The 72,089-nt window shown below is 47.3% G+C and overlaps 1 protein-coding gene across 1 annotated transcript; it reads right to left on the bottom strand.

Annotated features, from left to right (window-relative positions):
* Positions 1-48,313: 48,313 nt before the first annotated feature.
* Positions 48,314-50,078, bottom strand: LOC123068395 (hydroquinone glucosyltransferase). Its single transcript, XM_044490983.1, has one exon. It carries the CDS (start codon positions 49,857-49,859, stop codon positions 48,411-48,413), a length of 1,449 nt encoding a protein of 482 aa, XP_044346918.1. The 5' UTR covers positions 49,860-50,078; the 3' UTR covers positions 48,314-48,410.
* Positions 50,079-72,089: the final 22,011 nt, after the last annotated feature.

Genomic DNA, 72,089 nt, shown 5'->3' with positions numbered 1-72,089 from the left:
ACGCGACCGCCACCAAATAAGGATCGGGTCAATAACGGGTTGCCTCCTCACCAACCTACGTCCCCCGGAAGGTAGCACCTCTCAATACCAGCCCGGCGGAGCCCAGTCCCGAACATGGCCCTGATCAAGCAGGCCTCCACCGCCGAGTCGACGACGACGAGGTTGCGGGATAGGCATCGCCGACGTTGATGCGGGAACTACTTCTATATATAGTTAAACAAAGTAGTTTTATTAATTAAATCAACTAGCTAGTTCAACTACTAAGCACTTACTATAAATAAATAAACTAGTACTTACTAAAAACAAACTACTTATATATATAGTAAAATAAAGTAGTTTATTAAATCAACTAGCTAGTTCAACTATATATGAAGCACTTACTATAAATAAAATATATAAATAAAATAAAGTAGTACTTACTAAAAATAAACTAGTATTTTTCTAACTAATTATATTAAACACTTTCTCTTCTTATTTTTTTTCCTTTTTCTAAATACTATGAACAAAAAAATCAATAAAATTTTATGAACAAAATTACAACAGAAAAAAAATCATAAAAATTCTATGAACGGAAAAAAATCATAAAAATTTGACATATTCGATCTTTGCATATATACGAACATACAAACATGCATATTCAACAATAATATCACCAAAAAATCTATTAACAGAAAAAAATCTAACACAATATGAACAAATTAATTACACAATCTAAATTAACATACTATGAACTACACATCTAAATTACTACACATCTATCTAACAAAAAAATCTATGAACTACAAAAAATGTAAAAAAAATCTAACAAAATATAACAAAAATCATAAAAAGTTGCTCACGGCGACGGCGACGGCGACGGCGAGGTGCGGGGCGGGGCGGGGGGGCGACGACGTCGGGGCGACGCGGGACGGGGCGGCAGGGGACGGCGGCGTCGGGGCGGGGCGGGGGGCGACGGCACGGGCCGAGGCGGCAGGGGACGGCGGCGTCGGGGCGGGACGGGGCGGCGACGGTGCGGGCCCGGGCGGCAGGGGACGGCGGCGTCGGGGCGGGGCGGGGCGGCGACGGCGCGGGCCGGGGCGGCAGGGAACGGCGGCGTCGGGACGGGGCGGGGCGACAGGGGACGGCGGCGTCGGGGCGACACGGGGCGAGGGCTGGCTCGGGCAGCCTGCCGGCGTCGAGGATGGATTCACCGCCGTCAGGGGAGAGGAGGAGGAGAGATCAAAGTGGGAGATGCGCGGTTCTGAAATTTTCCTAAGTGCTACTTATATAGCAAAGGCTTTGGTCCCGGTTCGTGGCACAAACCGGGACTAATGCCCCCTTTAGTCCCGGTTGGTGGCACCAACCGGGACCAAAGGCCTCTTTTCAGCAGCCCAAAGGGCGGGAAACAAAGACCTTTGGTCCCGGTTGGTGGCTCCAACCGGGACAAAAGAGGGGCATTGGTCCCGGTTGGTGCCACCAACCGAGACTAAAGAGGGGCATTGGTCCCGGTTGGTGCCACCAACCGGTACCAATGCACCCGTCTAATTATTTATTTATTTTCTGCAGCTGTTTTTTAGTTGATTCTTTCTGCAGCTGTTTTTAATTAGTCCCACCTCGCCAAGCGAGAGGCACTCACAGCGGTTTATAAGCCCTGAGTGCAGAGACGATGAAGAAGACGCTCAATGCTCACCTACACGTTGCTTAGCTTCAAGCTTTGAGGATTAGAGTAGACTGCACGGAGCTATGTGCAGTGCAGTTTACACTATTCCAAAAGGTTTGAAGCTAATTAACGAGCATTGAGCCTCTTTTTTATTTTTAATGACTTATTACAACTCAGAAAAAATAGAAAAAAATAAATATAGCAGAAAAGAAAAAAACTATATAAAAAACTACTCAGAAATAAATAGAAGAAAAAATAGTTGTGATTAACTTTACTAAAAAAATGAGCATAGATGCTTATTTTTAATGACTTATTACAACTCAGAAATAAATAGAAGAAAAAATAATTGTGATTAACTTTCCTAAAAAAATGAGCATAGATGCTTATTTTTAATGACTTATTACAACTCAAAAATAAATAGAAAAAAATAAATATAGCAGAAAAGAAAAAAAAGAAAAAACTACTCAGAAATAAATAGAAGAAAAAAATAGTTGTGATTAACTTTACTAAAAAAATGAGCATAGATGCTTATTTTTAATGACTTATTACAACTCAGAAATAAATAAAAGAAAAAATAGTTGTGATTAACTTTACTAAAAAAATGAGCATAGATGTTTATTTTTAATGACTTACTACAACTCAGAAATAAATAAATAAAACAAATATAGCAGAAAAGAAAAAACTATATAAAAAATTACTTAGAAATAAATAAAAGAAAAAATAGTTGTGATTAACTTTACTAAAAAAAATGAGCATAGATGCGCTTATAGAGAGAAATCAACCTAAATTCATAATAAATTTCTACTAACTTCAGGGAAATTCAGTATGAATTTAGATCAAATTCCCTGTATAAAGACATCTATTTTCATTTTGAAAGGAGCTCAACAAGGCAGAGAGGGAGGGGCTTATAAACCGGTGTGAGCCCCCTTCGGTTGGCGAGGTGGGACTAAACTCTGGTCGCAACGAGGACCAACCCTTTAGTCCCGGTTGGTGGCATGAACCGGGACTAAAGGGCAGCCTTTGGTCCCGGTTCATGCCACCAATCGGGACCAATAGTGGTGGGCCAGGAGCGAGGACCATTGGTCCTCATGCCACCAACCGGGACCAATAATGGTGGGCCAGGAGCGAGGACCATTGGTCCCGGTTCGTCCCTCCAACCAGGACCAAAAGGTCCAGACGAACCGGGACCAATGGCCCACGTGGCCCGGCCGGCCCCCGGGGCTCTCGAACCGGGTCCAATGCCTCCATTACTCCCGGGGCTCACGAACCGTCATTTCAGTCCAGAACCGGGACCAATGGGCTGGCCCTGCCTGGACCATTGCCCCCTTTTCTACTAGTGAAACTAACATAGCACACGAGAAACACATCAACAAATAGTAAGGTCATATTATAATACCAAAGTTATGCGTAGGAGAGAAAAAAAAAGAAAAGAGTGATAAAAGTGATAGGTTTTGCGATCGGCACACTACAACAATAACCATGTCGGCATCAACCATCTCATGACACCACTGGACGACGAGATTCTTCCACAATTTTAGGAACGAAATGACGGCCAAGCGTTGTCATCACCAGATCCAACCACTCAAGGCTAGAATTTAGTTTTTCATCCTAAAGAACAAGTCCGAGCATATTTGAGCAATGCTTTCAACAAGTTAATGAAGTAAAAAACATCGTCAATGCCAGGTGTAATTAACAAACTTGGATCAGGCCTAGGCTTTCACCCCGGAACTCGACACCGGGTGCTTGAGCAGCACCACCATCGCCATCACTTATGTGTTGTCGCCACCTATTTTTCATGATCTCAGCAGCTACACGTGATGTGTGATCATCGCTATTGCGCAATCATCCCTCTGCATTAAGCCGCTGACCATAGTTCATATCTCCCCGCGGAAGTCAACAAGCGGATCTATAAAGAGAAACCCTCACAAAGACCATTCAGTCACCTCGCAATATGCAGCGAGTCCGTCGTCGCAGTCCGGAGTGGTCAACAAGGACCAACATCGATGGCACCCCACACTTGTCTGGCCGTCCGCCGCATTAGCAGCCGCCAGGTTGCGGACTGGATAGGCACTCACTAGTGCATAAAAGCCTAGCTATGGCGTGGAAAAAATGGTCTTGTTGGCGTGGACACTCGACGCCACCAATATGGCACCATTGTTAAAAAAATAGTGGTGGCATTGGAGCCCATGTCAGCAGTATTTCTACATGTTGATGGTGTGCCACTTGGCCAACGTACCACTGTAACCACTCACCTAGCGACGTGTAATGTACTTTGCACGCCATGAACGTTTAGTGCAGCCAAAACATATATTTTCCCTAACCATATAACATTTAGCATTTCATATTAAAACTAAGCACATGTAAAACATTACACAGTAAAGCAATACCAGTTAATAGAACAGTATCAATTCATAATAAGAGAAAATCTCATAAAAAGTACTACCTAGCTAATAAACAACAATCCTCGCAAACACGAGCTAACTAATTGTTAGTAAGAAGTTCATTTAATACCGACGGTCCAGCCGCACAAATATTTTTAAATGAGGTCGATGATGATCATTATCATCAAGTCATGGCGCTGGGTATTCCTGATAGTGACTAAAATAGCATATCCAACCCGAAGATTCTTTCCAGCAAGGAAGTTGTTCCACCCTGTCGTGGTTAAGATAGTGCGGCCGTCCGTGTCCATTGTGTACGCATAGGTGGTGATGGAGCCTCTTGTGGTAAGGCGTAGTCCGGCAATGCCTACTTCATCCGGCTCGATGCCACAGCTCACAGATAGCCTCCTAGGTAATTTCTGAAAAAAAACATATATGATAAATGAGCATGTCATGCGCAATTATCAACAAAGAATACACTTCAATTCACATATATCATTGGATTAACCACTAAGCATATCATCACATTACTACGCTAAACTATCATCAAATTACTAAACTTAGCATATCACATTACTATATTAAGCATATCATCACATTACTACACTAAGCATATCATCAAATTCTACACTAAGCATACCATCACATTACTACACTAGTTAAGTATCATCAAATTACTACACTAAGTAACATACCATGACATGACGGTTAACATTCGTCCTTGTCAGGCGGGTCACGAAGGCATCCCGACGTAGGCATCATGTGGCGAAAGTATGTACAAGAGGTTGCCCGATTCCTCCTTGCTTAACATCATTCTTTTGGCATAGAGGGCTTCATCAAATGGGTCCTCATCGTTTTCCTCCGTGTTGAGATAGATAATAGCCAGCCTGGGACTTTGTTCTCTAAAGGAGAGGTTGATCAATTCAACCCCCCCCCCCCCCGTGTGACACATGTGGGCAATCAAACGATCCCATTCATCTCCTCTAATCTGGGACATCTTTCATCCCTTCTCGACCTCCATAGTATAGGACCCCTAGGAGCGTCGAAGATCATAGTGTCTCCAATGAGCTCGTTGAATTCCAATCTCACATTGCATGGGACGATCTTTGTAAGCAAACAAAAAAACACAATGAATTAGTGGAAATAGCAACAAAAACAAAAGAAATAATTGTTAGAAGGTTCATATAATTTGTTACCGCTGCAGGAACAAAACTCGGCTGGAAGTAGATGTTGAACAGCATGCCAATTGCAGGTCTGCTGGCGCACCTTAGCTTGCACACTTGACATGGTGGTGGTTGCACCATTCTACACAAAACATATTGAGCACTAAGTATAATCGGATTCTAGACTACTAAATCAACACTAATTAAGTATAATCAGTTTCTACACTAATAAAACAATTTCTACTAAATATTATCAGATACTACACTGGTAAATCTAATTCTACACTACTAATTGTATACACAAATAAACGAAATCCATGGAGGAAGACAAATAAACACGGTATGCGCTGCACTGTACAGTTTGTTTTGGGGTGCCTTCACTTTCTGAACTTCCTTGATCTACAATGTCTATCCATTAGCAATCACACTAGCAATAAGAAATTAGCAAACCATCTACATACACAGCAGGATTGACCATTCATAGTACTAAAATTCATCCATCCATCTATCAAAAAACTAGCACCATACATTCATCTATCAAGCAAATCATACCAAACAAACATACATTCACACTAGAAAAATTCCATGCCATCCATTCATCAGTCCTCATCTTATTTTCCTGGCTCGGATCCGCCACTGGAGGGAGACGCTAGGGGAGGGGGGAGAAGAAGTGTGAAGGCAGAGGGGAGATCTCACCTCCTGGCCCGGAGGTGGCGCCAGCCTCGCTTGGCGGTGGCGCTGTTGAGAGGGGGACGGAGGTGAAACAATGTGTGAGGTGAATCGGGCTTAGCTATTTTTACTAGGTATGGTAGTTAGAGGATGGACTAGTGTTGGCGTGGGCCTAATGGGCCACGCCATAACAAAGTATAGCAAACAGAAAAAAATCTTGGCAAATATCTATGGCGTGACAAAAAATATATACACTAGCACTAAGGTCGTATCAATGCCATACCAAATATGCCCACTTTAGCACTATTTGAAAAACAATAGTGTTGGCATTGGTGAAAAATGGCACGTCACCAATAAAGGTTGTGGCTAGCCAGTTTTTCACTTGTGACTGCACCGACAGAGTCGGCCGCACTGGCATCACACAAGTCGCGTCGGTGCTGAAGCAAGGGTAGCGGGAGTTCTGCGCCGCATCTACAGCCAGGCCACAAACAAGCTCTTTCCTGCATCCAGGAACAATGGACCGCGACCAGATGCACCGTTACCCACAAGGAGAAGCCACACCACAAGCCAACCAAACTGAGAGCAGTGGTGGCGCTAGTAGATCAAGCAGCCATATCAGAATTCTGAAGCAGGGAGGGGAGGTACAGTGGGGAGGCCCGCCGCCACCGGCCGGCTGACCGTGGAGGCCACCATCAACGTTGGCGAGGAGGGCGCATGAAGCAAGGAGGATGAGGTTGCTGGCAATTGGGTGCCCCCGAGTTGAGTGTTTTATCCAAAGAGTGGAAATGGGATGCAGTTTCTAAAAAAGAAGAGAATTGAATGAACCTCTGAGCCGGGAGATTTTCTAGGTTGTCGATGTGAGGCATATCCTAGTGATCCCACTGATGCCACATGAGATGGATGGTTTTCTCTTGTAGAGTCTAGTGAGCAATGTCATACTCTCAATATGTTCTTCTTACCAGGTAGAGTGGGATCATAAACATGGTTTGTCTCCCTCACTGAGGAGTTCTCTTTCAAAGCGCCACTATTCGACATCTAGATTGCATATAAATTTCTTGTTGTAGGCATGAACATTACTTTCATGTGCAATGTTTTCTAAGTACATGTGATGTTGAACATCCTATTTTGGTGAGCATCTATTGAGAGGAACAAAAGGCCGAGATGGGACCGCATCGAGAGGGGAAGGATTAGATAGGACGATACACGTTGACACATTCATTCATTTATACATATTGATGGCATTTGGCACAAAGGCAGGGAACTAAAGATGTTGCATTCATTCAGACATATTGATGTCATTCAGCACAAAGACAGGGAACTAAAGATGCACATTGATGTCATTCATGCACAAAATTCATTGAACATTCTCCGGTTCCAGATATCAAACTAGCTACTAAAAGAGGGCACTTCTTAGTGACCTCCTGATCGTCAACTGGAGCAACTGGAAGTTGGAGTTGGGAATTGGTGCGGTGACGCTTACCCCCAACTGTCGGTTTCCTTTGGAATTGGGCAATATGCTCACATGATCTCATCCAGGGAAGGGCAGACTACTCAATGTGAAGCTCTAATGACTCCAGGCAGGTGGGCTTATAGAGGGATTCATCGAGCGCATGGATGACCGCATGCTCCTCCTAGGCATGGGGCGTGGCTTCCTGCACAGCGGCACAGGCATCGACTTTGGCGCCGAAAAGCGCCCACATTCCAACATGACCATGCGCTCCTTGTGGCTGAGGGCGGTCGCATCTAAGCAAAATAGGACACGGGACTCGTCCATGGCAAAGTACATGCCCCGCTCAATTGCGCTTCAACGGCGGCCTCATCGACCTCCATGTGGGCTGCCCGAAGGAGGGGGAACATGGTGAAGATGTCGTTGGTTTCTCATCAACCCGATGGGAAGAGCCCTCCCACTTGCCAGTTGACGGCGATGTAACGGCATTGCCGCGGCCTTTATCGAGGGTGCTCGACAAGCGGAGACACGTGGTTGAACTTTGGACATACGATTTTCTTTTACAAACGTAGGCAATGTTGTTATTACACACGACTTATCGGTCATCTGTGCGCCTGGGGGCTTAATAGTATTAAATACAATATCAGTGAGATTTTTTAGGGTAGTGATTCATGATTTTTTTATAGGGTAGTGACTGATGATTCAACTGCATCATGACGGAGACAATCCCATGCAAAGGAAAGCAACTAGTAGTGAGTGAAACTAAAAAAGCAACAATATATCTTGAGTTGCACATTGCATTTAGCTGTTGAGATCGTGAAAAAGTGGCGGCGACAACACATGTGTGACCTCGATGGTGGTGTTGCGTGCACCCGGTCTTGAGCTTCCGAGGTGGAAATCTAGTTTTGACCCGAGTTAGTTATACCTAACAATGTTGATTTTCTCTTGCACCCCTACCTTGTTAAAGCCATTGCCCAGATATGTTTAGAATGATTTTTTCAGGGTGAAAATCTAAATTTTAGCCTTGATGGTTGGATTCCACTGGTGACACATGCCGCTTCCATCCAAAGGTGTTTTTGTTGAAGAACTTCGCCGCTAGTGTGGTTGCATGAAAGGTTGGTGATGCGATATAATAATTGCTACAGTTTGCTGATCACGAATCTGAACGCTTTGTTTTTTTTTCTCTTTTTCCTTGCTTACGCATAGTTTTTGTCTTATATGACTTTGCTAGATGCCGGTGTGTGTGTGTGTGTGTGTGTGTGTGTGTGTGTGTGTGTGTGTGTGTGTGTGTGTGTGTGTGTGTGTGTGTTGGTGTTAATTGTTGCATCCTAGCTATGCAGATATCGGGTGTGCGTTAAACTAATAAAATCCACCCTTCTCGAAAAAAATAAGTCTAGAGTCATATAACTACTATATAGGCACCGAGAAGTAGAAAGTATTCTTCTAATCTCGATCCACAATGCTCCTCATGTGAATAGTAAAACCAAAAGAAATTCAAACATTTCAAATATTCTGAATTTTTGTGGGAAGTGCATGCCAATTTTCATCATGAGATCACATTGGAGGAAGTCGTGGCAAAAGAAAAAAACAAAATCAGAGCTCCAAAATGTGTTTAAAAGTAACACTTTCAGGACATTGTTTTTTTACCACACTTTGCACCGATGCGATTTTGTAATAATTTTTGCATGCACTCCAAAAATTCCTTAAAGTTTACCACCCAAAAAAACAGATTTTTGTGATTGTTTTCTATTTTTTCGAACTTAATGTTAATTCTGGAGCATTTGACCTCGAGAATAGAAACTCTACATCCCGGAGAAGTGGGGTTAGGCCCCTCCCAATGCTCCACCTTGTACGTGTGCTAAGCCTGCCATGTAGGCGAAAAATCTGATGTGACAAGACAATTAAGAGGAGAGAGATGAGTTTGGTGACCCAAGAAGAACCAACGCCAAGCGCGCGAACCTAGACAAAACATTTAAATGAAGCAAGCTCACCAATGCATGAGAGCGTTTAGTAGCTAAGTCATTAAATGAAGAAAGCTTAGCTACAACAAGTTAAGCACCTGTGCATTGGGGACTATAATTGCTAAACTATTTAATATGCTTAGCACCTTATATAAGCACCGGTGCATTGGAAGAGGTCTTACGTTGCCCTATGGTAGTTAGGGCAATTTGTGACTGCAAATGCATCTTCTTCCTCTTGCCAAAAAAAAAGCATCTTCTTCCATGGCGACTTTTTCATGTTCTTTTGAGAATATTGTTTTCATCCGTTTGGTCCATGTCGACGACCTAAAGGCAACCGCAGACCTTGACAATGTAGTTACACATTATTGGTATAGACCATCTTAAGCTTGGTCGAGAATCGACCACATCAAAACTCCAAATCTCGTAAGCACACACGCTTGTAAACTGTACCAAAGCCATGTCTTGTGTCTCTTTTTTCCCTCCCTTTATTTCGCAATTTTATGGTACAGAGTCACATCCATTGTGCTTATATGCACGCGCGTATATGAAACTCGGATCATATAATCTTGATTTACATGGACTTGACATATTTTGTGGATAAAAGGCGATTTTATTGACTCATAATGTCACATCAAGATAATATGAATATGACAACTTCACACCGTGCTACACACGTACCAACTCAAACTCAACACAAGTCGTCCAGTGACAGACTTGTGTCGTCCCACACCTCAACCCCAACACATGATCTGCGTCAGCGATCCCAGGCCAAGGGAGGCAGCGTTGTTCCCTGTTGCTGGCTACTATGTTCTACTTTAGTTCATAGGATGAAAATATAGAAGAAATAGAAAAATCATAGGAAGTAAAATGACATGTATCTTAGTTCCTACAGAGAAAGAGATGATATTTCATGCATAGGATAGAATTTTTTCATTGACTCTAGGCTAATGTTTATTTTTTTTAAATGTCAATGATTGGTTCATATCTTACATAGAAATATATAATCCTACAAATCAAAGGGGTCCAAAGAAAAAAATTGTTTGAAAATCCTATCATATAGAATTCCTACGAACCAAAGGAGTCCTATGAATTTTTTCTTTTTGCGAGAATCTGGCTAGTGGCTACTATGATTTGACTTAGACTTACACATGTTTCTTTCCTAATCTAATTACACGGCAATACATAGACCCAACTACTAAATGGACAGCAGATTAGTGTAGGCCCTGTCACTAAAAGTTGAACGATGGGCTCACATTTCCCCCAATGACTTAGACTTTTCCAAATTTCAAGATGCATCCGTGATGTGAAATGCCTCTACCTTAATTACGCTTGCGATTAGTTCCACCTTGACGTGGACTGGTCACCAAGAACGCACCCAATTGGTCTTTCACGCTACACGGCAATACCATGGCATCCATTTAAAGAAGACAATAGCTCAGAACCTTATCTCTACAAGGTGAAAACCAAAGCAGTTTCCTCTACAAGCTGAAAACCAAAAAAAATTTCTTGGTTCATCTCCTTTAGTCTCAACCTAGAGCTTTCGAGATGGAAGCGGTTCTTTCTGCAGTTACAGGTGACCTTGTTAGCAGATTTTTCTCCTTTCTGGTAAGCAGATACACAGCCCTCACATGCTCGGAGGAGACACATGTGGATGTGGAGAGGTTGCAGCAACTCCTGTTAAGAGCTCAAATGGTTGTTGAGGAGGCAGATGCACGGTACATCACCAACTCTGGCATGCTTCTACAACTGAAGATGGTAGCTAGGGCTATGTACCATGGTTATTATGTGCTAGACACTTTCCAGTGCAACCAACTAATCAACAAAGAGGGCTCCAAGGAAGTGATGGATACTGGCTCATTTGTATCATATCTTGGCACTGCCCTGAAGCGCTTCCGCACAAACACTGATGTACCAAATCACAAAGTTTATAGCAACTGCGACCTACAAGGTGCCTTGTTGAATTTAGAGACTGCCGTTTCTAATATCACAGAGTTTGTTATACTTTTGGGTGGGTGCCAACCCATGTTTCGCAGACCCTATGACACATACCTTTACATCAACAACTTCATGTTCGGTCGCTGGACCGAGAAGCAACAAGTTATCAACTTCTTGTTACAACGCAACCATCTTGGTTCTCCATCTGTGCTTGCCATCATCGGCGGCTTCCAAGTCGGGAAGAAAACTCTCGTAGCTCATGTATGCAATTGTAAGACAATAGGTTTTGGGGAAACCGGCACTACCCTCTAGGGGTGGCCTATCACATATATATAATGAGGTGGTATACAACGTTACAGTATACACATATAAATACAGAAGCTATACAGTCTAACACCCTCCCTCAATCTTAGCCACTTCCTAAAGAATCTAGAAGGGTAAGATTGCGCCTGCAAGCTTCAAACTGTGGTAAAGGCAATGGCTTGGTGAAGATGTCTGCAAATTGATCCTTGGAAGAAATAAACTTGATCTGTAGTTGCTTTTGAGAGACACGTTCACGCACAAAGTGATAGTCAACTTCAATGTGTTTCGTTCGGGCATGGAATACCGGATTTGCAGAAAGGTATGTAGCACCGATGTTATCACACCAAAGGACAGGAGGCTGTGATTGGGATATACCCAACTCCCGGAGCAAAGACTGTACCCAGATAATCTCCGAAGTGGCATTGGCCACAGCTTTATACTCAGCCTCAGTACTGCTACGCGAGACAGTGGTCTGTTTCCGAGCACTCCAGGCAATCAGGTTAGAGCCAAAGAACACAGCATAACCCCCCGTGGATCGCCTGTCATCTGGATTGCCAGCCCAATCTGCATCAGAATATGCTGAAAGATAGCCAGAGGAGGACGGTCGAATATGCAATCCATGAGCCACCGTGAATCGAATGTAGCACAAAATACGCTTAATAGCAGACCAATGAGTTGACTGCAGATACTGGCAGACTCGGTTAACAGCAAAGGAAATGTCCGGTTGTGTGATCGTCAAGTACTGAAGACCACCAACAATACTCATGTACTCCGTCGCATCAGAAGAAGATAGAAGCACACCATCAACAGCAGTGAGCTTATCAGTGGTAGACATGGGTGTAGTCGTTGGTTTGCACTTAAGCATCCCAGCTCGCTGCAACAAATCCAGAGAGTACTTCTTCTGCATCATAACAAGACCATCAGCCCGAGAAGTAACCTCCACACCAAGAAAGTAGTGAAGCTTCCCAAGGTCCTTGACCGCAAAATCAGCACCAAGCGAGCGAACAAGCGCAGTAGCAGCCGACTGAGAGGAGCTGACCAAAATGATATCATCTACATAGACCAACAAGTACATAGTAACCTCAGGCCTCTGTAGAAGAAACAGTGAGGAGTCAGCAGTTGATGATGCAAAACCATGAGCACGAAGAGCCATTGCAAGACGAGCATGCCAAGCACGAGGAGCCTGCTTCAGACCATAAAGTGCCTTGGACAGACGACAGAGATGATCAGGGCGATCCGGATCAGAAAAACCCGGAGGCTGGCGCATATAGACCTCCTCCTCCAACACACCATGAAGGAAGGCATTTTGAACATCAAGCTGACGAAGAAACCAACCTCGAGTAACGGCAAGAGAGAGAAGAAGCCTGATGGTAGTAGGCTTGACCACTGGACTGAAGGTGTCTTCATAGTCAAGACCAAAACACTGTCGAAAACCACAGGCAACCAGACGAGCTTTGTAGCGCTCAATGGACCCATTAGAATGCCTCTTCACTTTGAAAACTCATTTAGAATCAATGACATTAACCCGTGATGGTGGAGGAACAAGAGTCCATGTCTGATTGCGAATGAGAGCTTGATACTCCTGCTCCATGGCCTCTCTCCAATGAGGAATGTGCATAGCAGCTTGATACGTGCGTGGCTCGGAGGATGGATCTGCAAGAGCAGCAGACATGCAGGCAGCTAATCAGGCAACTGTACCATCGTGACGTTGCTTAGGCTGAAAGATGCCACTCCGGCTGCGCGTATGTGGACGTAGAGCAGCAGCAGGAGCCATCGAAGTCGAGGGCGATGGAGACGGCGCGGTCGGCGAAGAGCCAGACGTCGCCTCAGGAGAGCCAGTACCGGACGGCTCCGGGCTGCAGGAGGCCAAAACCGGCCTGGGCGAAGCCGGCCCCGATGACAGTGGCCCAGAGGCCATGGGCGAACCGAGGACGGGCGAGGCCGGCTCCGGTGACGACGGCCCAGACGCCCTGGGCGAGACAAGGGCGGGCGAGGCCGACCCCGGTGACGACGGCCCAGACGCCCTGGGCGAGACGGGGGCAGGTGAGGCCGGCCCAGTCACCGTTGGCGTGACCGGGGTCGCAGGGCGCGACTGTGGCGATGCCGGCCTAGAAGCCAGAGGCGACGAAGCGGGCGACCGGACCGGGGCAGCGATCGGTCGTGCATGGGCACGGGGACCGAGGCCATGCAGGGGCGCCATGTGATCGTCATGCACAGCTGAAGGTGCCGACGATAAAAGCGATGGCGACGAAGGAGGCGATGGCGCCTCTAAAATCTCCAAACGAGCCCCACGACCAGTGCCTGCACCATGGTTAGGCAACAACAGAGGAGAATATGCAACATCATCAAATTGGTCAGAAGCAACAGAGGATGAATGCATGGGTGGTGGTTCGGCAGTGGACACAGGGAGTTTGGCAAAGGGAAATACATGCTCATCAAACACAACATCCCGAGAGATGTAGACACAATTAGTGGGCACATGAAGACATTTGTATCCTTTATGAAGAGAGCTATAACCAAGAAAAACACACTTCTTGGAACGAAATTCAAGCTTGCGCTTGTTATATGGACGGAGATGGGGCCAGCAAGCACACCCAAACACCTTGAGAAAGGTGTAGTCCGGTTGTTCATTAAGGAGAACTTCAATGGGAGTCTTCATGTTCAAAACACGAGTGGGAGTACGATTGATGAGAAAATATGCAGTGGTGAAAGCATCACTCCAAAACCGAAACGGAACAGATGCATGGGCCAAAAGAGTAAGACCAGCTTCAACAATGTGACGATGCTTACGTTCTACTGAACCATTCTGCTGATGTGTATGTGGACATGCTAAACGGTGAGCGATCCCAAGCGACTGAAAAAAGGAGTTGAGGTTGCGATACTTGCCGCCCTAGTCCGACTGAACATGAACAATTTTGTGCTTGAGAAGGCGTTCAACATGTTTTTGAAACTGAACAAAAATGTCGAACACATCAGATTTACGTTTGATAAGATAAAGCCAGGTAAAGTGACTGTAAGCATCATTGAAACTGATATAATAATTATGACCACTGACAGAAGTCTGAGCAGGACCCCATACATCTGAAAACACAAGTTCTAAAGGATGTTTCACCTCACGACTGGACTCCGAAAAAGGAAGTTGATGACTCTTCCCCTGCTGACAAGCATCACGCACTGCTACATCTTTATTGCTAGACACACTAGGAAGCTCATGACGACGCAAAACATGCCGGACAATAGGTGTGTTCGGGTGACCAAGACGAGCATGCCACTGTGACGGAGATACCCGAACTCCACTGAAAACGCGAGCGACGCCAGGATGCTCCAGACGATAGAGGCCCTGGCAGAGCCGCCCACTAAGAAGAATGTCCCTCGTGCCCCGATCCTTAATAAAAAGATCAAAAGGGTGAAATTCACAAAGCACATTATTATCACGTGTGAGTTTAGGAACTGAAAGAAGATTACGTGTCACAGATGGAACTCGAAGAACATTGCGAAGCTGAAGACTCCTATTGGCATGTCTAGTGAGAAGCGATGCTTGACCAATATGAGAGATGTGCATACCTGCTCCATTGGCGGTGTGGATCTTGTCGGGGCCATGATAGGGTTCACGAGTGTGAAGCTTCCCCATCTCGCTTGTCAGGTCCTCTGTCGCCCCAGAGTCCATGTACCAGTGTGGATCGATGGAGTAGGACTGAGTGTGTCCCTGTTGCTTCTGCGGCGCCAGACGATCAGCCATGGCGGCCTGACGGGCAAAGTTACGTGTATCCTTGCCGTCATTTCCAAGACCAAGAAAACTCCGCTGGAAGCGCTTGTGACACTTGGAGGCCCAGTGCCCATCGCGGCCACAAAGCTGACACACACGCTGACCGCCAGCCCCCGGTAATGTCGCAGTAGGAGGGGGGGCCGAGGCGGGCGGTGGTGGCAGCCCCGAAGGAGCCCGGGATGATGAAGAAGAGCGGCCACCCTTGGTGGCAGTTTTGGCCGAGAGGGAGCCGTTGCCCCTGGAGCGGCGCGTCTCGACCCGTTGCTCAGTGAGAAGGAGGCGGGAAAAGACCTCGTGTGCCAGCATGGGTGTTGAGTTGCCCCGCTCGTTGATGATCTCGACTAAGGCATCATACTCCTCATCAAGACCATTGACAATAAACGAGTTGAACTCGGAGTCGATGAGGGGCTGTCCAATGGAGGCCAACGTGTCGGCGAGGCCCTTGACCTTGTTGTAGAACTCAGTGGCAGTGGAGTCAAGCTTCTGACACTCCCCAAGTTGACGACGGAGCGCAGAGACACGAGCCTGTGACTGTGCTGCAAACGAGCGCTCAAGAATGGTCCACGTCTCATGGGACGTCTTGGCGAAGACAACAAGACCGGCAACGGCCGGAGAGAGCGACCCCTGGATGGAGGAGAGGTTCGCCTGGTCCTGCCCTGTCCAAACACGGTGAGCCTGATTATAGACCGGACCGTGTACGCTGTCCACCAGCGCAGGAGGGCAAGGGAGAGAGCCGTCGACATAGCCAAGCAGGTAATGACTCCCAAGGAGCGGAAGGACCTGCGCGCGCCAGAAGATGTAGTTGTCCGACGACAACTTGATGATGATGAGATGGCCGAAGTGAAACGGCGGCGGGGGCTGCGATCCCATCGAGGAGACTGGCTGAGGTGCGACCACCGTGGAGACAGTCGGAGGGGCAACCGGCGCGGGTGCAGGGGGCGCGGCGACCGCGGTTGACACTGCGGTGGAAGAGACGGACGGGGTGGCGGCGGTGTGCACCGCAAGCGCCTGGCCGGGCGACGAGGCGGCCGGTGGGATCGCATATAAGGCGCAATTTGAAGGTGCGTCCAGCCTTTTTCGAGAAGCACAAGCTTTGGGAGGCCAAAGTTGAGCAGAATTACAAGTTGTTTGTTTTGCTTCAGTTCTCATATATCCCAAAGCACTAACCACGGATCGTGCCACACTGACTTTGAAACAAATGAGCATCTCTCACTGAATATTTTTCTTCAAAAAAAAAAACTCTCTCGGGGCTGCCTTTTTGTCCAGGGCGTTTGGGCCTTTGGGGTATCGTTGCTGGCTGCCCCTTTGATCATCGCAAGCTTGGCCCCAGTTTTTTGTACTCTTGAGGACTGGTGGAACAAAAATATTGAGGCTTTGGACTCGCCGATCTGGAGGCATTTTGTCAAGGTGCTCGCGGGCTACTCGTGAGCCGGAGGCAGCCCCGACCAACGGCCGCTCTCGAGGACCGACCCCAAGTGGCCAGCACCGCAAGCCTGGACCCGATGCCGAATGATGCACGGCGACACACGCGCTCCTCAGCCATCGTTTGTGACCCTCGGCCGGCGCTCCACAGCCACTCCCATGTGGCCGGGCCACTCCCCAAACCCTGGAGGTGGCATCGCGCTCCGGCGTGGGCCCCTGCGAGAAGATGGCGGCAGGACCTTAGGTGCTCGACCCCAACTCCCCATGGCAATGTAGAGAGAGAATTGACAGAGATGTAAATGTGTATTGTGTGTTATCTTTAGTACCCTGATAAGTGTTACACGTGTGGCACGAACACATAGCAACTTCGAACATGGCAGACGCGAGGATGGTAACTTCAGTTGTCAAGTATGGCAACTTCTTTTCGGTTGGCAAGTTTCAGCTTTTTTTTTCTTTTTTTCTTTTCAGACGGCAACTTTAGTTATAAAAAACTCAAAACCGAAGTAATTCGTGCCACACATGTGGCACATAACATTTGGGTACCTTTATTGACACTAGTAGAAAATGAAGCTTTAATACCGGTTCATAAGGGCCTTTAGCGCCGGTTCTGCAACCGGCACTAAAGAGTGGAGACTAAAGCCTCCCCCCCCTTTAGTACCGGTTCGGCACGAACCGCCACTAAAGGCCCACCACGTGCGTGAGCTCGCGCCGTGGTATGGGGGACCTTTAGTACCGGTTGGTGTTACCAACCGGTACTAAAGGTTATTTTTTGAAAATTTTGGAAAAAAATTGATTTTTTTTATTTTCAATTTTCTGAATTATTTGATGATTTAGTCTCTAATCGTCCCTCTTAATTACTCAAGTGTGGATCACTCATTTCAAATCGTCTAACTTCCCGACCGGTCACCCATCCTCTCACTCCCCCAGCCTGAGTACGCTTAACTTCGGAGTTCTATTCCCCCTACTTTTCAAGTCTGCACTTGTTGTTTTCCTAATAAATGTAAGCTATAAATCCTATTAACCCTCAGCAGTTTAGCTTGAGCATTAGGTCACACATTTCACCGTTTGAGTTTGAAACTATTATTCTAAAAAACAGTAATTATTTAGTAATACTAATATTTCTTGAATAAGTTTGACCGCAGTTTGACCATAGTTTGACCAGATTTGACCAAAATTCAAAAAATTGAAATCATTATTTAGTAACACTAATATTTTTGAATAAGTATGTAGTAACATTAATACTTCTTGAATAAGTAGTTTGACCATAGTTTGACCAGATTTAACCAAAATTAAAAAACTTAAATTTGAGCATATCTTTTTCTCCTTTTGGAATTTGAGGGTTCTAAAAAATTGCAAACAGGCCGCAGGCGGTCAAAATCGGATGCAGATTTTTGTGCTGAATTTTTTGATATATTATACGTTTTTTCCGACATCGTATGCAAAAGTTATAGCCGTTTTACATTTTCCCTACACTTTTTGCAAAACATGTCCAAATTTAAGTTTTTTAATTTTCCTAACTAGTAGATGTAGTAATATAATTACATCTCGAAGAATTTTATTTTTTGAATTTTTTATCATTTTCTTTTGTATTTTTCAAAACTGAAATGGCGATACACGCGGGGGGGGGGGGGGGGGGGGGGGGGGGGGTAGAGTTTGAAAATTGCCCTTTGGTACCGGTTTGTGCCACGAACCGATACTATAGGATAAACCCCTTTAGTACCGGTTCGTGGCACGAACCGGTACTAAAGGTGATCACGGGGCCCCGGCCTGACGCCAGCCTGCCACCACCCCTTTAGTACCGGTTCATGGCACAAACCGGTACTAAAGGTTCAAAACGAATCGGCATTAATGCATAGCCGTTCGAACCGGCACTAATGGTACCATTAGTACCGGGCTAAAATCGAACCGGGACTAATATGTCTCACATTCGGTCCTTTTTCTACTAGTGTGATAATGATATCTTATACAGCATTACAGGGGTGCCCCAGGGGTGCCTCTACAAAGGGGCATGAGCAACTGAGCCACATGCCAAACTAGTACCGCCTTGGTGGATAGGAAAAGCAGGGATTATAATAGGATTAGAAGGGATTACGTAGGTGGTTAGAGCATCTCCAACAGATGATGCAAATTTTGAAGATATATACAAGATATGTAAAAGTTTACATCTCCAAAAGTTGCTTTTTGCATCTCCAAAAAAGTGCCAACTCCAACAGAAGATGCAAATTGGATATGTAAAAAAACAACTGCAACAGAAGATGCAAAGTAGAGATGTAAAATGCTGAAAACTTCCAACTACTACTTCATTTCAACATAGTTCAAACATAAAACTTCATACATAATTCAACTACTACTAGATGAAACTACTCATCATCGTCGGAGCTGCGGAACTGTGCCCTGGACTCGTCCGTGTCTGGGTAGTCGCACCCCTCGTCCTCCTCCTCCGACTCATCCCGACCCAGTCCTCCTCCGACGACTTGATGGGGATCACCGTCGAGGGGGCAGCCTCGTCCTCCATCTTTACCTCCTTCTTCTTCTTCTCCTCGGCGTCACGCTTCCAGAAGTACTCCTGCTCAGCCTGGACGTACTCCGGATGCTCCCGCGCAAACCTCGCCATCGTCGCCTCGTCGCTCTCACTGGGACCAACGACAACCGCCGGCTTCTTCTTCGCCGGAATCTACTCCATCCGGATGCACTGCGGCATGAGCATCAGCCGCCTGGGTCTCGATCTCCGGGGAGTTCAAGTCCGTCCTCGGCCTTCCGACACGCCACACCGCCACGTCGTAGGCACGTGTGGCCTCGTGGACGGTAGGGTACATGCCGAGCCAAAAGCGGCGGCCGGCATCAGAGAACTTGACTCCGAACTTCCCGGAGGGCTTCGCCCTCACGCCGAAGAACCCCGTCTTGCTCCTCGTGGTCTTCTTCGGCGCCATGGCAAAGAAACCGAGGGCGGGCCGTGGTCGGGGCGGCGGCCGGAGAGAGGCGGGGTCGGGTGGCGGCGGCTGAGTCGGGGTGGAGATGGCGGGATCGAGGCGGTGTCGGGGCGGAGCCGGGGCGGCGATCAGAGTCGGGGACGAGGCGGCAAGGTCAGGGAGGGGTCGGGGCGTAGCCGGTGTGTCCTGGTGGGGTCGGGGTGGAGCACGACGGAGCGGGGCGGCCCGGCGGGGTCGGGGTCGGGGTAGAGCAGAGCAGCGACGGGCCGTACAACGGCGGGCGGCGGCCGAAACCAGGCAGACGGCGAGGCGGAGGTGGATCTGCGGCGGAAGGCGACGACGCGCTGATTTGGGCGGCGGGCGAGCGGCAGGGCGGCGCGGGCGGTGGGAGGATGAAGATGGGGGATGAGGGGAGGAGTGAATTGACAGGCGGTTGGTAGTTGGCATGCGCCTGCTCTTTTTATATCTCCAACACCCGGAGATGAAAATTTGCACTGTGAGGTGTTTTAGTTTGCATCTCCGGGAGGCGGAGATGTTCTTTTTTTTTGCATCTACTTCATCTGTTCGAGACAGTTTTTTGGCCCGTGGAGATGCAAAAGTTAGGTATTTTTACATATGCTTCCTCTATTGGAGATGCTCTTACACGAGTTCATAGAAAACTAGTTCGGCTAATCCTGCATATCCAAACAAGGCCTTACTCACACGACAATTGTGCTTATATACATACACCAGCCTCCATATTTTTAGGATGCATACAACGAATATACAGCACGCACATATACGAAAGTAAGGCAAAATACATAGAGGAACTTGGCATCCTAGCACCACTCAGAGAAGAACACATGCTACAAGTACCAACTCAAACTCGGCTAACTCACGTACTACAAATTAGTCCTATGTAGCCAACTAGCTATTCGACTTAATAGTCGTACACAACTTGCTTTCCTAAACTAATCCACACGGCAATATTTAGACCCAACTACTAATTGATGAATCTAGGACTCGGACTAGGCAAGATTATTTCCAACAGACCTGTAACTACAAAAGCTCATCATGTGCTCACAATTCCACAATAGCTTGGACGACACATTTGTGTAGACCTGTCACTAAAAGTGAACGATGTGCTCACAATTCCACAATGACTTGACTACCTAAAATATCAAGATGCATCGGTCGTGTGAACTACTTCCACCTTAATTATGCTTGCCAGGAAGTTCCACATTGACGTGGACTGGTCACCAAGAACGCACTCAGTTGGTCGTTCACGCTACACGGCAATGCCATGGCGTCCATATAAAGAAGACCATAGCTCAGAACCTAATCTCTACAAGGTGAAAGCCAAAACTGTCTCCTCTTATACAAGGCGAAAACCAAAACAATTTCCTTGTTCATCCCCTTCAATCTCAACCTAGCTAGCATTATCGGGATGGAAGCGGTTCTGTCTGCGGCTGCAGGTGATCTTGTTAGCAGATTTTTCTCCTTTTTGGTAAATATGTATTGGGTCCCTGCACGCTTGGAGGAGCAGCATATGGAGAGGCTGCAGCAACTCCTGCTGAGAGCTCACACAGTTGTCGAGGAGGCGAATGGGCGGTACATCACCAACTCTGGTATGCTTATACAACTTAAGATGCTAGCTAGGGCTATGTACCAGGGTTATCACGTGGTAGACACCTTCAAGTGCAAACAACTAGTCAAAGAGAGGTCTGAGGAAGTGATGGATAGATCATTAGTGTCATATATTGGCACTCTGCTGAAGCGCTTTCGTGCCAACGCTGGTGTATCGAATCACAAAGTTGACAGCAGTTGTGATCTACAAGGTGCCTTGTTAAATTTAGAAACTGCCATTTCTAATGTCACTGAGTTTGTTATACTTTTGAGCGGATGCGAACGAATGGTTCGCAGACCCTATGACACCTATCTTTATGTTGACAACTTCATGTTTAGTCGTCGAACGGAGAAGCAACAAGTTATCAATTTCTTGTTACAGCATAACTCTCTTGGTTCTCCACCCGTGCTTCCAATCGTTGGTGGAAGCCTAGTTGGGAAGAAAACTCTGGTAACAGATGTATGGAATGATGAGAAGGTGCGTAGTTACTTCTCTTCTGTTCTGTACCTCAGTGGAGCCAACTTCACTAAAATAGACACTGAAAGGTGCACATCAGGGAGAATATTGGTTGTTGTCACACTTGTTTCAGATGTAGATGATGAGGATTGGAAATCTTTCTACCGAGCGGTGACATCCATAAGAGTAGAAAGTAAGGTTATAATCATAAGTAGGATGGAAAGTTTGACAAGATATGGTACCGTGAAGGCAATTTACCTAAGTAAATTACAAGATGAGGAGTACAACTACTTCTTCAAGACACTAGCATTTGGCAGTGCACACGCAAAGGACCACCCAAACCTAACACTGTTGATAGGAGAGTTCATCAAGTTATTGGGTGGGTCATTTGTGGGAGCATATTCAATTGCCAATATATTGAGGAGGGATCTAAGCCTTCAATTCTGGCTTTGCATATTGAACAGATACAAGAATGTGACAAAGGCCAACTTATCGATGTTTGGTGAGCATTTGTCGGTCCGTGTTAGAATACGATATCCAGTAGATTTCACCAACTTTCTACCTGCGCCAGCTGCTCCGCTACTCCTTATGCCTCCTCGAACTGAAGCCGAGGCTTTCGAAAGGAAACTACCGAAGATAAGGATTGGAGACCTCGTTGTAGATCCTACCCTTCGTCCCAAGGGTGAGTTCGATTTAGTGACATGGGAATCACAGATACCCCCTTATACTGAGTTCATTTACCATGTCCCTTCTTGTGCTCAAAGGCAGCCTAAAACAACCTTACGGAGGAAGCGTGATGCATATGTTTGTCTCTAGTTTTTTCCTTTGTAACATGAGCTTGTCAATATTGAACAATTTGTTTTTATGTTTCACCCCGAAACAAGAATTACTCGTTATACATATCCATAAGTACCCATTACAATTGTCAGATTAATGTTTTTTGTAATGACTACATGTTTGTAATTTTTTGGAAGAAATTACCTGATTCCTTTGCTTTCGGTAAGGGGCATAATTTTGAAGAAAAAAAATACACGTTTAACATTTTTCAAATACATGATTAACATTTTTCTAATTTATGTTTTGATGTCTATTTTTTCATACACACTGTACATTTTTCATATATCTCTAAAATATTTTTATGTGCGTTTAACATTTTTTAAATACATGATTAACATTTTTCAAATATATTTTTTGAAAATAAATCAAATACATGTTAAGCAATGAAACATTTTTTGTGAACGGTCGCAATTTTTTTTGTAAACTATGTGAACATTTTTTTACATTATATAAACATTTTTAATGTCACAAACATAATTTTGGAAAACATGAAGACTTTTTTTAATATGTAAGCTGCATTTGTTTTAATTAGATGAACATCTTTTTTACATTGCATAACATTTTTTTAACTGTCGCATATTTTCTAACGCGTGAAAATTTTCAAAATATCACATCTTAACTAAAACATTTTATCTAATATATGTACTTAGTTTTTTTTTCCAAAACATAAATAAGAAAAGGAAAACAATTACTGTATGACATCAGCATGACAAAACACATGGTTAATGCGCCGAGTCACTACAGCAGACTGTAGGCAACGTGATCTTTTGACTAGCCTCCGGTCAGTTTTTTTTTTTGAACCCTATTTTTAGTTAGCAGTGGATGAGCTGATTTCTTTTCGCTCCTGTTTCAAAGATACAAAACAAAAGTAAAGTGTAGAACGCAATGTTTGAGCGCCAGGATTTTACAATTCTTCGGAGTGACTTCTCTTCTCTGCTCCTAGCTCCGAATGCCGGTATGTAGAGAAGTGATGGAAAGGGTTGTGCTCTTTTATTTGAGAAACTTCCAACCAAAATAGGAATGTTAGAATAGAATATTTAGATACAGGTCCCTTATGAATACTGTACTGACTACTGAGTAAGATTCATTGAAGAAATGCTTCTCCGAAGCAATAACATTGTGGCACAAGCATAGTCTTCCGCTAACCTAGCCTTTCCCATCTTTCTATATTAAAACGAATGTAGCTAACGTGAACTAAATGCAAGCATGACTGAAGAAGTAGTGGGCCTTTCGCCTTATTTTGTTTGACTCATGGAGCTGAGAAAACTACTTCAAAGAGAGGGAAAGAATGCGTCCGAAAGAACAAGCAAGGGATGAGCGCACGGGAGCGAAATTCGTTGCGCCCACACGCACACATTTTCTTGCTGGGTAATTTTCTCCGAAAGTTTTTGTGTTGTTGATTCCTATTCCTAGGTGTTGTGCTTTTCCCCCTATGCCGCCTATTGGTACTAGTGGAGTAGGATTGTCCTGTAATGCAGAACCTATAGGTGGTGTAACCTTTCGCTCAATACTCAAATCTACAATTGAAGCATCTGAGGCTGCATCAATCGAGGATACACGGCATAAGGAATTGCTAGATCTCCGAACTGAACTTCGCCTTCACCAAGCGTGGGTTTTCACTTGTCCTAACTAACAGTTGGCAAGCGATCCCCTATCCTGCATCCCGAAGATCAGACGACCCTGAGCCGGAGCGATCATTCAAGCAAGTTACCCAGCTTGTGTTTTTCAGTCAATCAATAGATTATGCAGTTTCTTAGTCTTTTGGTCCACGTCTTCATGACTTATAGAAAGGGTTTCTTTCTTTTACATGACCATGGAAGCTTCAAAAACCATCCGAGATCTTCTGGAAACAAGAAATGTTGCATCAAAGGGTTTTGTGGTCATATCATAGTGAAATCGAGTTTCTTGATTTAGTCGATATCAAATTCCCAACTTTTAAATTAGAAAGGACTAAGATTCTACTTCTTGCTCAAATACTGGGAATGTGGATTCAAGTATGATATCACTATTCCGCAGATCTCAAGAAAATGAATTGAACATGTTTGATGGCCGTAAGAAGATAGGAATGCTATATCTTTTCATTTTTAGAAGTTGTGTGTAGATTGTTGTTTTCCTTTACTGGCTCTCTTCTTATTCCAAGAAATATACAACTGGTGTTGCGCTCAAAGAACACTTCTTAAAATATAATTACGATGAGAATACATGAGCATTCGTGTTTGCAAATGGCATGTTTTGCCTAAATTTGCAACCCGTGTCAGTCAATATGCACAACCTGAGATGGACAGGGGGCATCGCCACGACGCCGAGCCAGGAGCAACCTGGAACTGGGGACGACACGGTAGCGGCATCACCAGCGAAGGGGAGTCGGGGTTGACAGGTTCAAGTGCGCCGGAAAGAGGGAATGGCGATTTTTAAAGCATAGACATTCGGACGACGTTTTATGGGACGTTGGGACGTTCACAGGAGTAAAGCAGGGAGACCCAATATCCCCACTTCTCTTCAACCTCGCGCGTTGATGCGCTAGCAGGTATTTTGGGTAAGGATAAAAGGGCCGGACACCTCTCGGACGTAGTTGGACATTTGATCCCGGGCGGTGGGGTCACCCACCTCCAGTATGGCGATGACACCATGATTATGGTGGAGGTGATGGCCCTCGACATCGTCAATCTTAAGTTCTTGCTCCTGTGTTTTGAGGCTGTCCGGACTAAAGATCAACTTTGATAAGAGTGAAGTCGTAGTCTTGGGATTCTTGACGGAAGAGCAACAGAGGATTGCCGACAACCTTAACTGCTGGCTGACCACAATCCCCATCACTTACTTGGGGATGCCGATGGCTGACTCAAAAATTCTGGGAGCAAATCGACCCTCATTCGTGCAAACCCGGCAAGCCTCCCCATGTACATGATGGGGACGTATATCCTACCGGAGGGCGTCCATAGCTCCTTCGATAAGGACCTTGCCAGATTCTTTTGGCAGGCTGCCAATGGCCACCAAAAGTATCACATGGTCAAGTGAGCTGACATCTGTCGGCCGAAAGATCAAGGTGGCTTGGGCATCGTGGCCTCCCGGCGTATGAACGTCGCCTTGATGTTGCGATGGGTTCGGCGGATAATGCGTGGGGAGGGCGGGCTATGCTCATTCAGGCAAAATATCTTAGGAGTGAGCCTCTATTGGCATGTTCTCGGACAGGATGATCGCATTTTTGGCGAGCCATCCAAAAGATCAAGGAGGAAATCCGCCTAGGAGTTTTTGCCATTTTCTACCTAAATCTGGGCGCTTTTGGTGAATCCCAGGCATGCTTGGCTGCATGGCCTAAAGCTGGGCATTTTCTATCTTTCTATCTATCAATCTTCCTTTGGTAGCCGTGCACGCCAGGTGTAGCTGGACCAGAGAGACGTGATTTATTAATCTGCTGGCCTATACTTATTTTTATTAGTTCAATAGCCTATACTCCTGACGCCCTTAATGGTATCAATCAAGAAACACGATTTCATCAGTTCATCAGTAGCTGGTCCTTAATAGTAGTTGACACTGTAGTTATCAGTTTGTGCTAGTTTGTAGTTCTGGGAGCAAAATAGAAAGGTATTTTTATTGCATATTGTATCTATTTGACTACTGGAATATTGGTAGCTTTAAAATATTGAATCTATCTACAAAGCTGCAGGCCTGACACATGCTACATTTTCAGCTAGCCATTTCCATTTCCTGTCTTTCTCCTTGTCATAGCCGAAGAAGCTCTTGAAGTAGCCTTTGAATGCAAAGTTGCAGGCCTGCGCAGAAGAAACACAAGTGAGGTTTCATTCAATTTTTTAACAGGAAAGTTTTTCATGACAGCAGAGTGTTTCCTCACATCAACAAGTCAAGGGTATATACATGTACTCTGAGTCATGTTTGATAGTTCAACATCAAATAGGATGTGGTTCTCACTCTTAGCTATTACACAGAACCTGCAGAAATAACTGTGACAGCAAGAGCATAAGTTTCTTCTGGAATAGTAAACTATCCGCACACTGGCTATTTTTCTAATTCCACTATGTTCAGCACAAATCAGAATCCCTGGTTGGTACATGTGCGGAGGATATAAACATGCTGCTCAGGGTCATGTTTGATGGTTCAGCATGAAAGGGAAGCATAAGTTTGGTCGTAACATTCTGTGATAGACACTAGTTATCTCCTAATTACTTAACAGTATAACTCAGCTAGCTAGGAGCCACCACAGTGTTTTGACGTCCTCAACCGTTAGACTTGAAGCAGGAACGGACCAGATCATTTGGTCGTAACAACCGGCACCGATACGTCACGTTTTCACCGCGTCATGACCTAGCACACGTACTCGGGCTGCTGCTCCGCATACCGAGCTAGCGATCCCCTCAGTCGTTGGGCTGATCGGTGGCCTAAAAAGCCCATAGCACGGCCTCCATCCATCACAGGCATGGGCAAATCGTATTATATGTCCAAGGCTCAGTGGGCCAGTGTCTGCCCAGGTTTGGAGGGAAAAAACATATATTATATTTTGCTGCACATGATCAGTTTTTTTTAAGGTTTTTGAGATGAGATCGCTGACCACCATTGCCGCGTGGTTCAAGATCAGTTATTGTTCATGCTTGCGTTTTCTCAGCGTTTCTGTTTATACAGGAATACTAGCATAACCATCTTGATCTCGATGCTATGTAGACATGCATATTTAGACATATATTTTGTGCTCCTATTTATGAGAGGGAGCACCAGCTTCATTGGTGCTTGATTTAGGAGGAGACTTGACCTGTTCTAACTACTAGATCCAAGCCAATACAGCCAATCCTGATATGCTAACGGGTCAATTCTAACTTCAAATATGCTAACTATTTCAAATATGTGAAATACCATCATCAAAATGAATATGCAAATGGGTCCGCTATAACTTCAAATAAATATGCCCTCTACCATGGCATTCTAGCTTAAGCCATTCAAATTTCAACAAATATTTCTATTGTTCATCCGTTTCAAATATATCATAGTTTACTGTTTAAGATGAACGGGCGCAGCAACGCGCGTCTTCATGGTCTAGTTCCACCATATAAAGGACCCATCAGAATCCATGACCAAGAATATGCTATAGATATTTAGTGATTGGTTGTACAGATAAGAGATAACAGTAGTCAGCCAAGTACGATTCAGCTGCATAACCATTATGACACCAGTGTGTGCCTTTGTGGTGTGAATGTGCAGCCTTGATTATTCATATTGCGAGAGATGGAGCAATTTTTTCTTATTTTAATTTCTGAAGACATGACAAGGCCTCTGTTTTTTTGTGATAATAAATCTGGCAGTAACCGGGAAAAACCTTGAACAAGTAGATAATAACGTCTGAGACTTTTTACCTCTATTGTACTGAATTTTACTAAGAAAAAACTTCCTTTGCATATGTGGTTTAGATAATCTTGTGAATTACCAATACAAAAGCTAAGAAAGAAGAATGAGCAAAAATATTAGATCTGCACGGCTGATAATAATGAAAACTACAGACTGAGGGCAAAAGGATATAAGAAAGACTGAAAAAGAGTATCCCAGAAAAAAGATTGAACAAGGACTGTGACTTAAGAAAGAGGAAAACTGGAGACTGACGACAAAAGAAGATTATGAAAGAATGAACAAGGACTGAGACTCAACACGGTTGAATAAAGATGAAAACTGCAAAATAAAATAAATAAATGACAAACTGCAAAATAAATGACAGACTTGTGAGAAACAAGCCCGAAGAAAAATGTTTGATGCCTAGTACAAAAAACTTAAAACACAGGGACTGATACTAAGAACTAAACCAAGCAAAGAGAAAAAGGTGATGCGAAGCAAAATTCCAACGGGTTCATTATCCAAGGCTGGGGCCGAGCGCCCCCCCCCCCCCCCCCCCCCCCCCCCCCTCCCAAAAAAAGATTGTTTCTACAATCTCATACTCTCACACAAATTATAACACTCAAAAGACAACATAAGGAACTGAGAAATATCGTATATAATAGTTACATAAACCTAATGGATGGATGTACACACCGGCGGACGGCTGGGATGACTCATCCATGAGTAATCATTACCAGCCAATGAGTATTCAACGACCAACCAGTGGACGGTCCACCACGACCATGACTACTAAAGGTCGACCACTATCGAGTATCAACTGAGTTTTTTCCCCAATTCTGTTGTTGTACTCCTCTGCCTACATCTCGTGGTTTGTTGTGATGAGCTAGAGACTGGTGATTGTCTGCGTCGGCCGATGCCACACCTAGTTGTATGGTTCTTTTTTTTTTTCTATCTACAAGCCATGCTACTAGCAACTTCCTGGGTTCTATTTATGTTCATGCCACATCAAATAAGCTCTGATCTGTTTCATCAAAGTGGTGCTATTTACAACAGCTATTTACTTTATACATAAAAGATGAATGCCTCTTCTTCTTTACATATGTGTGTCAAGGATGAATGACATTCACATGAATGGATGATTTACTCACTAGTGGTAAAGTGTACAACATAGCTATTTACTTTTTTATTTGTGGCTAGCCTAGCCTAGCTACTGTGTGTGTGTGTGTGTGTGTGTGTGTGTGTGTGTGTGTGTGTGTTTTGTGATCAGACTTGTGTTGCCTGTGACATTTTCCTAATTTATGTTTTGACGTCTACTTTTTCATACATATTGTACATTTTTCATATACATCTAAAATATTTCTATGTCTATTTAACTTTTTTTAAATACAAACATATTTCAAATACATGTTTTGGAAAAAAATCTGTACATGGTAACATTTTTCAAGTACACGTTGAAAGATTTTTCTTAATGTACCAATGTTTTTTATGCAAACATTTTTTATATTGTATAAACATTGGTTTAAATGTCGCAAACATATTTTTTAAACACGTAATTTTTTTAAAAATGTAACCTACATATGTTTTAATCACACGGACATTCATTTACCTTGTATAACATTTTCTTAAACTGTCACGTACTTTTTGAACACGTGAACATTTTCAAAATGTCACGTCTTAACTTTATTTTTTTTATAATACGCGTACTTAGTTATTTTCAGAACATAACAAAGAGGAAGAAAAAAATGATGCATGACATCAGCTTGACGAAACACATGGTTAACAGGCCGACTCACTGCCAACTCACTGTAAGCGACACGATCTTGTGTCTCGCAACAAGCGAGATATAGACTAGCCCCCGTGGGACCCCAATCAGTTAGCTACGTCAATGCTCTTATCTTTTTACCTTTAGAGGTTCTGAGTGGATTGTTGGTGTTCTTTATTTGCTCTCTCTCTTCTTATTACCAACAAATATACAACTGGTGTTTCTAAAAAAACAAATATACAAAAAAAGATTTGGCTCATCCATTAAAGGACAGAATAGAGTTTAGAGTATTACAAAACACCCATGAAAGCGACATCACAACTACTCGCCTGATAACAAGTTCCCCGGTTTTTTGGCGCCCGCGGTAACCCAAAGCTTGGCCTCCTCCAAGATGATGGTAAGGAGAATAGACGGTAGCTGCTTTTGTGATGGAACACTCTAGCATTTCTTTCAATCCAAATGGTCCAAGTGACAAACATGGTGAGGGAGGCCATGGCGGCATGCCAATTAGGATTGCTATTGCCGGTTCTCTTGTCCCACCACGCGTTGACGGTTTCATCAAGGTACCACGTGGAGGTATCCATGTGATATAAGCCAAGCTTCTCGATGATGGCCCTCCAAAGCCTAATCGTGTAGCGACACCTGAAGAAAGAGGTGAGCACCTGTTTCTTACTCCCTCTTACAAGGTGTTGCGCTCAAACAACCCTTCTCAAAATGAAATGACGATGAGAATACATGGGCATTTGTGTTTGCTAACGACAAGTTCTGCCTAAATTGGCAACCGGTGGCAATCAATATGCACAGCCTGAGATGGATGGGGGCATCGGCACGACGGCGAGCCAGGAGCAACCTAGAACTGGGGACGATACGGCAGTGGCGTTGCCGTCGGAGGGGAGTCGGGGGTTGACACTTGACAGGTTCAAGTGCGCCGGGAAGAGGGCACGTGGATTTTCAAAGCACAGGCGCTCGGACCACGTTATCTGGGACGCTGGCTGGGAAGATTGATCAGAACCATTACTAGAGTACACTTGCAAAAAAAGAACCATTACCAGAGTACATGCACTGGGCAGACTGATAAGGTTATGTACCTAGGGTAGGGTCATGGACCTATCTAAGATACCATACCCAAGGACACCCTTAGAAGAAGCTACCTTCCAGTCAATCAAGAGGGACTTCACTCGACAAACTCAAGGACACTCGACGATGAAGATAGACACTCGACCATGAAGCTAACCACTCGACGGCCAGGAGACCTAAAGTCACTGAGCACGCAACGGTCTGTCATTAAGTAGCTTTAATAGTCTTCATGGCACTTTATGAGGGCGTTACCAGTAACCCCCTATCTTAATGTACTTTAAACCCTACATAACTGAGGGCCGGAGGGGTCTGGTGAACTCTATATAAGCCACCCCCTCCTCAGTGTAAAGGGTTCGCACCCCTATAACTCATATACACAGAAACCAGTCGACCGCCTATGGGCTCCGAGACGTAGGGCTATTACTTCCTCCGAGAAGGGCCTGAACTCGTAAAACACTCGTGTGTACAACTACTCCATAGCTAGGATCTTGCCTCTCCATACCTACCCCCCATTCTACTGTCAGACTTAGAACCACGATAGTTGGCGCCCACCGTGGGGCAGGTGTCTTAGCGACTTTTTGGAGAAGTTGCAATTTGTCCGATTGCCTTCATCATGGTTTCTGGCGGAGCTCTGGTCGAGATCCGCGAGATCTGTCTCGGTGCGCTCGCTTTCATCGCCGACGACTCCGCTTGGCTCAGGAGGCAGCACTCGACATTGATGCGCTCCCCGTCTGCGGGGCGACGCACTTTCGGGGGTGTGTCCGCGGCGTCCTGCTGCGGCAGCCGTCGACCTCATACCGGTCGACTCATGTGCCGTCCTCCCTCCCTGTCTCTCGCCAGTGCAACCGCTCCGGTCGGTCGAGGCTTCAGCGATGGGTGAGACACGCAGTGGCTCGCCAATCGGCCACCACCCAAGTCGCGGCAATTGAGCCCGATGAATCTCTTTACGACCTTTTCAATCTGTCGACTGGCTCCATAGAGACTGCATCCGAGTGCGATAGCAGTAATCCAGCGGCGGAGGTCCTGATGGTCAACGGGCCTCGTAGCCCTCCCGGTTTCCCCCGCATCGACGGGATGGACGATGGAGGCGACCCTGCTTAGGCCCACGAAGAATATCAGCCCGAGCCGCTCACTTCTCAGCAAAGAGAAGATCTTCGCCACCGGAACATGGATGCCCTGCATACTCCCATCGCAGGAGAAACTCCTGAGGCTCGTGCCTTGGAAGAGGCGCGTTTGGCCAATTTGGCTGAACGCACTCGACTGGAGAACCTCCAGCGAGCACTCGACGAGCGTTCGCGTCAACGAGTACCTGACTCCAGCCGACGTCAGCTCTTTCCGCAACCGACTCAGGTATATCAAACCCCGATTCAGAATTTGGCAGCTGCAGCCCGTATAGCGGAGTCAATTCAGCCCTCTCAGTTGGAGGCTGGGAGAGGCTTGATGCAGATCAGAGATTTGCTCCAGGCGGCAGGAGATCAGAATTCAGTTGTGTCACAGTCGCGCAATAGGATTCACAGTCGATCAGTCGCTGCGAATACTGTTCAGTCGGCTCACAGCGCAAGGTCGCCTCCGAGGCGCGTGGGACGTGAAGGCCGGCGGGACCACTATGATGATCGATTTGATCGTGATGATAGGCGTCGAGTGCCCACTCCTCCCTCGAGAAGTGGGTCTAACGCCCATCGGCAGCAAGATGACAGGCGCCAGCTCAGTGTTGGACGGAGAGCTCCAATCAACCCCAGAGAGCCAGGCTTTGACGCGAGATCCATCATCGTGCAAGGTTTGGTCGACCGGAACAGAGCTCACAGAGGTGGCCATGACAGAGATGTGCCCACAAGCAGCCGAGTCCACGTTTCAGGTCCAGAATGCTTTAGCAGAGCCATCAGAGCCGCAGTGATACCCCCCAACTTCAGGTTGGCGACCGGAGTAAGTAAGTTCACCGGTGAGTCTAAGCCTGAAACTTGGCTTGAAGACTACCGAGTGGCTGTGCAGATTGGTGGCGGTAATGATGAGGTGGCCATGAAGCATTTGCCACTTATGCTAGAGGGTTCGGCCAGGGCGTGGTTGAATCAGTTAGCTCCTAGCAGCATTTACACCTGGGAAGATCTTTCCCGAGTGTTTGTCAGAACGTTCGAGGGAACTTGCAAGCGACCGGCCGGATTGACAGAGCTACAAGTTTGCGTACAAAAGTCGAGTGAAATACTGAGAGATTACATCCAGAGATGGATCACTTTGCATCATACTGTGGAGAATGTGTCGGACCATCAAGCGCTCTGCGCCTTCAAGGATGGTGTCAAGAACAGAGAGTTGAGCCTGAAGTTTGGTCGAACTGGAGATATGACCCTGAGTCGGATGATGGAAATAGCCACCAAGTACGCCAATGGTGAAGAAGAGGACCGACTCCGGATGGCAAGTACAAGCCGAGTCAGTCGGAGAAAGGAAACTCCAGTCGGAAGCAGAAGCGGAAGGTCGAGCCAGCTGCTCCTGGAGAGGCTCTGGCCGTGACTCAGGGCAAATTCAAAGGGAAGCCCAAAGGATCTTGGAACCCCAAGAAGATAAAGGATAAAGAAGGTAATGACGTGATGGATCTACCGTGTCATATCCACACGAAGAAAGATGAAGAGGTTAACTTTATCTACCCGAAGCATACCACTCGCCAGTGCCGGCTCTTAATCTAGCAGTTTCAAGGAAAACAGCCGAAGGACAAAGAGAAGGAGTTGGACAAGGCCGAGGACAAGGAGGACAGTGATGGAGAGTACCCTCATGTCAATTCCACCCTGATGATTTTTGCTGACGTAGAGAGCAAAAGTCGACTGAAAGTGATCAACCGTGAGGTCAATATGGTTGCCCCGGCGACACCAAGCTATCTGAGATGGTCGCAAACTCCCATTACGTTCGACCAATCCGATCACCCCACTCACATTGCCACCCCTGGGAGGCAAGCGCTGGTGGTCGATCCCGTCGTCGAAGGCACTCGACTGACGAAGGTCTTGATGGATGGCGGCAGTGGGCTGAATATACTATATGCAGAGACGCTCAAGGGAATGGGCATTCCGATGTCCAGGCTCAGCTCCAGCAACATGAGTTTTCACGGAGTCATTCCTGGGAAGAAGGCTGAGTCACTTGGTCAAATAGGTCTGGATGTAGTGTTCGGCGACTCGAAGCATTTCCGCAAGGAGAAGCTGACGTTTGAAGTCGTGGATTTCCAGAGCGCTTACCACGCTATTTTGGGAAGACCAGCCTATGCCCGCTTCATGGCTCGACCATGTTATGTGTACCTCAAATTAAAGATGCCTGGCCCCAAGGGCGTGATCACTATCACTGGCAGCCGGAAGAAGGCAGAAGAGTGTTTGCAGAAAGGCTCGAAGATCGCAGATGCCCAGATAATAGTGGTAGAGCTGGAGGAATATAAGAAAAATGCAGATCCGAGTGATTTGTTGCGGGCCAAGAAGCCCGCCACAGAGTCAGCGTTCCAGTCGTCAGGGGAGACGAAGCCAGTTCATATCCACCCGACTGACCCCAACGCAGCTCCGACCCATATTTCCACAACACTCGACTCTAAATAGGAAGAAGCGCTCATCCAGTTCCTTCGTGAGAACTGGGACATCTTTGCATGGAAGCCAGCTGACATGCCGGGTGTTCCCAGGGGACTGGCTGAGCATCGCCTTAGAGTCGACTCAAAAGCGAAACCTGTTAAGAACATCTTCGACGGTCCGCCGTTCAGAAGAAAAAAGCCATTGGCGAGGAGGTGGCTCGACTCCTTGCAGCAGAGTTTATCCGAGAGATATACCACTCCGAGTGGCTCGCCAATGTCGTCATGGTTCCCAAGAAGGACAACTCACTTCGCATGTGCATTGATTTCAAACATATCAATCGGGCCTGCCCAAAAGATCATTTTCCTCTCCCTCGCATCGACCAAATTGTCGACTCAACTGCGGGGTGCGAGAGATTGTCTTTTTAGACGCTTATTCCGGGTATCATCAGATCCGTCTGTATGGACCTGACGAAATCAAAACAGCTTTCATCACTCCATTCGGGTGCTTCTGCTATATCACCATGCCATTCGGCCTCAAGAATGCCGGAGCCACGTTCATGAGAATGATTCAAAAGTGTTTACTCACTCAAATCAGTCGGAATGTGGAAGCATACATGGATGATATCGTGGTCAAGTCACGAAAGGGTTCCGACCTGTTGACTGACCTAGCTGAAACCTTTGCCAATCTTAGGAGGTATGATATCAAGCTCAATCCATCAAAGTGCACATTCGGAGTACCTGGCGGAAAGTTACTCGGTTTTCTCGTTTCAGAACGAGGAATCGATGCTAACCCAGAGAAAGTTGGCACCATACTCCGAATGAAACGCCCTGTGCGTGTGCACGATGTCCAGAAGCTTACTGGATGCTTGGCCGCGTTAAGTCGATTCATCTCTCGCCTCGGTGAAAAGGCGTTGCCCCTTTACCGACTGATGAAGAAGGCAGACAAGTTCGAGTGGACTCCAGAAGCTGATGCAGCGTTTGCCGAGCTAAAAGCTCTGCTCTCCACCCAGCCGGTGCTTGCTGCTCCAATCAGCAAAGAGCCTCTGTTGCTTTATATTGCAGCCACAGGACAAGTCGTCAGTACAGTACTTACGGTCGAGCGGGAAGAAGAAGGGAAAGCCTTCAAAGTTCAGCGCCCAGTGTATTATCTCTCTGAAGTTTTGACCCCATCGAAGCAAAGATATCCTCATTATCAGAAGCTCGTATATGGGATCTACATGACCATGAAGAAGGTTGCTCATTATTTCTCTGATCATGACATTACAGTCGTCAGCGACGCACCATTGTCAGAGATTCTGCACAACAGAGATGCAACTGGTCGAGTGGCTAAATGGGCGATTGAACTCCTTCCCCTTGATATCAAATTCGAGGCAAAGAAAGCCATTAAGTCCCAGGCTATAGCAGATTTCCTTGCCGAGTGGATTGAGCAACAGCAGCCGACTCAAGTTCACTCGGAGCATTGGACCATGTTCTTTGATGGCTCTAAGATGTTAAATGGTTCTGGTGCTGGGGTTGTTTTGGTTTCCCCCCGAGGAGATAAACTCAGATATGTGCTCCAAATCCACTTTGATTCCTCCAACAATGAAGCAGAATATGAAGCACTCTTGTATGGGTTGCGCATGGCCATTTCACTCGGCGTCCGTCGCCTTATGGTCTATGGCGACTCAGATTTGGTGGTCAATCAGGTGATGAAGGAGTGGGACGTTAGAAGCCCAGCCATGACTGGATACTGCAATGCAGTGAGGAAGCTCGAAAAGAAGTTCGAAGGGTTAGAGCTCCACCACATACCCCGACTGAAAAATCAAGCAGCTGATGATTTGGCGAAGATAGGATCCAAGAGAGAAGCCATCCCAGTGATGTGTTTTTGGAGCATGTTCACACACCATCGGTTCAAGAAGATCCTTTCACTGAAGAAGTCCCGCAGCCCAAAAGCGCCACAGATCTGACTGAAGTCGAGGTCCCAGCTGTGGTCGACTTGATCATGGAAGTTTTGGCCATCACTCCCGATTGGACAGTGCCCTATATCGCCTATATTTTGAGAAAAGAACTCCCCGAGAATGAAGAAGAGGCTCGGGAGATCGTCCGCCGATCCAAAGCCTTCACCGTCATGAGGGGTCAGTTATACAGAGAAAGTGTGACTGGAGTCAGCCAGAAATGCATAACACCGGAGGAAGGTCGAATGATTCTCAACGACATCCACCCGGGGACCTGTGGCCATCATGCGTCTTCTCGGACCATCGTGGCTAAAGCATACGAGCTGGTTTTTATTGGCCCAGAGCGAATGAAATGGCAAAGGAGATAGTCGACAAGTGTGAGGGATGTCAATTTTACTCCAATATGTCGCACAAGCCCGCCTCAGCTTTAAAGACCATACCACTTGTCTGGCCCTTTGCAGTATGGGGGTTGGATATGGTCGGTCCTTTGAGAACAGGCAGAAGCGGTTTCACCCATGTGCTGATAGCAGTCGACAAGTTCACCAAGTGGATTGAGGCCAAACCCATCAAGAACCTCGATGCCGGTACTGCTGTCAGCTTCATCAGAGAATTGATATTCAGATATGGAGTCCCGCACAGCATCATCACTGACAACGGGTCAAACTTCGATTCCGAAGAATTCAGAGCTTTCTGCACGTCTCAAGGCACACGAGTCGACTATGCTTCAGTCGCCCATCCACAGTCGAATGGACAGGCAGAACGAGCCAACGGTTTGATTCTCAAAGGGTTGAAACCCCGTTTGATGCGTGATCTTAAGCATGCGGCTGGTGCATGGGTCGACGAACTTCCCTCGGTGCTTTGGGGGTTAAGGACCACGCCCAACCGGTCGACTGGAAGAACTCCATTCTTCTTAGTCTACGGAGCTGAAGCAGTCTTGCCGAGTGACCTTCTCCACAATGCTCCCCGGGTCGAGCTCTACACCGAAGCTGAAGCAGAACAAGCGCGGCAGGATGCAGTCGACCTTTTAGAGGAAGAAAGGGAGATGGCTCTGATCAGATCGACCATTTACCAACAAGACTTGCGTCGCTTCCACGCCAAAAACGTGAAGAGTCGAGCCTTCCAGGAAGGAGATTTAGTTCTCCGAGTGGATCAGCAGAAACCACACAAGCTTGCTCCTTCTTGGGAAGGTCCCTTCATCGTCACCAAGGTTCTCCACAATGGAGCATACCGTCTTTACAATGTCGAGCATCAGATTGACGAGCCCCGAGCTTGGAACGCGGAGCTTCTCCGCCCCTTTTACACTTAAGTATTCACTCGGATGAGTTGTAATAAAAGTACTTCTGTAGTTTATTTATCAAAGACAAGAGCTTTATAATTTTCCAGTATTGTTATTACTTTTGTCCACATAAAACAATCCCCCAGTGGGTGGCTTGGCTGCGAATCCGATTCGCCTAAGTCTGTAAAAAAATCCTAACCGAGTGGTGAGCCAGTCTCCCACATGAAGGCTTAGCTGCGAAATCCGTTTCGCCTAAGATAAACAAAATCCTACCGAGTGGTAAGCCAGCGTTCCACTCGGAGGCTTAGCTGCAGTCCAAGTACTCGCCTAAGTTAAACAAAATCCTACCGAGTGGTAAGCCAGCCTTCCACTCGGAGGCTTAGCTGCAGTCCAAGTACTCGCCTAAATTAAACAAAATCCTACCGAGTGGTAAGCCAGCCTTCCACTCGGAGGCTTAGCTGCAGCCCAGTGCTCGCCTAAGTTGAACAAAATCCTACCGAGTAGTAAGCCAACCTTCCACTCGGAGGCTTAGCTGCAGCATTGTGCTCGCCTAAGTACAAATACAACGTGCGCTCTGCAAGAAGGACGAGGTGCAGGTCGACTGCTACCCTCTCCTTCCGAGCTACGCCACAAATACAACGTGCGCTCTGCAAGGAGGACGAGGTGCAGGTCGACTGCTACCCTCTCCTTCCGAGCTACGCCACAAATACAACGTGCGCTCTGCAAGGAGGACGAGGTGCAGGTCGACTGCTACTCTCTCCTTTCGAGCTACGCCACCAATACAAAATCCTACCGAGTGGAGAGCAGACCTCCCACTCGGGGGCTTAGCTGCAGCCCAGTGCTCGCCTAAGATTTTGAACATCCTACCGAGTGGAGAGCAAACCTCCCACTCGGGGGCTTAGCTGCAGCCCAGTGCTCGCCTAAGTATCTGAAATCCTACCGAGTGGAGAGCAGACCTCCCACTCGGGGGCTTAGCTGCAGCCCAGTGCTCGCCTAAGTATCTGAAATCCTACCGAGTGGAGAGCAGACCTCCCACTCGGGGGCTTAGCTGCAGCCCAGTGCTCGCCTAAGTTTTTGAAAATCCTACCGAGTGGAGAGCAAACCTCCCACTCGGGGGCTTAGCTGCAGCCCAGTGCTCGCCTAAGTATCTGAAATCCTACCGAGTGGAGAGCAGACCTCCCACTCGGGGGCTTAGCTGCAGCCCAGTGCTCGCCTAAGTTTTTGAAAATCCTACCGAGTGGAGAGCAAACCTCCCACTCGGGGGCTTAGCTGCAGCCCAGTGCTCGCCTAAGTGTATTGGGGAACAAGTCGATTGCAATGAGCGCTTTGCTTTAACCTGCAAAAGACACCTCAAACCAAATGCAAACATATTCAACATTGAATCCAAGTTCGAAACACCTAACGGAACCAAAAGTGCTCAGGCGCTAGGCCTGTTAAGGTTTGTCGGTTACAAAACTCACTCGGCATACCGAGGCAAATTTAAAGTATCAAGCTCAAAAGTTTTTTACCCCTCCTGTGGAGGGCTGGAAGGTGCAACAAACTCATCCAGGTCGATTCCATCTGCAATCCGAGTGGCGGCAGTGATGAAGGTCTCCATGAAAGATCGGAAATCGTGCTTCTTGGTGTTAGCCACCCTAAGGGCCACCAGCTTGTCCTCTCGCGCATCCTTGCAATGAACGTGGACCAGAGACAGAGCAACATCCGCACCACACCTGGCCGAAGACTTCTTCCACTCCTGCACTCGACTTGGGACCTCGTTCAGTCGAGTCATCAGAGACTCGAGGTCGTTCTGGAGCGTCTCTCTTGGCCAGAGTGTTGTGTCGATGCGAGAAGTTGCGACCTTCAGCCTTGCGAGATAGTCGATGACGGCAGCAACACGAGATTCAAGCCGGAGCACATTCATGGCGACTTCATCTTTCACGGGAGAGTTGATGGGGTCCAGGTTTACTTCCAGTCGACCAGTCTCCTCTTCAAAGTTCTGGCAAAATTCTGCAAGCACAACCACCGAGTCAAGACAATAGTCGGAGATCACAGTTAAAATGTCTGTTTGATACAAAAGATTACCTTCAAGCATGAGGAATAGCTTCTTGGCGAGTCCACCCAGATAAGCCTCCAGATCGTTCTTCTTTCCCTCCAACTCACTGGCCTTGTCATTCAGGGCAATCTTGTCACTTTTCAGTCGACTGACCTCCTTGTTGGCAGCATCAAGAGCAGCTTTCAGATTGGTGTTTTCTTCTTCAAGCTTGGTACTGAAGCCAGCTTCTCATCTGCGAGCTTGGTCTTCTCTAAAGCCGTTTTCTGCATCTCAGCCAAGTCAAGGTCTTTCTTCTTCAGGGCATCCCTCACTTTGTCTGCAAAGTTACAGTGAGATTAGACTCTGAAACAAACGAGAGGCAAAGGCAGTCGTCGAGGCCTCACCAAACATACCTTTAGCTTCCTCCTTCGCCTTCGTTAGGTTCTCTTGGGTCAGTTTCAGATCAAGCTCGAGCTGGATGTGTTTGTTCTCCAACTCAGTATAACGAGCCGCAAGGTCGCAGGATTTCTACGAAGAACCAATCGACAGATGTCAAAGACAATTCACTTCCGAGTGACTAAGGAAAAATCATAGCGTTTCTAAGACTACGGCCGAATACAAACATTCGACCATAGTCTCGGGGACTACACCCAGTGGGTGCACTCAGCGTGCCCCCACTAGTTTCATCAGTTAGAGTCGACCAGTCGACCAACAAAAAAAGGGAGGTGTTCTTCAGACTATAGTCGACTGCCAGCAGTCGACCACAGTCTCGGGGACTACACCCAGTGGGTGCACTCAGCGTGCCCCCACCGGTCTATGAATCTATTCGACCTAGTCGAGTAAGGAAAAAACTTAAGATATAAAGACTATGGTCGACTGCCAGCAGTCCACCATAGCCTTGGGGACTACACCCAGTGGGTGCACTCAGCGTGCCCCCACTAACCCGGAATTTCAATCGACACACCCAGTGGGTGTAGGACAAACTCTGGGTGTTTCAGAAAGAAGAGTTTTCAGATATCATATCCTAACAAAACAGGCAGTGACCGACTGACCTGAACATTACTCTGAAGAGCTGAACTGGCGTCATAGGCTGCCTGGCTGGCTTCTCGGATCGCCTTCACTTGCTCCATCATGACCCCCGCTTGGCGTATTGCTTCTTGAGCAGCACTAGCTTGGTCTTCTGGGACGTGGTAGGTTGAGAAAAGCGAGGGCTGAGCAGCACTCGGCGATGGAGGACGAGCACTCGTCAACGGCACCGCAAAGGTTACGGTAGGCCGAGTGTCATTGTCTCCCCCCACGACCAATGTCTCGAGTGCTGGCGCGTCCTGAGTCGCCTTGCCAGCAGGCGCTTTCTTGTTCCTTCTCTGCCTCAGTGGTTCCTCGTCGTCGTCATCGGGAAGGTCGATAACGACGTTAGATGAAGTTGCAGAAAAAGAATCAAAATCAGAGACAGCAAGCCAATCGACTGAAGACGAAACTACAAGAGCCATACCAGGTTTCGAAGTAGCAGCATCCTCCATTTCCTGATCTTCAGCTCTGCCCGAGGTATCATAAGTAGCAGCACTGCCGTCCCAGAAGTCAGTCGATTAGCTCATGAGTCGACCGAGGATAAGTTTATGAGGAACAGACAAATTCAAGCTACACCATTACCCTGAGATAGTGGGGATCACCACCTTCATCTTCGACAAGACCTTCGCCGACTTCGACGGCGCCACTCGAGATTGCTTCGGAGCTTTCTCAGTCGGCACCGGAGAAGTAGTCCGAGGGCGCTAGGTTGACTGCGTGGCGGTTGCGACTCCCTTACCACGCTCGGCCGCGGGATCATGGACAAGCTTCGAGCGTCTTTCTGAGCGAGGAGGTACAACTTCCTCCTCCTCCTCCTCTTCTTCCTCCTCACCCGAGTCATCACCCTCGTCATCGTCGTCAGCATCCGAATTCCACTCCTTCGGGCTTTCGCCCCCACTTCCTTCCTCCTCCTTAGTCAGCGTTTGCGCTCCATTGGGCATCGAGTATAACTCAGTGGTGGCCTGTCAGACAACAAAACAAGACGAAGGTCAATCGACCAATTCGCAACAAGGCAGAATGAATAAAGCAAGATTACAATTGGAAATAAGTGGTCATACCGTGTCCGGTGTGTTGGTACAGTCGAGTGGTGGGATCCTCCTAGCCCCTCGAGGGTTGTCCTTATTCCTTGTGATTGCGGTCACCCACCTCTCCAGTGTGGCGTCGTCGACCGCTTCTGGATGGACCAGAGTGGTGTTTTCGGTACCACAGTACAACCACATCGGGTGGCCTCGGTACTGAAGCGGTTGGATGCGCCGTCTAAGGAAGACCTCCAGAAGATCCATACCCGTCACTCCGTCCCTAACAAGTTGGACTACGCGCTCCATCAACATTTTTACCTGAGCTTTCTCCTCAGGAAGCACATTCAGAGAAGAGGGCTTGTCCACTCGGTCCATGGAGAACGGAGGGAGACCAGTCGACTGCCCTGGCGTCGACTCATCTTGGCAGTAGAACCAAGTCGACTGCCACCCTCTGACCGACTCAGGAAGGCTCATAGCCGGGAAAGTACTCTTATTCCTCATCTGAATCCCAAGACCACCGCACATCTGGATAACCTTAGTCCTCTCATCATCCGGACTCACCTTTTTCACCGTCTATGAGCGACAGGTGAATATGTGCTTAAAGAGACCCCAGTGTGGTCGACAACCCAGGAAGTTCTCGCACATGGACACGAAAGCAGCAAGATAGGCGATGGAATTGGGGGTAAAATGGTGGAGTTGCGCCCCAAAGAAATTCAGAAACCCTCGGAAGAAAACACTCGGCGGCAGAGAAAAGCCACGGTCTACATGAGTGGCTAGGAGAACGCACTCACCCTCCTGCGGCTGCGGTTGACACTCGGTCCCCGGAAGCCTTGCTGACCCGTGGGGGATCAGACCCTCGTTGGCCAGGTCATTGAGATCTGTCTCGGTGATGGTCGAGCGGATCCAATCCCCTTGGACCCAACCTTTTGGCAGGCGGGACCTTGACGAAGATCCGCCCCGACTAGACGGTCTCCCCTTCGCTTTCCCCGTCGCCGTCGCCTTCTTCGCGCGCTCTAAGGCCGCCGTCTTCTCCTTCACCATTGTCGCCGGCAAAGCACGCGAGGAGTGGATAGGCGGAGGCGAGAGCAGGCGCAGCGGGCGGAGGCAAAGAGGGCGGAGAGAAGAATGGGAAGGCACTGTTCAAAAACCCTCGCCCGGCGCTTTATATAAGGACGCTTCCGAGTGGCTGACGAGTAGGCCCGGGCGGTCCTGTCACATCCCAAAACAGTCGCGCATGCATGATACGTGGCGAAAAATGCGGCGCGGAAATCGAGGCATCCACGCCTTATCCCATCCGAGTACCGCGGTCCGCCCCGTTTCGCGCGCTTCCCAAAATTCGGATCCCACAAAATCCGCTAACGGCAGATCAATCTGTCAGACGATATCTTTCCTACGATCCGTCGCTCGGAAGTTCACTAAAGTTCAAAAGTTCACTCGACAGAAGAAAGGAATGGATCAAGGCGACTGAAAGAAAAGTTGATGCCAGCGCCAAAAAGAAAAATCGCTGATCCAGGATACGACATAATCAAAGCACGGGAAATAGGTCGGAGAAAATCATCAACTCCTTCCTCACTCGAACCTCGATCCATTCGGGGGCTAATGATGAGGTTATGTACCTAGGGTAGGGTCATGGACCTATCTAGGATACCATACCCAAGGACACCCTTAGAAGAAGCTACCTTCCAGTCGACCAAGAGGGACTTCACTCGACGAACTCAAGGACACTCGACGATGAAGATAGCCACTCGACCATGAAGCTCACCACTCGACGGCCAGGAGACCTAAAGTCACTCAGCACGCAACGGTCTGTCATTAAGTAGCTTTAATAGTCTTCATGTCACTTTATGAGGGCGTTACCAGTAACCCCCTATCTTAATGTACTTTAAACCCTGCATAATTGAGGGCCGGAGGGGTCTGGCGAACTCTATATAAGCCACCCCCCTCCTCAGTGTAAAGGGTTCGCACCCTGTAACTCATATACACAGAAACCAGTCGACCGCCTCTGGGCTCCGAGACGTAGGGCTATTACTTCCTTCGAGAAGGGAGTGAACTCGTAAAACACTCGTGTGTACAACTACTCCATAGCTAGGATCTTGCCTCTCCATACCTACCCCCCATTCTACTGTCAGACTTAGAACCACGACACAGACCACGCGAGGCGGTGAGACACGGCCCCGTCCAGTACTCCCTCCATTCGAAAATATAGTACGCCCGCGCTTTCCGAGGTCCAACTTTGACCATAAATTTAAAAGATTGTGGTGGAGAAAAAACTATATAATTGAAAACTTCTTTTGAATACGAATTCACTTGTATAACTTTTGCTTCCACCGTAATTGATCTTGTTGGTTAAATTTATGTCAAAGTTGAAGCACATGAATGGAAAAAGCACTATATATTTTAAAACGGAAGGAGTATTTCCGTTCTGGTATACCGTGTGGCCTGCATCAAATTAAGAGACCAAGCCAGACAAAAGCACCGTGTGGCCTAAGGCGCGCACCATGGCCCCTCGCAGGGCCGGCCCTGAGGGGGGGGGGCAGGGGGGCGGCCGCCCCGGGCCCCCGAAATCGAGGGGCCCCCTCCCAGACATGTTGTACACAGGAGGCCCATATCATCTCCCGAAAAAAATAGCGCTAATAAATGAGAGAGGTAGCAGCCTAGGCAAGTATACGTGAAACAAAAAGGCAAGTAGGCAATCAGTAATTTACTACTTTCTTCTTCCGAAACGAAATTAGCTCAAGTTGATTAGCCCCACATTGATGTACGCACGCAATTATGGCCTAATACTTGAGACGTGAGATTGCATCCCTAATCCAGTCATCCACTACCCTATTCTCTGTTCCCCGACCCAACCTCCAGATCACAAGTCGCAGGCCGGCGGCGGCTCAAGAAGTTGGACGCGGCCATGCATGACTCACACGCACATCGCCAGGCCATGGCAATTGACAGCGCCGAGTGCGTCCGTTATCTACTTTCCCGGCGCTGGGAGTATTATCGCCGAGTGCCTCCGGCCTGACGTCCACACCGTTGCTGAGTGCCTACTCACGGACGCCAATGCAATTGGTCTGAGGTATATCATTCATACTATTCCCTGAGTATTTTTGTTGCTGATTAAGTAAAATATTTTTTGCTGATAGCTGATTAACTAATTTACCTTCACATATATGATGCATATCTTCCACTGCTAAATGATTTTACAATATTTCGCATCGATAAAAATTGTTGGATAAAACTTACACCGACCTATCAAAAGTGACTTTGTATCAAGGATTATTTTAAGAGACTCGATCTTATGTAATACTTTTCTTTGCTCAGTCGTTCCGTAGCCGAGTTATTCAGATGTTTCTCAATAGAAGGATGTTTAACGTTTGGAGTTTTTGTTTGTGCATATGTTTGTCGCCTATAGAAGAATGAGTGATTTCTTGCCATGCGAATCATGGCCTTACAATTAGGTCCCCGATGGCCAGCGGGATTTTGGAAGAAACTTTTAGGATGATATATAAAAAGTATTGAACGTAAATCAAAATTGGTTGCACTAAATTGTTATTGGTTATATATAGGGGGCCCCTAAATTTTTGTCCTGCCCCGGGCCCCCAAAATCTCAGGACCGGCCCTGGCCGCTCGCTCAATCTTAGAGCATCTCCAACAGCCGCGCAAAGCACCGCGTACAAAAAATCTGTTTGCCGCGCGCGCTTCAGCATGTTTAGCGCGGCCGTCAGTGCTGGCTCCAGCAGCCGCGCTATAATGCAGCGCGCGCGCGCCGCTCCAGCAGCAAGCAAAAATACAGCGCGCGCGACTCGCCGGGCAGACATATATGATATTTTGGACATAAAATGAGTTTGAAACATTCATCAAAATGCAATGAACATGTGAAATTTGACACAAACAAGTTGATGATGAATAAAAGTTCATGCCCACAAGTTCATCCAACCAAGTTTAAATGCAAACTAAAGTTCAAGACATGACACATCAATCTTCATCTTCCTCGTCTTCGTTCTCATCTTCCGAAGACGACTCTTCCGCCTCCGAAGATGAATCTTCCTCCCTCTCCTCATCACGCACCGCATCACGTGAAGCTCCGACGGTGTTGGCAAGATCTTCAACGGCATCTCCATGGGAATGTGTGTGAGAAGGCACATCGAAAGACATTCCACCCATGGCGGCCGGAGGTGCACCCATGCCTCCCATGAGAGAAGCAAAACTCATGCCTCCCATGGCGGCCATAGCGTCGGAGGGTGCTCCAAAGCCACCCATGCCTCCCATGGCGACCGGAGGTGCACCCATGCCTCCCATGGCGGCCGGAGGTCCACCCATGCCTCCCATGACTCCGAATCCACCCATGCCTCCCATGGCGCCAAGGCCACCGCCACCCATGGCGCCGAGGCCACCGCCACCCATTGCAAGAACCATGGCTCTTTTTTGGATCAAGATTTCTTATTGGGCAAGATTGCCATACTCCTTTTGCGCCGCATTGAGGTTAGATGTGTCCAAGAAGAACAAGTGCTTCTCCCATTCCAACAACTTAGCTCGCTCCTCATTGCTCACTTTCCTCTCCTCCAAAGCCACCTTCCTCTCCTCGGCCGCCACCCTTCTCTCCTCGGCCGCCAACCTCCTCTCCTCGGCCACGGCATCTTGGTTCCTTGCCATTTTCCTCACCTCATTGGCTTCGACCCTTGCCTTCACAATAGCTTCCATAGCATTTTTGAGCTCATCATCTCCTTTCCTCTTCTTCTTTTCGGTTTTGTCTTTCTTGCACCCATCCGGTCGTTTTGGCTTCGAGTATGAAACCGAGTTGGGTGTGGGGCTTCTCTTGCCGTCATCACTTGATGCATCATCCTCTTCCTCATCATCATTCATCTCAATTGCTCGCTTCCATTTGTTGCTCAAATGCAAATCCTCCAAACCTTCACGCTTCTTCCATTTCTCATCATCCTTTAACACTTCATAGCAATGAGGCAAGGTAAAGATCCTGCCTTTCTTGATCTTCCCCTTCTTGGTTATCCTTGTATCTTCTTTGAACAAGTTTTGTGCAATGTTGTACTACAAGAAAAACAAAACAAGTTAGCACTTCGGCCACCAAAAACAAGTATGATGAACATATATGAGATGCCACTTACTCGATCATCCTCATTTGTGCCACTTGGGTTAATCTTGTCCACTGACTTTTGTGCGGCCGCCCACTTTTGACAATCCGAGTTGATTGTCGACCATCGGGACCGAAGTGATCTCTCGGAGCGGTCAATTCCACTAACGTTGTGAGCATCAAAGTGTTATTTCATTCGCCCCCAATATGCGTGTCTACTTTGATCACCTCCAATGGATGGATCCCTCGACACTTGCAAATAAGTATAGCATAGTAACTTGTCATCGTTGGTGGAGTAATTGCCCGCTCTTCCTTTCGGTGCCTCGACAATTCCCTCACCCTCCTCGTCCACCTCAAACTCATGGTCTTCGAAATGGATGTCATTGGTTTGAGACCAATGCGAATTGTTGGACCCAACACCCATAGTGGACATGTATGCATCATCGTTGAGACTACAAATTTTTTTGAACAATGCAAATAAGCTATCTATATGTGATGATGCATTGAAAAAATAAGAATAAAAGAAAAGTTGGAAATTTTTTCACCTTGGGGGCATTTCGTCGAACACGTGGTGCGCGTCGGCGGCCGGCTCAACGAGTGAGCTCGCCGGTGCTTCGGTAGCCGTCGCGGCCGTCGAACGCCCTGCAAGATTCTTTCCCCTCGCCTTCGTGCTGCCGGAGCCGTCCGCCGCCTTGTTTTTCTTCGCGGATGTTTTGCCCTTCTTCGTCCGCGCCGCATTGGGGACCTTCTTCGACGGTGCGACGGCGGCACGGGACGGCGCCGGCGCGATGCCCTGGTGCCGTGGTCATCCGCGGCGGCAAGAAGAGGCTGCGCGCGAGGCCGACGCTCGGCGGAGCTCCGGCGGTGGCGCCGCCAACGCTTCCCGCGCTAGGGTTTCCGGCGGCGGCGGCGGGGGGGGGGGGGGGGGGTTGCGGCTGTACAACGGGGTGAGCGGGGTGCCGGTGTGCGCGTCCATGGGTGGGTGGCAGGGCGTCGGCGCCGGCGCGCGCGGAGCGTAGGAGGAGGAGAGGAGAGAGTGCGGCGCGAGCGCTCGAGTGTGCCGCGCGCTGTAGCGGGCGCCCGAAATACACCGCGCGGATAAATATTTTCGACCGCGCGCCCAACTCGTTATAGCGCGTGCGCCGTTTTTGCGCGCCCGCTGGAGAGACCCGACGCGTTGCGCGCGCTAAAACCGCCTAATTTGCGGCGTGGCGCTAGTTTAGCGCGGCGGTTGGAGATGCTCTTATAAAGCTACAAATATTCCCATCGTCCTCCAAAAACTACTCTCCATCGCCCATCCCAATAAAGTACTGCCGCCCATCCATTGGTCATGCAATGCAGAGAGACACAACGTCCGTGTGGGTCGCGCTGTGAGTTCACATGACGTTCGTCCAGTTCCTCCGTCGCGATGCTCCATGCGTCTGTGCGGGGAGCAGTAGCCTATGGGCCATAGGTAGGTGGATGTGGATCACGGGCGCACTGCCACTGCCTATACCAAAATAATTACGACTAATGGGATAAGACCACACTGATGAAGATGATGCACGGCGACTCTGTCGATCCCGAAGAAGACAAAGGCCATGCGTCAACGATAGAGTCGTGGCCGGGTCCAGAGGAAGGGTGGAGGTGGCGGCCGCGGCTCTGGCATCGCATGGCGTCCAGACCTGCCGGTCATGGCATGCATTTGCAAGGGGAATCCATCCAGCGCTGGAAAAATCGACTACATTTTGAAAGCAACTTACAAACAACCAGTGCACGCATGAGAATCTTACTTCAAATCATAAAACAGAATTGGCGACGGCTATTCATGCATGCTCGGCACCTGTCCACTTGTTCGCCACCTCGTCCAGCGCCGCCGTGGCGGCACCTCCCTCGAGGAGGCCTTCAATGGCGGCCTTCTGCAGCGTCGCCACCTTAGCTCTCACCTCGGCGCCTTTGGCTTGGCCAGCCATCACCTCCCTCACCGCCGCGGCGATCTCCTCCTTCCTCTTCGTCGCCGGCACCCGCACGGCGGCCCCGACGCCCTCCGAGAGCATCACGGCGTTCTGCCGCTGCTCGGCGAAGAGCGGCCACGCGACCATGGGCACGCCGTGCGCCAGGCTCTCCAGGACCGAGTTCCACCCGCAGTGCACCAGGAAGCACCCCGTGGCCTCGTGGGCCAGCACCTCCGTCTGCGGCGCCCACGACGGCACCAGGAGGCCGGCGTCCTTGGTCCTCTCCACGAACCCCGCCGGGAGGTAGGCCAGGGGGTCCTTCTTGCTCTCCGCGTCGTAGTAGTTGGCGTTGACGGCCCCCTCGTCGCTCGGGCTCCGCACCACCCACAGGAAGCGCTGCCCGCTGAGCTCCAGCCCCAGCGCCAGCTCGTGCATCTGCTCGGTTGGGAGGGACCCTCCCGAGCCGAACGAGACGAAGATGACGGATTTTGGCGGCTGCCGGTCGAGCCAGTCCAGGCAGGCGGCGCGCGGCGCGTCGGTGGCGACGGGCGCGGCGTCGGTCCGTATGATGGGACCGATGCTGTACACCGGCGGGCGGCCGGGCTCCGGGCGGCCGAGCACCCTGGCGGCGTCCGGCTCGAGGACGTCGAAGGAGTTGACGAGGATGGCGTGGGCCTCGCGGTAGCGCGCGCCGTGGTGCACCATCCACCGGTAGCTGGGGCTGGACTTGTCCTGCAGCGGCGAGAGGATGTCGACCCCCGGGATGGGCACGCAGCCGGGGAGCCTGACGGGCTCGGCGAGGTCGCGGAACTCGCCGGGCATGGAGACGTCGAGCTCCGGGAGGTGGAGGATGAGCGTGAGCCCCTGGAGGTTCCCCGGGAAGAACAGGTACCTCCTGAGCACGCCGGCGGCCACGGCGGCGTCGAACGAGTCGGCCCCGAAGAGGTCGGCGAAGTAGGCCACCAGGCGCGTGGTCTCCATGAGCCGCGAGAGCGCCTCCGTCAGCGCCGGCACCAGCCGCGCGCACTCCTCGGACATGAGCATCTCGATGGAGGCGTCGGGCGGCAGGTCGGAGAGGTCGACGGGCGGCAGGGAGAGGGAGGAGATGGCCGGCGGGAGGGAGGCGAGGAAGGCCCGCTGCGTGGCGGACGCCGTGGAGGCGAAGGTGATGAGCGTGGCCTCGACGCCGTGCCGCGCGGCCAGGCGCTTGGCCAGCTCGGCGAGCGGGATGAGGTGGCCCATCCCGGGCGTCACCAGCATGGCGACGTGCGGAGGGCGGCGAGCCTCGGCCGTGCCGCCGCTGATGCCGTTCGGCTCCATCGTTTCGCCCGCCGGTGATCCCGTGTCTCTTTCTCGAGAGGGAGAGATTCTCCGGGCGTGCGATGATGTGATTTGATGTACGGGAGGGCGGTCGTTTGGTTGGACAGATGTACTTTGGGTGGGGTTTTATAAGTTTGTGCCGCATTCCTACCTTCCAGAAGTTATATTTTTATTGTACTGTACCAAATACTAAGTACTACTAGTAGTAGATACCAATCATTCAAAACGAAATTTCTCCGTGGCGGCCACGCACGGGTGCTTTGTGGTATACAAGTCTTTGGTGTACTCCTAACTTCCAACAGTTCTATTTTTCATAAGTTTGTGGCGCATTCCTACCTACCAAAAGTTCTAGTTTTTATACCGAATAATTAGATACCAACCATTTATACGGAAAATTTTCACTGGCGGCTACGCGGGCATGCAAGGGCACTTTGGGGTTCTATTATAAGTTCTTGGTGCATTCTACCTTCCAACAGCTTTATTCCCCTAGAACAAAACTTTCAAACAGCTAGATACCAATCATTCAAACAGAACCCCCCTGGCGGCTAAGGGTGGTGGTTTGAGACTTTTTCTCCTCCTCCATTTCCTAGGTGGGAACATGCATATGTGTTTTTTTCTAAGCTTTTTCCAGTGTGATAAAAAGTTCAATTCTTTGGAAATTGTTTTTTAACTCAAAACTTCTAAAGTGTCAAGAATTATCGGAAACCAGTACTACAATTTCTAAAGTGTCAAAAATGAAAAGTTACCAAAACTAAAATGTCTACTAGAAAAAAAGGAAAAAGTCTAAAGTAAACCTTGAACTTGTAGAGGAAAGCTAAATCAAGCACTAAACTTGTAATCCCAGAAATCAGCACACCGAACACTCTGATCCCGGTCTATTTTAAACCTTGAGGGTGTTTAGCTGCTATAGTCGCTGATGTGGCAAGGATACTTGACTGACTTGTTTTTTTACGTAATGTGCATGACAGGATTCAAACTAGAAACCTTGGGCTAGTGGTAGCCGCACCTAGCCAACGCAACTAAAGGATGCAATTGATCCGACATAAGCACATTCCTTATAAGAACATAGAGTATCGTTCATATATGATTTCTTTTTTGAAAAATTTCGAAACATTTTCTTGGAAAAACTGTGAACAGTTTGAAATACAAAATATTTTTAGAAGCAAATAACTTACGAAATTCCAAAAACATTTTTTGAACATGTGACACAACAACATTTTGCAAACTACACGTTTTACATTTACTTAATGATAATAACATTTTTTTACATGGTATAAACATTTTTTAAAAATTGTTCAGGTTTCAGAATTTGTGCCTGTTTTTATTTTAAAATATTTTATGTCCGAAATAGTGTTCACCTTTTAAAAATTGATTGTGTTTTAATACAATTAATTTTTTGAAAAACTTTTCAAAAATTTTAAACAATGTCCGCAGTACAAAAAAAATGTTCAATCCAGCATGTCTTCAATATTTTCTGCTACAGCAGCTCCTAGGTTTTCAAAAAATGTTTGCTACGGTTCCTCCTAGTTTTTTTTTCATCTTTCAGATCATGTTCACATTTTGAAATGTTCAAAATTTGAAAAACAGTTCAAGATTGGAAAAATCTTATAGTTTAAGTTTTTTGCTCACGACGTCGCAAAATATTTGCGTTCTATGTTTTTTAACTTCTGAACAATTTTCGAAAACACTATTTTTTTAATTTGTGATAGAAAATAAAAAACAGGAACATTTTTAAGTTACTGTATTATTTTTTTGAAATGCACGAATGTTTTTATGATTGAAAGGACGAACATTTTAGAAAAATACACAATTTTAAAACACGAACATTTTTTCATTTCTCAAAAACGCAAGTAGTGAGCTGGCCCAAATACTCGTTGGTGAGAGTAGTACCTTATCCGGCCGGGATTGTTGTATTCCCGGTGCCCCAAATAGGTATAGGGTCCAAAATAGACCGGGATTGATAAGTTCAGAGTGCCAATTTCCAGGATTCAAAGTTCAGGGTTTGATTTATCTTTCATCTACCAATTCAAGGTTCGTTTTGTTTCCCTAGAAAAATCGAAAACGAAAAATAGCCGTGGAAAAATGGCCATGCCGGGCTAGTGGGACAGGTGACAGCCACAGGCTTGTGGAACGGACAAACGCCAACTAGCCCAGTTGCACGAAAACGCCGGATGATCGATCACTTGTACTCCATTAGTTATGTTTTTCTGTACTTTTGTTCCTTTATGTTTTATTACAAAAAAAAATAATCCGTGAAACGATTTGATTCGGAAGATCAGTTCTGAATGCAACTTGTGTGTCGAAAATTAGAGTTTAAGGCGGCTAGCCTCTCAACCAGTACGTATCTTTAACGACTCTTATCCTGCTGTAAAACAGTAGTATATGTTGTGATGACTAGCCATGCTATCCTCGCGGTAGGCAAGTTGCAACACTAGCAGAGAGTGACCTGTGCATCTGCACCGCTAGATTCAATAACACTTAGTTTGTCTGACAGATCAAATAATCCTTGCTGTTTCCTCCTAAACTCCATGCTCCGGGAACTAATCTAAGGCCGCGTTTGGCATGGATATGACGGATCAAATAGATCGATACACCGGGAACTAATCTAAGGCCGCGTTTGGCATGGATGCAATTTAATACGGGTGTGTTTAACTTACGGGTGTACGTTACGGGCCAAGAGCTATATCCGGCCGGAAGCCAGTACGACGGCCGGCGGAGACCTGTATTTTTTACAAGTGTATTTCAAGGAGAAAACGATAATTCAAACAGAGCCTAAAGATTTCCGGCTGTTACTCCTATTGGAACCGAGAGACCTCTCCGGGGTTGTATTACCCTGCAGACATTTTTCAGAGTTGTACATGTCATATCGCTAAATGCTTCGTTCGTCTTTACGCTCATAGTCTATGTCAGCGATTCATCTTTTTTTGCCGTCCTTTGTACTATATAGCATTGATAATATTGCTTCAGCATAAAGAAAAATCGTGTACTGATTAACACAGCCGAAGTAATTTAATGCATACTTGACTGCTTTTCCTATAACCTTGAAGGCTTGAGCACATGCATGTTGATAATCTTGGTAGATTGCCAGTACTACTCCCTTCGTTCGGAATTACTTGTCGCGAAAATGGATCTATCTAGAACGGAGGGAGTACTAGTGATTAGCCAGTATGCATTGATGTCGAACATAAATTATTATGTCTTACTTTTTAAAAGGTTGACTCTATACACACTTTTTTTTGCGAGCACACACACTTGTTATTGTTGCTTTTGAATTACACATATGTGTACTTTTACTGGATGTCTACCTCGCACAAGTTAATTATATGCACTGTACTAACTAGTTTTCTGATCTAGCTTATCAACCAAGCAGTTGGAGAGCTTTTTTTTCGCTGACATCATTGATGACGTCACTGCTTGTAAAAAATGCGTTCGATTAATGCTCTTATGAAAAGATTGATTAGCTCATTGCTGATGTCACCACTTGTACCTGAACTGCTCTTTCGTTAGCTCTGCCCACCAGAATCGGACAGCTTGTCTTGTGCATCCTTTTTTTTATAAAGACATCATAGAGCATCTTAGGTCTGATTAATATGAAGAAAAATAAAGCTCAAACAATAATAGACAACTGGACGTAGAACGATCAGTAAAAGTAAAATTACATCAAAAAGCATACTAGTTTTCTTCTTCCTTCGATTGTAAGCCGCACATTGGAGAGTGAAAATTGCACTGAACCAACAACAAAGAAAATAAACACTAAAAAACAACCTTGCCATATCAGATCATAATAGCAACTCACCCCTTGAGACGAGAACTATAAATCACTGAGGAAACATCGGCTGGAGCATCATCCCACGAAGAACGGGCTTCCAATCCATCACCACCAGTTTAGAAGGTTGGAGAAACCAAACCAAGCCATAGAATAACACAAATGAAGATGTCAAAGTCATCACACCAAAAGCTTGCCAAAAGCCACACGAAATGCTAAGATCTAAAGGAAAAGAATGGATTTGGGTGCACAACTCTCACAGGCCCTTCGTCGGCACCAGATCGAACATTGAGGTAGGGAGAGTTCAGAGAGACCTTATTCCAACATGACATCGTCGCCACCAAAACCGATGTTGCTGGAGAAACAAAAACCTAAAACCGACGAGGTCGTCGGACGGGGATGAGGAGGAGGGCCACCAAAACTTGTGCATCTCATTCATTGTACAATTAGAAGGTACTCCATCCGTTCCTAAATATAAGTCTTTTTAGATGTTTTAAACTTTTAATATGAACTACATACACTCTTAAAAGACTTATATTTAGAAACGGAGGGAGTATTTTATTTCTTTTTATTCCGCAAGTAGGTTTTGTCTTGAGTGAAGTTTGATCAAAATTATAAGGCCAAATATCAACATTCACAATATCAAATCAGTACCACTAAATGCATCATGGAATTAACTTTTTAATATTCTATATCTTTAGTATTGCAGATGTTTATATATTCCAATATAAATTTGGTTAAACTTTAGGAATTTGACTTAGAACAAATCTTATATGCAGAGTAAAAAGAAACATATGAAATATATAGTTGACTCTAGTTTGAACCACATGGAACTGGGCCTGGTCAATGTACACACCAGCAAGAGTCATTACGTCCTTAGCATACATACATAATCAAAACATATTTTAGATGTGTTAATTCATAAATCTTAGCCACTAATATTTAGAATTAACGTATCTTATATTTTAGCCTATGTGAAAGAATGTAGCGAGTTGTTTGCCTTTTATCTATACCTTAATAATAAAGTCATTAGTGCTTTTTGCGGTACATCACATAAATTGTCTGCAAAATTACAAAATATTACCCACTGATGTCACCTATAATTTTCAAAAAAACATTTCACACAGGGGAATCACCCGCCTGGGCCAGCCCACGCAATAGGGATCTTCTATAGTGGTGCGCTCTGCATGCTAGAAGAAGACGCAGCGCGCGCGTTTGGGCCGGCCCATGTCAGGCAGCCTGTTTTTAAATTATTTGGTACTTCAAAACAGTTCCGAGAGTTTTTTTAAAAATAGATTTTTTAAATAAAAATTTCAATAAATCACAAAATATTTGTGGATTTAAATTTTTTCATAAATTTTATAAAATATTCACATATTCAAAAAATGTTCACGATTTTGAAAGCAAATGTTTGGAAAATATAAAATGTTCATGATTTTTTCGAAAAATCATGTACTAAAAAATGTTAATGAAATTGAACAAAATGTTCGCCAAAATGTTATCGGTGATGCAGCAAAATATTGTCATGGCCATTGGAAATTATGATTTTTTTTCTCTCACGTTGCAACACACGGCCCTTTTGCTAGTTTTAGTAATATAAAAATAGATAGATAGATGCCCAAATGTTGAGGTTCTACAATATTTTTCAATCAAGTAAGAGTATTGAGTAAGGCAATATACTCCCTCACATCTGGTTTAAAGGGTTCATCTCAACATTGTCATCAACCCAGGTAAATGATGAGTAGGGCTGGGTGTTCAGTTTATTTGATCTTTTAGAATTTCAGTTCCAAATAAATAGCCACCGGAATAATTACACAAAATTTAGCACCGAACCGTATTAACTGGAATATATCGGTTCAGTTTGTTTGGTTAACGGAAAAACCAAAGTACAACATCAGTAGGAGTGAGCATTGTATTGAATGTACAAAATAGCCAGTTTCATGAGGTACACATACATGATCGAAATCCTATAATTACTTGTTTGAAGGATCCATTACCTCTTGACTATCGTTGCATGCAAAATAGTAGTAAAATATTTCAAGTAGATTAAACTAAGCACTAGCATGATGTTACGTACTATACTTATATGGGAGGTTGGATTTTTTTTTTGAGAATGTACTAAGAGATTAGAACTCCCACAAGCCAACTAAGTAGCAAGCGGCCTACCGAGAGTCCGCCGCAACCATATACTCCGAGTTGTCGACTGTTACGCTTCAATTCAGTTTCTTCAGTGAATATGGCTTTTTAGGGTTGGAAACCGAACGCAAAACCAAACTCCTTATAGCAGCCAAGTTTTGCAGAGAAACGTAAAACCAAACACTGAGTAAACCGTGAAATCTGTTAAAATGGTTTGGTTCTGTTTGGTTTTCGGTTTTTGGTGTCAAAGTGCCCCCTACTAATGGTGAGTGGATGTTACGAGTTTCATGGGTTCAAAACTTCCCAATGAAATAGTCCTCACGTGTCCAGGTCCTGAAGCTGTAAGTGCGACACCCTCCGTCTAATTGATATGAGTTGTCGATCAATCACAACATGCATCAACCAAGGGAGCATGAGCCGCACGATCATTCACATATGCAAGAATTGCGTGAGCTGCAACGGAGTGGTTACATATTCTTGTTATACTGTATAGATTTGTTGCTGATCAATCCAATGCAACATGCGTCAACAGACAGCTAGCGGTTCACCAATGCGTGCATCTGCCTCATTAGCTGTTGATCAACCAAACTTGATACATCTAGCAAGCATCTACCTCACCTCATTGTTGTACCTCCTGGGCTTCCAAAGAGGAGGTGGAGAATGCACGTGACCAATCCATCACATAAAACGCACGGTTGTTGTACGTACACCAGGACCTAATGCTGAGCTCTTCCAGATACCAGTCCACACCACTGCCACTCTCTCTTCCCTGGATTTGCTCCAGCTCCGTGCTCTCGCGGTCAAGAGATAAGAAGCCAATGCCACAATAGACGAGAATTGCACCTTTGCTCTCTGCGAAGCCGAGGATCCGGAATGATTCTAATGCCTCCAGCTCTTGGGGCATCGGAAGGGCTTTGTGTCCAAGCATCTCCAATGTACATGTAGAATCCCCACAAGGATTCTAAATCCAAGCATGCACCACCATCTCAGTGACCCTTTGGTTATTTCTTTTACTTGCTCTTATCTTGCATAGTGATAACATTAACTCATAGTTGCAGTTTAGAAAACCTTTAGTATCATTATCACTAAATAAACTAATTTTATTAAAAATATTTAGTTGTATATTCACCTCTCTAGTAGACATCCTTAATCCTTCAAGTAGATCTATGCACCCTAGAACACTATAGGAAGTGTCCTAGATATTTAATAGCACCATAGATATGGACATACATGAATGCAGTATAATACACTGAAAGTGTTATAAACTAATTTTGGCATTGTGTTTTCACTTTTCTTAGAATTAGGGTGTTATCTTTGTAACAAAAACAACATAAACCAAATTAATAAAAGAAAATATTCTTTGCTACGAGATGCATTTTTGTTTAGCAAAAATATGTGTGCCTACAATGCTATCATTAGAAATTTATGAAAAAATGTATCTTCGCCTGTACAACAGAGACATGACATTATCTATTATGCTAGATATAAATGAAACATATTATTTAGAATAGTATCTCAAACAATGTGTCACTAAAAAGATATATAAGAAAAATAAGTTATTAAGACGTAAAAATAATAAGCATATTTGCAAATTGTTACTTGTGTAGGGTTGGATTGACACGTTCATTGAGTTTGATATAACAAGTATTTGTTGTATTAGTCTAAGAAAATAGATATTTAGACTAATACACTTTGTTTGAAGAAATATTAAATACAAAAACTCAAAATAGTCAAATAGGACCGGTATACATATATATAAATGCAGTAGGCGTTGTGAATGTGTCTCAACGGAACCGTCTTCCTGACGCGTTTCGCTGACAAGGGGTGTCGAGACCATGTGGAGTCGATGTCGCTCTTCCACAACAATGATGGCGCAGCATACATCACAAAGGAGTGGTCATGTCATGATAAGCTGGATGTATTTAAAGTAAGATTTGATGCACGATACTTTCGCTGAGGGAAATGTTTTCTATCAGAGCCATTTAGCAGCGCGTTGAAGAGGTTTGACTCTTAACATGTGCAGAGAAGAGAAATACCTTCACAATCACACGCTATAAAAATACTATTCACCCAAAGATGTCATTATTCGTATTTGAATTTGTCTTTTTTGAATCTCCAGCTATATGTCGAGTTTTGAGCTGCTTTTTTGGAGCCTTGAATTACATACCTATACCTATCCCTTATACCTATACCTAATACCTAATACCTAATATAATATTAAAGGGAGGATTGTTTCTTCACTTTTTTCGTACAAAACTGCTTTTTCATACATGTTTTACCTGTCTGTCCTCTTCGTCCGTCGCTCGCCCGCATGCAGAATCTTCATGCTCAAGTAGGCCACAACCTGAAGCCCGCGCCCAGGCTAACAAATCCAAATAAATAAAGCCACATTGATTTGTGCCTTCACTCGTAATAAGCTAAAAAATAGATGCGTTATGGAGAATCAAACTTACAACCTCATAGGTAAGGCTAGACGTACCTATTTTCATGGGGGTAATAAGCTAACATAAAAAATGCTAGACGTACAAAACCAATCACAAACTTACCCCCCCCCCCCCCCCCCCCGCCACACACACACACACATGATTTTCATGGGGGTGGGCCGCCTTCCTCATCTATTGACCAATCAAATTTAACTCAGTTTGTAAAACCCCGTAATTCTTTTGTATGTGTAGCATTACTGAGGCTAACCTTGATAACCAACTGGCCTAGCTAACTTTTTTGCAAAAGTACAAGTTTTCTATATATTAGCATGGCCAAAATTATTTCTAGCGGGACATAACCATGATCAAGCAGTTAGAGCACATTTCTTCTTTGGTAATGGTCAACAAAAGGGAGATCAACATGAGGCATCACAAAGCTAGGTGAAGGAAATTATGTAATCACCACACGGAATACATGCTAACATTATGCATGCATGTTCAGGAAAAAAAACACATTAAAAAGAAAAATTATGTCCATGGCTGATTGTTTTAAGTCAATTTGTAAACTAGGGACATGAACGAATATTTTTCTCCATCGCAACATGGAAATAATTTGTAATATCTGGTGCTAGAAGAAGCATGATGTCTGAGTTGGTGGGGACGGCAGGAGCAGCAAACCAGCGTTTTCTGGGTCATTGATGTGTACATGATTAGTGTGGTGGGTCAGCCTTACGTCTTCATATAGTACGACCCCGTCACCGACGCACTGTTCTTCTAGAGGTACACCGTCGGGCAGAAGGCAGCGTCGCTCGACCCAGTGGCACCCATCACAACGCACGAGGAGTCGAACTCATATTTCTTTGTGTGTCCTACACGAACTCCTCGCTTTTCCTACAATTCTTTTCCCTGTCGTAATAGTTGAATGATGACCAATCTTTGTCCAAAAGCTCCCAATCTTTCATGACATGAAGCACGGTCAACGACCAAGTTCTTGGACCTGGCCGACCTAGCAAAACCTGCGGTCTCCCTCATTTGTTGCTGATCAATCCAAACTTGATAAATCTAGCAAGCATGTGCCTCACCTCATTGTTGTACCTCCTAGGCTTCCATAGAGGAGGTGGAGAATGTACGATGACCAATCCATGTCATAAAACACAAGGTGGTTGTACGTACACCAGGACCTAATGCTGAGCTCCCCCGGATACCAGTCCACGCCACAGCTGCTACTCTCTCTTCCCCTGATCTCCTCCAGCGCCGTGCTCTCGAGGTCAAGACATAAGAAGCCGACGCCACCATGGATGAGAATCGCACCTCTGCTCTCTGCCAAGCCGAGGATACCAAAATATTCCGATTCCTCCGGCCCTTGGCCCTGGGGTGTGGTCAGCATGCAGCGCAGCCAGCCTTCGAAGCTCTCCTCGCCATGATCGTCGTCTTGCTCCCGCCTGGTCCAAAGCTCAAGCATCCTGCCATAGTCTATGCTGTTGATGAACGAGAGTGCTTTTCCTCGTCCGGCGGTGCACAGGAACGGTGGTCCTTCCCAACCAGAGCTGACTGGTATGGGTAGCTTGCTCAGGGAGACACGCGCCGCGTCGGCACTAACGTCGAGGGTGTAGTAGCATGCGTGGTCCGTGTATAGCCAGTGCACGGTACGGTGCCACGGCCGTCCACGACGCCGTCGGGCGGCCCTGACATGGTGAGGCCGCCGACGTCTGGGCACTCGATGGGCGCGCTCCAGCTGCGCGAGGCGGAGGAGTATGCGTAGGCGTGCACGAGCTGGTCGTCTCGCTTGGGTTTTTGGCGGTGAAGAGCACACGGAAAGCCGTCGCCGGTCCGTGCCCGTGGTGATCTGCGCCGGTGAGAAGCGCGTACCCCGTAACGTCTCCCCCCAGGCGGTCGTGGTCCAGGTCCACGGCCGGCGGCGGGAGGACGTGCACGTCGCCGACGAGAGGGTGGCACACCGCCAGGTGAAGCTTCCCGAAGTCGAGCGGGGCAGGTAAGAGGCGCACGAGGAGGAGCCCGCCGCGCGACGCCAGGGGCTTGGCGTGGTTGAAGATCCCATCGGCGTTGGGGATGATGGAGGTGGAGCCCATGCTGAGACGCCGCCACGTCGCGTGGATCCTCCCGAACCGCGGCGGGAACCTGGATGTCTTCTCTAGGGCCACCGGCGCTTTGACGGGAAAGAAGTTCTGGTAGAAAGACCCGAGAACGAAGGAGGCGTGCCGCGCGTCCTCGCTCTCCGGCAGGAGGGCGGCTTGTCGGAGGATGGCCCGGTCGTTGCCGAGGAGCCGGAGCCACCGTCTGCACGTGCCGGCGCAGCGGAGGAGGTCAACGGGGTCCGGCAGGAGCGCGAAGATGTCGAGGAGGAGTTCGTCCAGAATTGCGTCGGCCATCGATCGATCTTGGCTAGGGCTCGATGGGTCTGTCGTGGACTCGTGATGGTCTGCCGAGGCGGTTCGATCGTCTAGCCGTGTACGTGACGAACACATACATACACATATGACGGGATATATAAGCCGCCGGTTCCGACTCGAGTCCCGTCTCTACTCCACGACCAGATCGTCTAGCTCGCGAGCTGTTATGATTGCCTCCGTCCGCCATGTCCTATCGCGCCTCTCGTCTCATGTGTTTCTTGATTCAAGGTAGGAATAGCTGAGAGTGCACGGTAAACTCATGGTGAAACATAGCCCGATGCCGATCACTGATTTTCTACTCCCACCTCTCTCCTTGTTAGACTGTATATACGTAGCCTCCGTGCACATATATTGTAACATTGTATTGTATCCCATGGATACCTCTATATAATGAAAGAGCCACACCCCGTTTAGGATGTCGAGTAGTTCCCAACATATTACGTTTTACATGGTATCAGATTAGGTTAAGATAGCTTCCATTGCCTCTACCGCCGCCGCCGCCGGTGCGCCGACCTCCGTCGCCGCCTCCGCCGTCGCTGCACCGGCCCTTGGATCACCATTCCTGGCCTCGCGCCCCCTTGCGCTAGCCCATGGCGCTCCTCCATCGCCGATTCGCCGGGGCCCCTGATCGGATCGGGCCTCCCTGGCGATCAAGCCGCCACGCCGAACGCCGCGGCTGGCGAACTGCTCTCCTGTGGCGCTCCTGCGACGGCTCATGGGGGGCCACCGCCGCCGTCGTCCTGGATGGCGCCTCCTTCCGGTGCGCCTCCTGCGGTGCACCACTACGGCGTCCCATCATCCCATCCCTACGGTGCGCCGCCACAGCAGCCCTACCCGGTGTCGTCGCCGTTGACTCATGGGGCTGCGGCTGTGTAGTCCTACCCGGTGCCCCCGACGCACTTCTACCCTGCACCGCCCCAACCCTACCCGGCTCCGTCGCAGCCATCCCATGTGGCGCCACCTGTGGCTGCCCTACAGTATGGGGCGCCACCTGCGGCTGTCCTGTAGTACAGGGCACCACCTGCGGCATCCTACGGTGCCCCGACCGCTGCTTCTTTCGGGTCCTACCCATCCTACTCGGGACCGGCTGCACATCCGTCGATGGGCTTCTACGCACCGTCTCATGCTCACGGTGATCAGGCCGCAGTGCCGTCGCCGTTTTACTTCTCGCACCTACTGCCGGTGAAACTCACGCCGAACAACTACTTGTCCTGGCGTGCCCAGGTGTTGCCTCTTCTGCGGAGTCGCTATCTGGAGAGCTACATTGACGGATCCATCCCGTGTCCACCCCCTCATCACCCAGCATATCATGCATGGGTGGCCCAGGATCAGGCCATCCTATCCGCCATCCAGTCCTCTCTCGCTCCGAGTGTCTCGTCGCTGGTAATCTTCGCCGCTACGTCCTGGGAGGCGTGGGCGGCTTTTCACACCAGCTTCGCCTCTCAGTCTCAGGCGCGTGCTCACTCTATCCGCACCGAGCTGGGTGAGACCAAGCTTGGTGACCTCAGCATTACGGACTACTTCAACAAGATGAGGGGTCTCGCCGACACACTGGCCTCGATTGGCCAGTCTCTGCAGGACGAGGAGTTCACCACCTTCGTTCTTAACGGGCTTGATGATGATTATGACAATCTCGTTGAGAATGTTCATGGCCGTGATGATCCACTTCCACCTCGCGAGCTGTATGCCCGACTCCTTGGCCGTGAACAATGCATCAAGGCACGCTGTGTCTCCCCGGGTTTCGCCTCCGCCAATGCCGCGACTCGTGGCAAATCTTCGCGGTCATCATCTTCAGGCGGCAAGCCGGCACTGTCCTCCCAGCCGGCCTTGCGTGGCAGTGCGCCATCCATCATGGGTGGCAACCGGTCGGTTGCTTGCTGCTCCTCCTACAGTGCCCCGCAGGCCTGCTAGCTGTGTGGCCTTGAGCGCCACATCACCTCTCGTTGTCATCGCCGCTACAAGCAGGATTTTATGGGTCTCGGCAACAATGGTAAAGGGAACGACAAGCAGGACGCTGCTGCTGTGACGAGTCATGATCATGGTCGCACTCCGTCCTACTCCATTGATCCCACGTGGTATATGGACACCGGAGCTACCAACCACCTCACCGGCGAGATGGACAAGCTCTCTACTCAGGAGCCATATCGTGGTCATGATCAGGTGCACACCGCCAGTGGAGCAGGTATGCGCATCTCTCATGTTGGTCAGGCTTCTCTTCTTGCACACAATTTTCGCAAACTACATCTTTCCAATGTCCTTCGTGTTCCCTCTGCTACGCGTAATTTGTTGTCTGTTCCCCAACTTACACGTGATAATAATGTCCTTGCTGAGTTTCACCCTTTTTGTTTCTTTATCAAGGATCGGGACACGAGGGCCGTTCTGCTTAGCGGTCGTCTTCGCCATGGCTTGTACGCACTTGATGCGCCGCGCACACCCTCCATGTAGTCTTCTCCTCAGGCGTTCAGTGGTGTTCGTGTGTCTTCAACTCACTGGCATGCACGCCTTGGTCATCCTGCAGCTCCCATAGTTCGTCATATGTTGCATCGTTATGAGCTACCAGTTGTGTCCAATAAAACTGTTGAAACTGTCTGTGATGCCTGTCAGCAGGGCAAGAGTCACCAACTTCCATTTTCAGAGTCTAGTCGTGTTGTAAAACATCCTCTTGAGCTTGTGTTTTCTGATGTCTGGGGTCATGCCCAGACATCCGTTAGTGGTCACAATTATTATGTCAGTTTTATTGATGCTTATATTCGGTTTACTTGGCTATATCTTATTAAATGCAAGTCTGATGTGTTCGATGTTTCTATTCCGTTTCAAGCACACGTTGAGCGTCTCCTTAAACAGAAAATCATCCATGTTCAATTCGACTGGGGTGGTGAATACCACAACCTCAACTCGTTTTTTAACAAACTTGGGATTTTGCATTGCGTGTCATGTCCTCATACACATCAGCAGAATGGAACTGTCGAACGTAAGCATCGTCACCTTGTTGGAACTGGCCTAACCTTACTGGCTCAGGCATCTGTTCTGTTTCGGTTCTGGAGTGATGCTTTCTCCACAGCCTGTTTTCTTATTAATAGGCTTCCCTCGCGGCTTCTGAAAATGCAAACCCCGCTTGAACTGTTGCTTAATGAGATTCCAGACTACACGTTCTTCAAAGTGTTTGGGTGTGCATGTTGGCCTTGTGGGGGAACGTTGCAGAAAATTAAAATTTTTCCTACGGTTTCACCAAGATCCATCTATGAGTTCATCTAAGCAACGAGTCAAGGGAGTGAGTTTGCATCTACATACCACTTGTAGATCGCGTGCAGAAGCTTTCAAGGGGATGGTGATGATGGAGTCGTACTCGACGTGATTCGGATCACCGATGACCAAGTGCTGAACGGACAACACCTCCGCGTTCAACACACGTACGGTACGGGCGACGTCTCCTCCGTCTTGATCCAGCAAGGAGGAAGGAGAGGTTGAGGAAGACAGCTCCAACGGCAGCACGACGGCGTGGTGTTGTTGGTGCAGCAGTACTCCGACAGGGCTTCGCCAAGCACGTACGGAGGAGGAGAGGTGTTGGGGAGGGGAGGGGCTGCGCCTTCAATTGTGTGTAGCAGCCCTCCCCTCACCCCTCTATATATAGGAGGAGAGGGGCAAGGGGGCCGGCCCTCTAGGGGAAACCCTAGAGGGGGGCGGCGGCCAAAGGGAGAGGGAAAAAGGGTGGCTTGCCCCCCAAGCTAAGGGGGCGCCCCCTTTAGGGTTTCCCCTCCCCTTGCCCTAGCCGCATGGGCCTAGGTGGGGAGGCGCGCCCAGCCCACTAGGGGCTGGCTCCCTCTCCCACACAGCCCATGTGGCCCCCCCGGGAGGGGTGGCCCCACCCGGTAGACCCCCGGAACCCTTCCGGTGGCCCCGGTACAATACCGGTATGCCACCGAAACTTTCCGGTGTCCGTTTAACAACTTCCCATATATAAATCTTTACCTCCGGACCCTTCCGGAACTCCTCGTGACGTCCGGGATCTCATCCGGGACTCCGAACAACATTCGGTAGTCACATACAAGTTTTCCTAATAACCCTAGCGTCACCGAACCTTAAGTGTGTAGACCCTACGGGTTCGGGAGACATGTAGACATGACCGAGACAGCTCTCGGGCAATAACCAACAGCGGGATCTGGATACCCATGTTGGCTCCCACATGCTCCTCGATGATGTCATCGGATGAACCACGATGTCGAGGATTCAATCAACCCCGTATGCAATTCCCTTTGTCAATCGATACGTTACATGCCCGAGACTCGATCGTCAGTATCCCAATACCTCGTTCAGTCTCGTTACCGGCAAGTCACTTTACTCGTACCGTAATGCATGATCCCGTGACCAAACACTTGGTCACCTTGAGCTCATTATGATGATGCATTACCGAGTGGGCCCAGATATACCTCTCCGTCATACGGAGTGACAAATCCCAGTCTTGATCCGTGTCAACCCAACAGACACTTTCGGAGATACCTGTAATGCACCTTTATAGTCACCCAGTTACGTTGTGACGTTTGGTACACCCAAAGCACTCCTACGATATCCGGGAGTTACACGATCTCATGGTCTAAGGAAGAGATACTTGACATTGGAAAAGCTCTAGCAAACGAACTAACCGACCTTTGTGCTATGCTTAAGATTGGGCCTTGTCCATCACATCATTCTCCTAATGATGTGATCCCGTTATCAACGACATCCAATGTCCATAGCCAGGAAACCATGACTATCTGTTGATCACAACAAGCTAGTCAACTAGAGGCTCACTAGGGACATATTGTGGTCTATGTATTCACATGTGTATTACGATTTCCGGATAATACAGTTATAGCATGAACAAAAGACTATTATCATGAACAAAGAAATATAATAATAATACTTTTATTATTGCCTCTAGGGCATATTTCCAACAGTCTCCCACTTGCACTAGAGTCAATAATCTAGTTACATTGTGATGAATCGAACACCCATAGAGTTCTGGTGTTGATCATGTTTCGCTCGCGAGAGAGGTTTAGTCAACGGATCTGCGACATTCAGATCCGTATGTACTTTGCAAATTTCTATGTCTCCATCTTGAACATTTTCACGGATGGAGTTGAAACGACGCTTGATGTGCCTGGTCTTCTTGTGAAATCTGGGCTCCTTCGCAAGGGCAATAGCTCCAGTATTGTCACAGAAAAGTTTGATCGGCCCCGACTTATTGGGTATGACTCCTAGGTCGGTGATGAACTCCTTCACCCAAATAGCTTCATGCGCTGCCTCCGAGGCTGCCATGTACTCCGCTTCATATGTAGACCCCGCCACGACGCTCTGCTTGCAGCTGCACCAGCTTACTGCTCCACCATTCAACATATACACGTATCCGGTTTGTGACTTAGAGTCATCCAGATCTGTGTCGAAGCTAGCGTCGACGTAACCCTTTACGATGAGCTCTTCGTCACCTCCATAAACAAGAAGCATGTCCTTCGTCCTTTTCAGGTACTTTAGGATATTCTTGACCGCTGTCCAGTGTTCCTTGCCGGGATTACTTTGGTATCTTCCTACCAAACTTACGGCAAGGTTTATATCAGGTCTGGTACACAGCATGGCATACATAATAGATCCTATGGCTGAAGCATAGGGGATGACACTCATCTCTTCTTTATCTTTTGCCGTGGTCGGGCATTGAGCCGAGCTCAATCTCACACCTTGCAATACAGGCAAGAACCCCTTCTTAGACTGATCCATTTTGAACTCTTCAAAATCTTATCAAGGTATGTGCTTTATGAAAGACCTATGAGGCGTCTCGATCTATTTCTATAGATCTTGATGCCTAATATATAAGCAGCTTCTCCAAGGTCCTTCATTGAAAAACACTTATTCAAGTAGGCCTTAATGCTGTCCAAGAATTCTATATCATTTCCCATCAGGAGTATGTCATCTTCATATAATATGAGAAATGCTACAGAGCTCCCACTCACTTTCTTGTAAACGCAGGCTTCTCCATAAGTCTGCATAAACCCAAACGCTTTGATCATCTCATCAAAGCGAATGTTCCAACTCCGAGATGCTTGCACCAGCCCATAAATGGATCGCTGGAGCTTGCATACTTTGTTAGCGTTCTTAGGATCGACGAAACCTTCTGGCTACATCATATACAGCTCTTCCTTAAGATAACCGTTAAGGAATGCCGTTTTGACGTCCATCTGCCATATCTCATAATCATAGCATGCGGCAATTGCTAACATGATTCGGACAGACTTAAGCTTCACTACGGGAGAGAAAGTCTCATCGTAGTCAATCCCTTGAACTTGCCGATAACCCTTAGCAACAAGTCGAGCTTTATAGATGGTGACATTACCATCCGCGTCCGCCTTCTTCTTAAAGATCCATTTGTTTTCTATCGCTCGCCGATCATTGGGCAAGTCAGTCAAAGTCCATACTTTGTTTTCATACATGGATTCTATCTCGGATTTCATGGCTCCAAGCCATTTGTTGGAATCTGGGCCCGCCATCGCTTCTTCATAGTTCGAAGGTTCATCGTTGTCTAACAACATGATTTCCAGGACAGGGTTGCCGTACCACTCTGGTGCGGAACGTGTCCTTGTGGACCTACGAAGTTCAGTAGCAACTTGATCCGAAGTACCTTGATCATCATCATTATTTTCCTCTTCAGTTGGTGTAGGCATCACAGGAACATCTTCCTGAGCTGCACTACTGTCCCGCTCAAGAGGTAGTACTTCATCGAGTTCTACTTTCCTCCCAGTTACTTCTTTCGAGAGAAACTCTTTTTCCAGAAAGGATCCGTTCTTAGCGACAAAGATCTTGCCCTCGGATCTTAAGTAGAAGGTATACCCAATGGTTTCCTTAGGGTATCCTATGAAGACGCATTTTTCCGACTTGGGTTCGAGCTTCTCAGGTTGAAGTTTCTTGACATAAGCATCGCATCCCCAAACTTTCAGAAACGACAGCTTAGGTTTCTTCCCAAACCATAATTCATACGGTGTCGTCTCAATGGATTTAGACGGTGCCCTATTTAAAGTGAATGTAGCTGTCTCTAGAGCGTATCCCCAAAATGATAGCGGTAAATCGGTAAGAGACATCATAGACCGCACCATATCCAATAGAGTGCGATTACGACGTTCGGACACACCGTTACGCTGAGGTGTTCCAGGCGGCGTGAGTTGTGAAACGATTCCACATTTCCTTAAGTGTGTACCAAATTCGTGACTTAAGTATTCTCCTCCATGATCTGATCGTAAGAATTTTATCTTTCGGTCACGTTGATTCTCTACTTCATTCTGAAATTCCTTGAACTTTTCAAAGGTCTCAGACTTGTGTTTCATCAAGTAGACATACCCATATCTACTCAAGTCATCTGTGAGAGTGAGAACATAACGATATCCTCCGCGAGCCTCAACACTCATTGGACCGCACACATCGGTATGTATGATTTCCAACAAGTTGGTTGCTCGCTCCATTGTTCCGGAGAACGGAGTCTTGGTCATCTTGCCCATGAGGCATGGTTCACATGTGTCAAATGATTCATAATCAAGAGACTCTAAAAGTCCATCAGCATGGAGCTTCTTCATGCGCTTGACACCAATATGACCAAGGCGGCAGTGCCACAAGTATGTGGGACTATCGTTATCAACTTTACATCTTTTGGTATTCACGCTATGAATATGTGTAACACTACGTTCGAGATTCATTAAGAATAAACCATTGACCATTGGAGCATGACCATAGAACATATCTCTCATATAAATAGAACAACCATTATTCTCGGACTTAAATGAGTAGCCATCTCGTATTAAACGAGATCCAGATACAATGTTCATGCTCAAACTTGGCACCAAATAACAATTATTAAGGTTCAAAACTAATCCCGTAGGTAAATGTAGAGGTAGCGTGCCGACGGCGATCACATCGACTCTAGAACCATTCCCGATGCGCATCGTCACCTCGTCCTTCGCCAGTCTCCGCTTATTCCGCAGCTCTTGCTATGAGTTACAAATATTAGCAACGGCACCGGTATCAAATACCCAGGAGTTACTACGAGTACTGGTAAGGTACACATCAATTACATGTATATCAAATATACCTTTAGTGTTGCCGGCCTTCTTATCCGCTAAGTATTTGGGGCAGTTCCGCTTCCAGTGACCCTTCCCCTTGCAATAAAAGCACTCAGTCTCAGGCTTGGGTCCATTCTTTGACTTCTTCCCGGCAACTGGCTTACCGGGCGCGGCAACCTCTTTGCCGTCCTTCTTGAAGTTCTTCTTACCCTTGCCCTTCTTGAACTTAGTGGTCTTATTGACCATCAACACTTGATGTTATTTCTTGATTTCAACCTCTGCTGACTTCAGCATAGAAAATACTTCAGGAATGGTCTTTACCATCCCCTGCATATTGTAGTTCATCACAAAGCTCTTGTAGCTTGGTGGGAGCGACTGAAGGATTCTGTCAATGACTGCCTCATCAGGGAGGTTAATATTCAGCTGGGTCATACGGTTGTGCAAGCCAGACATCTTGAGTATGTGCTCACTGACAGAACTATTTTCCTCCATCTTACAACTATAGAATTTGTCGGAGATGTCATATCTCTCGACCCGGGCGTGAGCTTGGAAAACTAGTTTCAGCTCTTCGAACATCTCATATGCTCCGTGATGCTCAAAACGCTTTTGGAGCCCCGGTTCTAAGCTGTAAAGCATGCCGCACTGAATGAGGGAGTAATCATCAGCACGAGACTGCCAAGCATTCATAATGTCTTGGTTCTCTGGGACGGGAGCGTCACCTAGCGGTCCTTCTAGGACATATTGTTTCCTGGCAGCTATGAGGATGATCCTCAAGTTCCGGACCCAGTCCGTATAGTTGCTGCCATCATCTTTCAGCTTGGTTTTCTCTAGGAACGCGTTGAAGTTCATGTTGACATGAGCGTTGGCCATTTGATCTACAAGACATATTTGCAAAAGGTTTTAGACTAAGTTCATGATAATTAAGTTCATCTAATCAAATTATTGAATGAACTCCCACTCAGATTTGACATCCCTCTAGTCATCTAAGTGTTACACGATCCGAGTCGACTAGGCCGTGTCCGATCATCACGTGAGATGGACTAGTCATCGTCGGTGAACATTCTCATGTTGATCGTATCTTCCATACGACTCGTGTTCGACCTTTCGGTCTCCGTGTTCCGAGGCCATGTCTGTACATGCTAGGCTCGTCAAGTTAACCCTAAGTGTTTTGCATGTGTAAAACTGTCTTACACCCGTTGTATGTGAACGTAAGGATCTATCACACCCGATCATCACGTGGTGCTTCGAAACGACGAACTTTAGCAACGGTGCACAGTTAGGGGAGAACACTTCTTGAAATTGTTGTAAGGGATCATCTTATTTACTACCGTCGTTCTAAGTAAACAAGATGCATAAAACATAATAAACATCACATGCAATTATATAAAGTAGTGACATGATATGGCCAATATCATATAGCTCCTTTGATCTTCATCTTCGGGGCTCCATGATCATCTTGTCACCGGCATGACACCATGATCTCCATCATCGTGTCTTCATGAAGTTGTCACGCCAACGACTACTTCTACTTCTATGACTAACGCGTTTAGCAATAAAGTAAAGTAGTTTACATGGCGTTCTTCAATGACACGCAGGTCATACAAAAATAAAGACAACTCCTATGGCTCCTGCCGGTTGTCATACTCATCGACATGCAAGTCGTGACTCCTATTACAAGAACATGATCTCATACATCACAATATATCATCCATCATTCATCACAACTTCTGGCCATATCACATCACATGACAATTGCTGCAAAAACAAGTTAGACGTCCTCTAATTGTTGTTGCATCTTTTACGTGGCTGCAATTGGGTTCTAGCAAGAACGTTTTCTTACCTACGAATAACCACAATGTGATCTTGTCAACTTCTATTTACCCTTCATAAGGACCCTTTTCATCGAATCCACTTCAACTAAAGTGGGAGAGACAGACACCCGCCAGCCACCTTATGCAACTAGTGCATGTTAGTCGGTGGAACCGGTCTCACGTAAGCGTACGTGTAAGGTTGGTCCGGGCCGCTTCATCCCACAATGCCGCTGAAGCAAGATAAGACTAGTAGCGGCAAGCAAGTTGACAAGATCTACGCCCACAACAAAATTGTGTTCTACTCGTGCAAAGAGAACTACGCATAGACCTAGCTCTGATACCGCTGTTGGGGAACGTTGCAGAAAATTAAATTTTTCCTACGGTTTCACCAAGATCCATATATGAGTTCATCTAAGCAACGAGTCAAGGGAGTGAGTTTGCATCTACATACCACTTGTAGATCGCGTGCGGAAGCGTTCAAGGGGATGGTGATGATGGAGTCGTACTCGACGTGATTCGGATCACCGATGACCAAGTGCTGAACGGACAGCACCTCCGCGTTCAACACACGTATGGTACGGGCGACGTCTCCTCCGTCTTGATCAAGCAAGGAGGAAGGAGAGGTTGAGGAAGACAACTCCAACGGCAGCACGACGGCGTGGTGTTGTTGGTGCAGCAGTACTCCGACAGGGCTTCGCCAAGCACGTACGGAGGAGGAGAGGTGTTGGGGAGGGGAGGGGCTGCGCCTTCAATTGTGTGTAGCAGCCCTCCCCTCACCCCTCTATATATAGGAGGAGAGGGGCAAGGGGGCCGGCCCTCTAGGGGAAACCCTAGAGGGGGGCGGCGGCCAAAGGGAGAGGGAAAAAGGGTGGCTTGCCCCCCAAGCTAAGGGGGCGCCCCCTTTAGGGTTTCCCCTCCCCTTGCCCTAGCCGCATGGGCCTAGGTGGGGAGGCGCGCCCAGCCCACTAGGGGCTGGCTCCCTCTCCCACACAGCCCATGTGGCCCCCCGGGAGGGGTGGCCCCACCCGGTGGACCCCCGGAACCCTTCCGATGGCCCCGGTACAATACCGGTATGCCACCGAAACTTTCCGGTGTCCATTTAACAACTTCCCATATATAAATCTTTACCTCCGGACCCTTCTGGAACTCCTCGTGACGTCCGGGATCTCATCCGGGACTCCGAACAACATTCGTTAGTCACATACAAGTCTTCCTAATAACCCTAGCGTCACCGAACCTTAAGTGTGTAGACCCTACGGGTTCGGGAGACACGTAGACATGACCGAGACGGCTCTCGGGCAATAACCAACAGCGGGATCTGGATACCCATGTTGGCTCCCACATGCTCCTCGATGATGTCATCGGATGAACCACGATGTCGAGGATTCAATCAACCCCGTATGCAATTCCCTTTGTCAATCGGTACGTTACATGCCCGAGACTCGATCGTCAGTATCCCAATACCTCGTTCAGTCTCATTACCAGCAAGTCACTTTACTCGTACCGTAATGCATGATCCCGTGACCAAACACTTGGTCACCTTGAGCTCATTATGATGATGCATTACCGAGTGGGCCCAGAGATACCTCTCCGTCATACGGAGTGACA

Source organism: Triticum aestivum, chromosome 3B, assembly GCF_018294505.1.
Source record: "Triticum aestivum cultivar Chinese Spring chromosome 3B, IWGSC CS RefSeq v2.1, whole genome shotgun sequence".
Taxonomy (NCBI): domain Eukaryota; kingdom Viridiplantae; phylum Streptophyta; class Magnoliopsida; order Poales; family Poaceae; genus Triticum; species Triticum aestivum.
Note: the sequence above shows the minus strand (reverse complement) of the source record. Positions and strands in the feature narration are given on the sequence as shown.

Bases quoted from the DNA above. Each gene is read 5' to 3' on its own strand.
- LOC123068395 (XM_044490983.1), bottom strand. From the start codon at position 49,859: ATGGAGCCGAACGGCATCAGCGGCGGCACGGCCGAGGCTCGCCGCCCT.